The sequence below is a fragment of the Cupressus sempervirens genome, chromosome 4 (genome assembly GCF_028749045.1).
Source record: "Cupressus sempervirens isolate cs-2001-9-10 chromosome 4, ASM2874904v1, whole genome shotgun sequence".
In the NCBI taxonomy this organism is placed as follows: domain Eukaryota; kingdom Viridiplantae; phylum Streptophyta; class Pinopsida; order Cupressales; family Cupressaceae; genus Cupressus; species Cupressus sempervirens.
Genome location: NC_143121.1, coordinates 272502197 through 272574285, shown reverse-complemented (window position 1 = coordinate 272574285; position 72089 = coordinate 272502197). Strand labels below are relative to the sequence as shown.

The window sequence follows — 72089 nt, the reverse complement described above, 5'->3', positions numbered from 1 at the left end:
CTTTTCATGTTACTTATACTAATCAGATTATAAAAGTTAACATGACATAGTCTTTTTTTCCAAAGCCATACATCATCAAATTTTGCAATAGGACAAGTAGCATCTTCTATATCCAAATATAATAGATTACTCCTAGTTTGATCACCTTTTCCAATAAAATTCTCATTTGTATTATTTATCTTAGTTGATTTATTTTTAAACTCAACTTTGCACCCCAAATTATTCAATTGTGATACACTTAACAAGTTATAATTCAATCCTTCAACATAATAAGAATTATCACATGAAATCTTGTCTATAAGCTTGTTACACCCTTTTCCTTTTATCAAACATGGTGCATCATTACCAAATCTTACACTATTTCCATCATAGCATGTTAAGGTAATGGACTTACTTTTGTCTTTAGTCATATGATGTGAGCATCCACTATTAATGATCCATTTGTCATTCTTGTTCACACATGTCATAAGTGTAGTAGCCTCATACTTATTTGATTCATCCTTCATTGCAACATATACCACTTCATCATCATTTCCATCTGATTTATTTTCATTAGCAATGTAGCATGATTTCTTGCTTTTATCTCTGTAGTCTCTTCCATCATCTTCTCTTTTGCTTTTGTACATGTTCCCTTCTTTGAAGTTCTTGTTATGTGTACATCTTGCTACAATATGGCCAACTTCATTGCAATTGAAACAAATGATGGGCAACTTACCTTTGAATTTATCATTTCCTTTGTGGAATCGCCTTGCCAGTAATGCTTCCAATTGATCAATGTCCTCTTCATCTATACTGCTATCACTGGATGCATACTTTATCTTTCTTTTCTTCTTCTTTGGCTTTTCCTCCTCATAATCATTTAGTAACAATTTGGCTTTGCAAATTGATTCAATACTTTCTGGTTTGTAGTTGTCAAAATTAGATAACTCAAAATTAGTGAATCTACCCACTATACTTTCAAGTATTAGATCATTTCTTGGTATACATCTTAACTCTTGAATTGCAAATACTCTAATGGTATGCACAGGAAAAAAAAGTTCTCAAAACTTTACTTGTCATAGCATCAGAATCTATTTTACTAGTTGTACCTTTTATTGTACTAACAACTTCTTTTATTCTAGCAACATATTGAGTAAATTTTTCACCTTCTTCCATTCTCACGTCATCAAACTTACCTCTAAGGCTCTTTGAATTGGCTCTTTGAACATTTTTGTCTCCTCCATAGATGGTTTTTAGGGCATCCCACATTAGCTTTGCATTCTTAAGGTCCTTGATATCATCAAATTAATCATAGCTTAGGGAAAAGGAAGTCTCCAATGTAGCCTGATTGTGCTCTTTCTTTATCTTCAAATCTTCAGTAGTGAGGGTTCCTACTAGATCAACATGTTTTGTTATAATACAAGTTTGTGCATAATCTCCAATTTCTCCAAGGTGTAGCTTCATCAAACTTTTCCATGTAGGAAAGTTATCCTTATTCAGCTTGGGTACCTCTCTTTTTGACATCTTGATCTTTATTCTTTTAGTACCTTGAAACTAATCCTCTGAAGCAACCATACTCTGATACCAATTTTTTGAATTCTTTTAGAATAATTGAGAGGGGGGGTGAATCAGTTATTCAAGGTCCAAATGTCCAAATGAAACTTTTCACAATTCAATGAACCCATAAAAATGATATGTTACTTATATCATTAACATGTAGAAGTATAAAGAATAGAACATAACACATCCATTAGTACATATGACACAATATTTGAACATGGAAATCCAATTTAGAAAAACCACTAGTAACTTGCTACTCCTTTCTCACTCTTTTGAAGTGATGCCTTGTTAAAGGCCAACCCTATTAAAAGTTACAACACACATTGTTATATGTGACATGGCTAAGGGATTTCAATCACCTAGTTAAAAGTGAGCCTTGCTAGAGGACTTTAGGCCATTCACTTGGAATGCCACCCTATTAAAGGATTTTCCAATGACTTTTAAGTCAACTTTTCTCCAAAGGATTTACCCTAATCTAATACAATTTTTAGAAAGTAATAGAAGAGCTTTGATTTGATACAACTTACAACTTTACTTATAGATTATAGATCACTATTTAGTCCTCAACTCTGTTTGGCTTCCAATCTTTATATTTCTAATAGCTTGTTCACCCTTCAAGCATTCATCCTCATTAAGCCTTCTTGCTTAGTTTTCCATTGTAGACTTCTCCTCTTAGGTCACTTGATGAAGCAATCCCTCTTCCTTCTCCTTGTAAGATTTTTGCATCCAAAAACTCTCTAAGCTCCATCCAACATCCAACAACCAACCTTACTTTCATGACTAGACATCCCTACATATAGGGAATTAGAACACTTTTTCTTGCTCATGATCCATCTCAAAAATTACGGTTTTTGATGGATTAGGTAGGATACAATGTATCCACCCCATATCATGTCTTCTCAAGAAACTTCTCTTTGAATTCATTTAAATTTTCCTCCAAAATGGTTTACATAAGATTTTGTGCCTCAAACTCATCAATCTTATTTTCCTCCTAATTTACAAGTTCCAAGAAAAAAAACTTGTCGACTTTTAATTTGTGAATCTTTGATCTTTTTTATAATATAGTAGCTTGACATTATCAATTTACTGATGCTCAATACATACTATGTTACTCATCATCTATTGAAAAATCACTTGACGTCAATTGGATTTTACTAGTGCTTAGCATCTATTGAAAAATCACTCAAGTTCAACTACCTTGCTGAACACCTACTAAACTGCTCGACATCCACTAAAAATCACTTTGACTCGGCTGCAACTGACTTTTTGCTCAGCTTGCACTAACTTTTCTTGGCATCTTCTATTAACTTGATCAAGCTTAGCAAATGAACTTTGTCCAACCTTATTCTTCAAAACTTTCTAAGTGTAGCCAATCATTTTGTAACCTTAACTAGATTATCAATATTATTTTATCATTGTCTTAACTGATTCTTGCACTTCAATACATAATCATAACTTAACCTTTCCTCTAGGTACTTTTGTTACATATTGTTGATCAAATCCTCTTCATCAATCAACTAAGTGATAGTGCTTGAAACATATAAGTAATTATCTTACCAACATGTAGTAGGTCTGACATTAGTGACAAAACAATGATTGAAAACACATAGTCTTCTTTTCAACAATCTTTCCATTCAAATGATCTTTTCAATCATATATCAACAATCTCCCTCTTTCGCATTGATGGAAAACCAAATTGATCAACCAGTCAAACAAATGATGAACACCTTGTTTTATAAAATTAAGTAGGTTAGAATAGTAAGGCAATACCAAAAAGAAAGCTTGTGAATAAAACTTCTCCCTCTATCAACAACTCTGCTCTCCCTATATGAAGACATAAGTTTTTACATGCTCTTCAATTTTCTTCCTCTATCACTTTGCTTGTGACTGATTTGAAATTCTAGTTCTGTGATTACTTTAGGCAACTTCCTAAAGTAATATCCATGATATCAATGTGTATGGAATGAATATAAGTTTGTTTGATGCAGGGTGCTCCCTCTATCTTTTACATAGCCTTTGATAGGGGTATCACCCCTAATTTTCCTCTTAGATACTCATAAGCATCCTTAGGTAATGTGTTGGTGAAGATATTACTAGTTTTCTCCTTTTTGTTGATATATTCCATCTTCACCTTTTTGTCTTGAACCAACTCCCTTACATAATGATGCTTTATTGTAATGTGCTTTGTCTTTGTATGCATAACCGGATTCTTTGATATGTGTATAACACTTGTATTATCACAATAAAGTGTCATTGGCTTAGTAATTTATTCTTTAATTCCCTTTAGTAGCTATTTGATCCATACAACTCTGCTTCTTGCTTGTCCATGTAACAAGTCTTCTGCTTAAGAAGAATGCTCCTCCACTAGTGCTCTTTCTATCATCAATATTTCTTTCCCAATTAGCATTATTATAGGCTTTTAGTTCAAACTTTTCATTCTTCTTATAGTATAAGCCATACTCTTATGTTCCTTTCAAGTATGTCATTATCCTTTTCACTATCATCAAGTGATTATCTTTATGATTAGCAGAGAATCTAGTGACTATCTCCACAACTAATGTAATATTAGGTTTTCTATGTACTACATATTACAATTTTTCAATCATGGATTTGTATAATGTTTGATTGACCTCAACTGATTCATCATTCTTTGATAGCTTTAGTGTTGTTACTATAGGTGTACTTATTGGTTTTGAATCCTCTAGTCCAAATGTCTCGAATATCTCCTTGACATATTTTGACTGACTAATATATACACCATACTTCATTTGATAAACTTGTAATCCTACGATGAATTTGATCTCACCAAACATTGACATTTCAAACTCTTGCTTTGTCTGATTAGCAAAATCTTGACACAAAGCATCTTCTCTTCCAGATATTATGTCATCAACAAATATTTTAGATAACAACATGCCTTTTTCTTTATGTATCTTCATGTGTAAATTGTTGTTATCATGTGTCCTTTCAATTACAATCTTAACAAGATAAGTATGAAGTCTCTCATACCATGCTCTTGGTGCTTGTTTCAATCCATATAGAGCTTTGTGCAGTCTACATACCATGTTTTTATTGTTTTTGTCCACAAATCCTTCTAGCTAATCTATGTAGACCTGTTCTTCTAATATTCCATTCAAAAATTTTGACTTCACATCCATCTAATAAACATTAAAACCTTTGTAGGCAGCATAAGCAAGCAGAATTCTTACTCCTTCCATTCATGCAACATAGGAAAATGTTTCACCATAGTTAATTCCTTCTTCTTGAGCATACCCTTTTCAAGCTAGTCTTACTTTATTTCTTGTCACTTCACCATTCTCATCTAGCTTGTTCCTGAATATCCATTTTATACCAATTACATTCTTGTCTTCTGGTCTAGGAACTAGGCTCCAAGTCTTGTTCTTTTCTATTTGCTAAATCTCTTCTTCCATAGCCGTGTACCAATCATCATATTCCAATGCATCTCTCACTATCTTAGGTTCATTCATGCTTAAAAAACATGATTCACTTCTTAACCTATTTTGTGTCATTGGCCTTGCATCTTTGTTTCCAATGATTTAATCTATAGGATGATGTATTTGATATATTTAGATAGTCTAGGCTCAGTTCTTGTAGCTGCATTCTATCTCCCACCTTCAATATCACTATGTGCATCATTGTTAGGTATTTCAACATCTCTTTCATGTGTGCCAATCTTAGAGTTAGATTGTGAATATTCCACATTTTGTAACTCAGCATCTGAATGCAACCCAATATTCATAGGATGTGACACATCAGTTGTTGAAACTTGTTGTTGGCTTGCTGCATGATTTGTAGCATCTTCTTTAGTGGGCATTCCTTCATAGTAGTATAAAAATGTCTTGTAATCTTCTAGTTCTTTTGCAGGGTCAGCTTCATGTGCTTTTATAAACTCATCAAAATTCACATTTGCACTTTCCATAATTTTTTTAGTGTTAGTAATTAAATACTTATAAGCTTTAGTTCTTTTAGAGTAACAGATTTACCGAGTGACAAATTTGGTTTGGTGCCAAGTGAATTGATTTCATCATTAATAGAGTTGGCTCTTTTTCTTCATTAACTTAGTTGGCTCAATTTCTTCTTTTATTGAGTTATGTGTAATCCAACAGCTTTCAAATTTTTGTAAAACCACTTTTTTTCTTTGCAAAGATGTGACAATCATTGGATTTAATCTTATCTTTATCAATGGTTGTGTCTAATCACTCATTGGGAGATTTCATGTTGTATCTGAGCCATACATTTGAAATGAAAGGATCTACATTAATGGTTGTATTTTAATCATTTGCTGGGGAGATTTTTGCAGCATCTAGGCTATCCATTTTAAATGGGAGATCTTAATCGATGGTCTACATTTGTCTTTGGAAAATCAAATCTTTTCCATGTGGGTTAACTATACATGAGTATGCGAGTGGGTTAATGTGTGGATTATCACATCCCATATTTTTTGACAGTGGCACAATTTGATCTCTTTCAACCATGTGACATTACAAGGACAGGTTCTTTAATGTAAAGTGACACTTTGGGCTTTGTTTGCATAATACAAATGTATCTCCATGCCTCTTCAATGCTTGGAATGATTACATCTTTTGGATTTGATATTTTATGGCTGGATGCATTTTCTTTTGTTCTTTTCCTTTCACTTCCAACAACAACTTGAATTTTAGGAGAGTATTTTATTTTTATATTCATTTATTTCTCTCTACAACCCCAACTCATGTCTTGATGGGATTTGAATTTCAATTTTAGATCTAAGTTATACTTGATCTATCAAGGCAAGTTATAAATACTTTTTCCACGTTCTTCTTTGATTCATTGTAGCAACATTATGAGAGTGCAATTGTAACTCCCTTTTTCCTTCCATTAATGAAATCCATGTTTCTTACCTCTTCTTTCCATTCACTATTATGTGCATGTTTATTGATTCACTTTGAATGTTTCTTTTTCATTTTCTCAGATTTGCATGTTGTGTTGATTTGTTGGTAAGCATTGTGTTGTGAAGAATTTATTTATTCCAACATTCATTCAATTTTAAACCTACATTTGATTACTTGGAAGAGAGATTGGACTTAAGTTTAGAAAATTTTGGTCATTTCATTGATGTGTAGTGTAGCTATAGGTAGAGTTGTAATCATAGCTCAATCTGGTGCCTCACCCCCTTTCCCTTTCAACAATTTCTTTCATATATTCCTTCTCCCCTTTGCTCTCAAGTTTTATTTTAGATGCATCCTAATTATAAGGAAGCTGACCTTCTATGGATATTTCACATTAAAGTGCAAGTCCCACACTTGTAGGTCATTTCTATGTAACACAAGGTCACCTAGAGATAACACGTCGGGCATGGGTGCAAACTTTTTGTGTTAAAAATTTTTAGCACACTCGGTGGGACAAACAATTTTAGCTACTCAAGTCCATTGGTAGCCATTTCAAAATTTATTTGCTAAGAATTTGGATATTTTTCTTGATACTATCATCCTTTGGGGGTATTTCATCTAACTGCATGGCAACTCTAAGTGCAAATCTACTAGCTTCAAATAGGCCCAATGTTGGTATGTGTGAAGATCATCTTTGATCTTTTATATTTTGCAAGTTTTCTATGAGATTATTTCTTTGAATGCCTAACCATGGACACATTTCATGGAAATCCATATTATTCCCCATCCATATCATGAGAATGCTATATCTCATCCCTCTTTCTATCAATATCAATCCCAACCTCAAGCTAGTTATGCCCAAAATTTCTATCATACTTCCACACCTGCTCCTCTAGCCCCAACTTCTCCATATAAAAGGATTGAAAATATGTTTTTGGAGTTCCAAAAGTATATTTACATGAAGTTTCATGACTGGAGTGAACATTTGATGGATTTCAAAAGGTATATGGGTGAGGAGTTTCAGGCCTGTGGACATCATATTAGGAAAATATGGAGACAATGTGAGATTGATTGGAAGCAACAAATGGAGATCCAATAGGGGGAATATGAAGAAGATTATTCTTGTCATGCTTCTCCTAAAAAAGAGACCCTCATTTTCACACTCTCATTCACTCTCCAAGGTGTGAGATGAGAAAGGCCTCGTTTGAGGAAGACCTTGCAAGAAGGTTTTCTATTGTAGAAGAAGAGACAAGGCTCAAGATTTATCAAGTGCAAGTACCTGAAGCACAAGAGCCTCCAAGGAGAATATTTTCTATCTTTAGATAGAGCAACCCTTTTATCTTGCAAAACAACACACAAGAGCCAAAGACACACTCACAAGAAACATTGCCAAATCCATTTGAAGAATATCAATCTAAACACAAGTTTTCTAGCCTTAGAAGAAGTGAGCATCCCCAGATTTCCATTCCATGTTGTAATCATCAACATCTTGCAACTCCTTAGCTTTTTGTTGAGAGATCACCAAAGGGGATAGAGGAGGATGAGGTGCTTCCTATCCTTGAGGAACTAAAGACAATTGATCAAGCTTATGATAGAAAAGAAATATTAGTCTTGCTGCAACAAGAAGAAGAGAAAGACAATCAGTTGCAATAGAAAGACAAGCATGAGTAGAAGGAAGAAGAAAAGACAGATGCAAGTTATGATCTAGAAAGTGATTTTTCTAGCATCATAATAGATTTTTTCTCAAGCTTGACATTATATTAGTAGCTCCCAAGGAGGTGGCTCACAAACACAACCAAAACAAGGTGGAGATAATTTCTTTGCAGGAAGAGGAGCCACTTTTAGAGCACAACAACACATGGTCAAGGCTAATTTCTTAGACCAAGTTGCATCAAGAGGATGCCCCATCAGGCATCCAACTCTACAATAAATGAAAAAGTTTCCCCCCAATCATGCTTACTTTTGAGCATGATGATGATTTCCAAATGAAGGAGCAAGTATATCTTGCTCAATAAGAAAATTCTCCAATGCAAGAAAGCTTCATTATTTTTGGCATTGGGAAGAAGTTCCATGCAACAATGTATTTGTTATGCTTGCTTCTATTTTTAGTTGTCCATGTGCATGGAAGGAGATACAAACTTGCAAGAAAGGGTAGCTATTTCAACAAGCCAGTTAATAGTTTTTCTTGATTTTTATTGTTTGTAAATACTTGTACATAGTAGAGTAGGTGTTTCTAGCTTTCCAAGAAGTGCACATGTATAGTTTTCTAGAGCTCCCTAAAGCTTCTTTGTATTGTTGGTTGCAAAATTTTGTAAAGTTTCAAGTGAGATAATGCATCATTATCAACTAGTGACTCTATGCCCAATGGATTTCCTAAGGTCACTGATCTATCTTATCAAGAAAGCATCCCCTCTGAGTCACTAAGAATGTTGGCTATTTTTTCCTCCATTTACTCTATCATTGATAAATGATTTGAGAGATCTTCAATGGGATCAATTCTTTGTAGTGGGTTAACACACTAAAGTTGGTGGTTAACATTTTCTGTTGGCTCGGTTCCTTTTTTTGCTGAGTAAAAATTTTGTTTTAGTGCCAAGTGACCCAGTTTCTTTATTAATTGAGTTGGCTTAGTTTCTTCTTTTGTCAAGTTGCATGTAATCCAATGACTTTCACATTTTTTCAAAACCCCTTTTTTCCTTTGTAAAGATGTGAGAGTTGGTGGATTTAATCTCATCGTCATCAACAATTGTGTCTTAATCTCGATTATCCATTTGAAATGAAAGGATCTACATTGATGGTTGTGTTTTAATCATTTTTTGGGAGATTTTCATAGCATCTAGGTTGTCCATTTTAAATGGGAGATCTTAATCAATGGTATACCTTTTGCTTGGAAAAATTAGATCTTTTCCACATGGGTCAACTGTATAGGTGTAAATGGGTGGGTTAATGTGCACTAGTACATTTGGTCAAAATTTTGACCTAGTTTTCAACCAAACTTTGACTGAATTTGACCAACACATTGGTCAAAAAAGTTTTGGTAAAATATTTGACCAACCTACGGGTTGGTAAAAAGTTTAACTAATACATTGGACAAAAACTGTTGAAATTGCTAGCACATTTTCTACCATTCATTGTTTGAACTTTCAACCAATGCTTGGTAGAAAACTACAGGGCAGTGGTCTAAATTTCAACCAATGCTTGGTAGAAAACTACTAGGCATTGGTCAAAATTTTGACCAATGCTTGGTAGAAAACTATTAGGCATTGGTTGAAATTTCGACCAATGCTTGGTCAAATTTTTTTTGAGGCTCACATTTGTTGAGGTCCACTTTAGTAATGGCCCTTCCTGTGAAATTGTTGTCTGAAACCTTTCTAATGAGATAATGTGTTATGAGCTCTTCATCTGTGGGATGGAACGTGAATCCAGGGGGCAGTTGTGCATCACCCATATCATGATAGCCATTGCTGAAGTGGACCTCAACAACTATGAGCCTCAAGGAGGGTTCAATTCCCTCCTTTATTATTCACTATGCATATAATCCCATACACCCATTTGATCTCAAATGATGATATGTACTGAATGTTGAGTGTCTATGTTGAGTGCTCCAAAACCATCCATTTCATGCCTTCATCTATACACAATTTCTTTCTAGTTTCTTTCTACTCGCATGCCCATTTCATTTCATATGATCATTTGAAAATTGTGTCACTCTAAGCTCTCAATTGTTTCCTCTTGATTGATTGGACTCGCTAAGTTGGCTCGCCAACTTGCCCCACCAAGTTGACTATTCAAGTATGTTTTCCAAGTTGACTCTTTGAGTTCAGTCATCAAGTTACCCCACAAAAGTGCCTCATCGAGCTCACTCACCAAGTTAGCTCGCCATGTCACATCTCTAAGTGGCCTTGCTAAGTCAGATCACTAACTTGCCCCACCAAGTTGCCACTTTAAGCCCACTCACCATGTTAGATTGTCAGGCTGGCTCCCCAAGTTAGCTCGCCAAGCTAACAATTGAAGTACACTCACCAAGTTGACTCTCTAAGTTTGCTCACCAAGTTTTTCCCCTAGGCCAACTCTCTGAGTTAGCTCACCAAGTCACCCCCACTTGCCCCACCAACTCACCACTTTAAGTCAACTCACCATGTTAGCTTGCCAAGCCAACTCCCCTAGTCAGCTCACCAAGTTGGAAATTCAAGTATGCTCACCAAGTATACCCCCTGAGTCAGCTCACCAAGTCACCCCCACTTAGTCACCTCAACAAGTTGACTCTTTAAGTGAGATCACCAAGTTAGCTCACCCAGTAGTTTCACCACCTTGCCTCGGCAAGTTGGCCCACTGAGTTGCTTCTCTAAGCCCATTCACCATGTTAGCTCACTTGTTCGGCTCACCAAGTTGACTGTTCAAGTATGCTCGCTAGGTGGGCTCGTAAATTCACCCCACCAAGTCATGTCAACAAGTCGATTGTTCAAGTATACGCTCACCAAGTTGACTCTGAGTTTTCTTATCAAGTCACCTCACCGAGTCACCTCAACGAGTTGACTCCTTAAGTCTGTTCACCAAGTTAACTCTTCAAGTTGTCTCACCAAGTTGACTCACAATCTCATCTCACCAAGTGGGGCTCTCTATGTAGGCTCACCAATCTGCCCCACCAAGTCACCTCTTTAAGGCTGTTGACAATGTCGGCTTGCTAGGTCTATTTCCAAAGTCGACTCACCAAGTCAACTGTTCAAGTATGCTCACCAAGTCACCTCACCAAGTTGACTTTTTAAGTTTGCTCACCAAGTCTGCTCACCATGTCAGCTCATCGAGTCAGCTCACCAAGTCATCGTTCCAAGTCACTTGAAGCAAAGAAAATTTTTGTGTCATTCAAACTTACCATATCTGAAGGGATATAGTGGTTGAAAGTGCATATTAGATTCATGGCACTGAATATGATGGCTATAAATTTCATATCAAACCCATGTAGGATAATATCAATCTTTCTATTATAGATCATACTTCATATCATACCTTAAAGTGGTCATTTACTAATCCCAAAGTGGTCTGTAGAAGCCTACAAGAGCTAGCTAACATTTGGATGTGATACATGTTGATTATATGACATTAAAACCTATGGATTGAATTGTTACAGTTTGATTTGTGACTAATAATAGGTCTGTAATCTCTCTTTTTAGTCTTAGCAGTAAACAATAAACTCATATTTTGCCATATCATTTAGCTATACATGTTTTGATTCATTGCATAGTCATTTCCTTTAATCATTTGTAATGTGTTATCATAAACAAGCATCAAAGTGAGCTTATTCTCATGAAGAGGGAACATGAATACCAAAAATATCATTAGAACCATTTTCATTAGAGCTAATAAAACAAGCACATTAAGCTCTAAACCTTGTTTGTGTTCCTCAAGTTAAATGGTTACAAAACCAACCTTCAATAACACCATTTTCAGGCTGCATATAAATGTCCATGGCATTGTCCTCACTGTCCTTACCAGCATAATCATTTTTCAAGGGTGGAACTTACTTTTCATTTCATCCTCGTGTGCACCTACTTGCAACAGGATGAACAGTGATACAACATTCCTCAACAGAATACAAGCCTTGAATTACACATCCAGTAGACGCTAAGTTTTAAATTTTTATTCTTTGATTGAAATTTTGCTTCAGTACCATTTTGATCTTTTCACACCTTCATAACCATTGTTCCTTCATGGCACTATCCTCATTGTCCTTACCAGCATAATCATTTTTCACGGGTGGAACTTTTCATTTCATCCCCGTGTGCACTTGCTTGCAATAGGGTGAATAGTGACATAACATTCCTAAACAGAATAAAAGCCTTTGAGTACACATCCAGTAGATACTAAGTTTTTACTTTTTATTCTTTGATTGAAATTTTACTTTAGTACCATTGTGATCTTTTCACACCTTCATCCCAATGCAAATGAGGACCCTCTCTTTTGGCTTTCACAGTGTGTACTCTATTAGTTTTAGTTGTAGCTTGGCAACATTTTGAAGTCTCAGGGGCTATCAGATGGAAATCTTGAGCAAGTCAGGGCCCTGGTGGCAAGTATTTAGTTGAGATCAATTAGTTCAAATTTGATCTCAACTCAAAGGTATACAGTTGAGAATCGAGATCAATTAGTTTAAACCTGATCTCAACTCAAAGGTAATAGTTAGGGCAAGCCCATGAAGTTGGATGAGTATCGATAAGAGTCAAGTAAAACAAATATCACTTCAAGTCTAAACAAGTTGAGTTTTTTGACACTTAGTCAAGTTTCCACATCTACTATAGATGGAGCCAGAGAGAAGCTTGATTAATGCCCTCCTCTTGAGGCTCTAAACCCAAATTCATCACAATTTCCTTAGTCTTGATACAATAACCAGATACTTGCAAATTGTGAACTACATTATGTGTTCGAGCATTGTCATTGTTAGTATTCACTTAGCAAAAGTTGTCCCTCTATTCAAAAATTCATTTCCTATAAAGAGTGAATAGAGAAAGGAACAATGGGTGACTGATGAACAAACATAGTGATGCTCTTAAACAATGTTGTATGGTAAATTTCAATATGATATCCAGGATGTGACCAAGCATCCTTCATGATGCTCTATATTTTCCTATTCGAATATTGCCAATTTTTTAAATGCAAGGTAAATACCATTCAATCAACTTTGATTACTATATTATGCATATTAAAAGCTCTAATCATTTGGAGGACAAGCAGTGGAGCTTCAACACCTATTTGTCTGGGACGAAGTACTTTTGTTGCTTCTATCAACAATTTAGCACCTTATTAGAAGAACCACAAATGACATAGCCAATAAATTATTCCAAGTCTCCTCTAAGATGTTCCCTAACACTAGGTGACTACCATTGGCATTGATCACCTTTTTTTACCATATTATCCATATTACAACTTTACTACTCTAAAATGACGTCTAATCAATACAAATTCAGAGCTAGTACTTTAAAATGAAGTTAAATCAGTCTAGGAGTTAGAGTAGCAACACCCTAGAAAAAGATTCATGAGAAAAAATATTAGCATTGATCTTTAGCTAACTCATAATTTATTGATTAGAATTGCATAATGTCTATCTTTATCCACATCCTCAATTACCTTTTCTTTCTCATCCACTGGTGGGAGTGGAATCTGCAATCAGGTAGAAACCAATTCCAATGTGATCTCCACATGCATTAATTTTTGTTAAAATTAGATAGGCAAAATAGTGTACAATTTGTTATATCAGAGTTCATACCTTGATTCTCCTCATCTTATTAGTGAATTTTGAATTGACTTCGAAGACATCTGTTTGTGCCATAGTTTTTGTATTTGGCTCTTTATTGAGAATTGTATGTTTCACACATGAAAGAGAATGTAGCAATCTAACAATATCTTCATTGGTCAAATTCAATTGAGTCTTCACTTCTGAGTAACTTAGCCTTTCAGATGCATTGAATAGCAAGAATTCTGATGCCTATGTATCATAACCATAGAGTAAGTTACACAAGGAAAAAGAAGTGAATTCTAGTTATATCAAGGAAACAAACACTGATAAATGTGATGTATTCACTTTGCATATTTATGGTTTCTATAACACATCAATTTTAGTTTTCCTTTAAATAGATAGGATAAGTAGAAAATGAATCAAATTATCAATGTATGGTCATTAATAATTAATGACATTGACCATTGCTTTAACTTATCCTACCCAAAAAATTCTTAACCAGAAACTGGAAAAATAAATTCCCAATAATGATCAGTAGAAAATGACCCATAATGCCATTTTATATGAATCAAGGAATCTAACTGTCAACTAGTAATCAACCAAAAAGGCAATTACCTGGTAAGTAGTAACAACAAGTTCCATAGGCTTAGGGTAAAACTTCCCATTAATATTACAAGTACCCAGAGATTATATCCATGTAAGCTTTCTATGCTTTGTCTTTGTCTGATAGAATTGCTTGAACACCTATACGCATCTTACATGCATTAAGTAGCAAAGGTAAAAATGTTAAATTGCTGCAAAAATTGGAAAATTTAAAAGGTATATTGTATACTAAATGGGCATACCATTTCAGCTGGCACATTAAGATCAAATGATTTGTAACTCGGCCAAAACCCAGTTGTCAAAACTATCACAGTTAAGTCTATGCCAGGATGTGCTTGGGAATTTTCATTAAGATAATCATCAAAATGCCCTCGGTTCTCCTTTGGTAATTTTAAATCTTTGACCTACATACAAGCACAAAGATTTTTACACAATTTACAATTAGATTAACTTCATTGATAAGAATCAAAGTGAGTTGTTTATTTATGTATGATGCAGCACACCATTTCCTCCATTTTAGAAGTAAACTGACCACCACACTGTTGCTTTAGCTTTGTCAATATGCTTCTTTCATGATCATCATTTGCACTTTTATCAAAAAAAAGTCTCTGTGCAAGCTTCTTCCTGCACTTTCGACAAATATTAATTATATATCATAACTCTTTAATCACAGGATCCACAATAGTTGGAAGCTTTGACCTGTATGTTAGCTGTGGCTTGGCCTGTAGTAGAAAAAAATTCATTAGTATATGCATCTCAACATTTAAAAGAATACATCAAGCAATTCAAATTAGTTCCAATCTATAAATTAACTGGCATTTGTTTCTTCTTTAACATATTCAACAATCAAGTACAAGGTTTTTTAGTTTGGACTCTTCTCTAATGAGCATTCCCTTACAATCAAATTTACCTACTTTGGCATTGTAGTTTGCATCAAGGAGAACATTTGATGATTTCAAATCACAGTGAATGTTAGATGGATCATAGTGCTCATGCAAATGGTTCAGCGCTCTGTAATATTTAGGGCATAATGACTTTAGATTCTATTGCACTATCTTTATTTTTACAAAAGAGAAACATGGAGAATTTGCTCTTGGCTTAAATCATTATCACTATTGGGTCAAACCATTTTCTTTGAAACTAAATTAATAGGCATCATAAAAGAGATAAAACAATGCCAAAACAAAGGATGGTCTATTTAGAAGTTTTAATAGCCCATAATCACTTTAGGAGGCTTATTGAACCTATTTAGAATTGAAAGTGAATAAAAATGGGATAAGGTTAGGAATTGAAAGAGAATAATAAATGAGTATAGAATCTCACTTGAAAACAAATATAACTAAAGATTTAATGTGATGAAGAAGACTAGAAAAGAAAATGCCAATGAATAGAGCAGACCAGGATGTAATGATCATGTGGACAAAAATACAATCAACCCATTACTCTTCCCATTAGAATAAATTTTGAACAAAACCTTGTAACCACTTCTCAATATTTTTGTTAACACCACAATGAACAAGAAAATTGACTGTGTGGAAAACAAGAAAACTCTTTGGTAGGAATCTATCTCGAGACAAAAAAAAACCAAAGCTGTTATTTATTTTCCATAGCTACATATATTTGTTATAAGTATTTGTTGTTGCATCAAAAATCTCATGAGTAGGAAAATTCTAATCAAAGATTTTAAAAAGACTTGGCCTATAAACACAATTCACCTCAACAAATGAGCTAACATCAAGAGGAAAAATAAGAGACATATAGCTATAGAACCTAGCTCACTCACAAGCAAGCATGTGCCCTTGTCAGAAATCCTGTCAACATTCTTCCCCAAAGATGGAGATGAATCTTTGATCAACCATTTCTATTAGAATGATATTGTAGTATTTACCCATAATGGTCATTTAAGTCACCTAATGCATAGTTTAGAATATCATTATTGACAACTATTATTGAGGGTAAAAAAAAAAGGGTAAATATATAAAGGGAACAAAATGATCAAATATCAAAAATTATAGGTAGCCACACATAAATCCCATACCACATTTTCATTGTATGTTATGGGCAGTAGTATTTGTGCATCATTTTAGACCTATGACATGCAAAGTGTCCATTTTATGTTAGTTTGAGCTTCACTTGGTTTCAAGAATACTATAATATTCTCTACTTAACAAGGCCAACCACGTGAAGGTGGAAGCTCATTTGGCCTCACCCCCCTCCCCCTAACATCAATCTAAAGTACCCATTATCATCTAATTACATACTCCATTCATTCATTCATCCATTTATGAACTATAACATTCAATCAATACAATCACATAACATTCATTAATATGATATAAAATTCATTAATACACAATCATAATCAAAACTTTATTAACACATAACAATATTCATTAACATAAAATAAAATTCTATATTAATATGCATCATTCATACATAATTACTTAAAATAAAGTTCTTTCATTATCCAACAAGGTTTATCAAAGAAGATTTTAAAAACATCAAATTTTTTTTTGGTTTTCTGAGCTCTCTTAAGAAAAGTGCTCATAGGAGCATCCATATATGCTTCATTCTCCTCCTCTTCTAGCACGTGTAATGTCAAAGTATGATCGCTCCTTCTCTTTGGAGGAGTAGGAGGTTGCTGCACTAAAGGGGGTTCTATTGCAAGAACATAGTGAATGGGATAAATTGGCATACTCTTTTTCTTTTTCTAACTGTTACAAGTTTTTAATTAAGTACGAGTACAACATAAAATGAATTTTTCTTACCTGACAATGCCACATCATGTACATTAACATTTTGATCTACGTCAACATGTTGAACACTTGGAACATGGTCCACCCCTACAACATGATGTTCAACATGCTCTGAAATATTCAAAAATAGGATACACGTCAAATTCAAATTGAAGATGTTAAGTTGTATTCATAATTGCATAATTAGTTTCCAATAGCAAATTAATACCTCCACCACTATAATGCAAATCATGGCCTTCATCATGAGCAAGTTCTGTGGTAGGATATGAAGGCTGCAGTAAAATGTTATCCACATTGTTATGTAGTCAATTTACGTTTAAAACTAATACCAAAAAAGAATCTTCTAAACTATTTAATTTCATTTACTTTTCATCTAACCAATTTACCAATGAGATATCATTTGGTGCACTAGATTCTTGGGCAAGGCTTATAGATTCTTCATGTATGCGTGCAACCACAACTTTATAGCCTTCCTTCAAGGCAATTTTTCTAGTTTCATCTATGACCTCCACATTGAAATCTGTGCCCTATGTTTTTTTCTTGATGGCGTTAGTTTTCCATGTATGGTTTCATTAAACAAAACTTGTTGCAACATTATATTAAAAAAAAAAAAATTCATTGCTCTACTTACAAGTTGAGACTACAGATTCATATAGCCACCAGAGCCAAGTTTGTGTTGGCCAACTTTTTCTACTCTCGCTTTTGTAGCCATGGATGTGTCCTGCAATCTATGAAAAATGTCAAACATCTAAGATTATATATTTACAAATATCAATAATTAGTGCATGATTACAATGTACTTAATACTATAATGACATACCTCTTTTTTCCTTGTCCTACTTCATTATCTCTATCTTCACATATCCTTTTCTCCTTTGCATCTTCTATTATTTCATTCCACTCCATCAGTGGAATCATAGGAGGATGGTCATACTTTGGGTTATCTTGAAGAGCCCTTCTATATTGACCCCTCACAGTCTATATATGCTTTGCTGCTCTTTTCAGAAGTAGGCCAGTGTCAAAAATGTTTTTCCCAAATTTCTCCTCAATAGATGTAATCAGCTGATTTTTTAATTCCATAGCTTGTAAATTCTACATTTAAAAAAAAAAATAGATTGTTAGATCAATAACTTTAATATATTACACTAAATAGAAGAAAAGAAAAATTATGTACCAATGATATGAAACTATGTACCTTTTATGTATGGTGGGTCCAAATAGTCTCAATGTCATATGAAAAAGATGTTCAAAGAAAGAATTATTACCTACAAAAAAATAAAGGATTTATCAGTCCAAAATGAGTAATGTAAAAGTAAACTAAATTTACACTTTAAATAATATCAATTTTCAAGAACCTAGAAGCTTTCATTCTTTTAATGGAAACATAGTTTTCTTATTCAACAACAATGTCCCTTCATACGAACCAATACTAATGACACGAACTGCTCCAGGAAATGGATCAACTTCAGTAGTATTGCTCTTTGTTGGTCTATCAACTGAAACATCATAACAATTAAATAAAAATTTTAGTACTACTCTCCATTGGTCTATCTCCTTGCCTATGTCCATGTCTCTCTATGTATGAGTATACATATACGTATGTATGTATGTATGCATGGTGTCTATATACATGTGTTTGTTTGTATGCAAGCTTCTGTAGACATCATTTAAGCATCGATATGCTACTTCATTGTTCATCAACTTGTAGAAAGACATTACAAAATATAGCACATTACAATATATAAAAAAACATGGTTTTACCAATTCTATTGGGCATAGATGATGATGTTTGCATGGTCCTTGTTGCCGACAATATAGCAGACAATAGTGGACCATCAATGAAAGGAGGAGTTTGCACTTCGTCATGAGCTGAAGAATAGAATATTGTTAGCAAAGACATTTGCAATGGATAAAGATCAAATGGGATACTAGTGTGAAATGTCCATAAAAAAAAAGGTAAGTGTTATAATGTTGATCAAAACAAACAAAGTGTTACTTACACGAAGGTAATGCGAAACAACCCTGACCATGTTCAGCATGTGATGTCACAACTAGCACATATGTCTATACAAGAATGCATAAAATTAGAAATCATGATCTATAAGATACTATAAAATATTAATAGCTATTGAACTTCTATTATTGCTTTAGTCGAATTACTGCTTACCTTCAAAGATTGGATTCTACGGTCCAATTATATTCTAAGTGCCTCTTTCTCCTCACTTCTATCACCCTCGATGATAATTTTAACAAGTTCATCAGTGTATCTTTGAGTAATTTTTTGGGTGATGAATACAGGGTCAGTACTAAGGCCAATGTCATGTAGATATGACACTCATATTAGATATGACACCCGTATTTCAGATTGCATTTGATTAGTGATCATTGTAGCTTTTTCCTATCATTTGTGACATCAAATATTCATATAATTTCATTAAAATAACTCCAAAGCCATAAAGAAAAGAACATAATAATATGACATTTGTTTCTATATTAGCATTAAAATTTACAATAATTAATGTTTACCTCTATTGAAGGTGTCTGAGATGGTGCATCCATATCACCCTATGAAAAAATTAGTAAGTCTTAGAAATCAGCAGCGAAATTAAAGTAGTAGACTTACCAAAAAAAATATTAATAACAAAGTAGATTTTATATGTAAATCATTTGTCTTAAGTTAAAAATTTAGCATAACTAATGTTTATATCTAAAAAAATATTTGACATGTTCTACTTAATGTTTATATGTGCACTAAAATATGATCTAGAAAGGGCCTTTCCACATAGTATGTTGGTACTATTTGGCAATCATCGATCATGTGGTTATTTTCAAAATTCTTATGCAAAAGGATTTGTTGGAAAACGGTTAGAGGGCATTTAGTGAACTAGAAATTGAAACCTTCCTGAAATCCAGTCAAAAGATTGATGTTAGATATTTTCTATGGTAATTGAGGGATACAAATCCCTATAATCATCTCAATCCACACATATGATGTGGCTTTGAAGTTTTGAATGGTTCAGAAAGCTACATATTTAATAAATAAGCTTCTCAAATATAGAGTAAATAATTTTTTGGTCTAGCATCTGAAAATTCTCCCTTGATCCCCTAAAATCAACATCATTCTCATCTTCCAGGGAGTATTTATGCTAGCAATCATATCAAGCCCTAAAACATAGAAGACAATAGCATAACATTGCTAAGATACATGTCGGTAAGGATAGATGGGAGAAGGGTGTGTAGAGATAGCTAGACCTTTTATTAGACTGAGATACAACACCCATCTAGAAAAATGCCACACTCTTAGAGTGGTGTAGGATATTTGTGGAGTTTTCTGCTTGCATAAGATTCCCAAGCTTCACAATTCATGGATTTTGTTATCTTTTCATTGCTAAAACTTAGTTGTTTCTAAGATTTGAATGCATTCACCTTCAAGTACACAATCAAAGTTCTTCAAAGTTGTATCATAAGTTCAGTTCTTTCTGAGGTATTCCTTCTAAATTCTTATGCATGGAGATGTGTATGTGTGTAAAAAGATAAAGATATTGTTAAGAAGTGTGGGGCATTAAGAAAGATACTGTTGATGAAAGATCAAGTAATACTACCCTTAAGGCAAAATGTGGAAATACTAAAAAGAGAATCTTCCAAGGCTCCATCTACACCTACATAATATAATGGGTAGAAAAATACCATAACAACTGAGTTACATATGCACAACTTAATTACCAATCAAGGCATCTTTGATCAGTGTCCTTGTTTTTGTATTCATTCTAAGTTACTCTTTGGTCCAAACTGGTTATAGGTGAGTAAATTGCTCCATTTGTAGGGTTATCAAAAAGAGTTGTAAAAGTGAATTAAAGATGCATTTATTGTCTCTATTAGAAGGTGTTGTGATGATTACGCAATAAAGACAACAACGGAGCCTCACAACTAGTGTGCTGAGTTCCCATGAAGACACTAAGAACTCACACCGATGTGAATTAAATAATCAAATCCATATTCATGCATTGTGATCCTCATGATTGACTTAACTACCATTTGCTACCCAATTTTCCTTATAAAATAAAATTAGGGGCAATAAATGTTCATCATCAGTACAACCATACATCTAAACTTTTAGGGCTAGAACAATGGACTGAGTAGTAGAAACGTATGTGACAGGACATAAGTCAAGATTGTTACTAATACTAAGTTGGTTGCATTTTGAACTCTTACAAATTCTGAAAAGAATTTTCCCTCTTATATTGACAACAATTTGAGTTACAGACATGCAATAATATCAAGCACACACTACAAATTTTATTTATCTTTTACAAAATTGTTCCATTAACTATTACTTACGCACTGAACTGTTACTTTATAGGGTACACAATTCTGAATCCATTCCCTATATTGATTTCCATTTCTATAAATTGACACAATCAGAACAAAAATGTCTAGCTAACAACCTATGCATTGCAATGTCATAAAATATTTTGAATCTTTGAAAAGGCCTAGATCAACATACCTATTTTAGCAAATAACCCTTCAATGTCTTTAACAGATCTCTCCAAATCAGAGAGAGGTGTGTAGGCCTACTCGATCAAAGTGTTTCTGCTCACGATACAACATCCCAAATGTAAGTCTCATCTAAGAATATCCTGTAAACTACATCTACTAAATAACACTACATGCATAAAAACCTGCTTTCTTTTGGTTTGATATTATGTATTCTCTTTCTTTAATTACAAATTTTGCCTATTTTTAATCTTCCTTTAAAGCTGATATTGTTTTCGTGGATTGCTCAAGAATTTTCTCTACACTTTCAGATACAGTTAAAAAATGGAGGCCTAATGTACTAGTGGCATCATAGTTCCGGCCAAGGAAAATTGCATTGGAAGATTGATATAGTAGAAATAATATATTAGATTAGGAATTATAATTATATTAACCATGAGATAAACCTAATATAGCCATTAGGATATGTGAGACTAGAAGGAACAATATGATTAATCATGATAGCCTTTTAAACAACACTAACTCAAATAACTTGTGGTGCAATATTATTTTGCACCTTGAAAATGTACACATATATCAATGTCTAATAGTGTATCAGTTATTCATAATTTTAAATTGTTGTTCAAAAATTGATATTTGATACAAAAGTTTCAAGTACAATGTTTCTTTAGCACTGTGGCTGTCAAGTTTTCAAGGAAATGGGGATTGGTAGATCATATTCCTTAAATAATGGTTGAAAAGGGGATCCAACACCAAGGAGCTTTCCTTTAATAATATTTTTAACATCTAAGATCTATAGCTCAGCTGCATTTAGCTCTAGTAAAACAGTGTAGACTAATGTAGAAAATATATGAAAAAATGAACAATGTTTGATGCATGCATAGTAAGAATAAAATCATAACAAGATGGGCAATAGAGGTGGACAATTACTAGGCCCAAATAAGTGATCACTTTGTCTGACTTATTCAATTCATCCCCTACAATCAATAATGGATAATATTCTTTTGACTAATTAAAAAAAAATGTGAAGAGATATCCCAGAAATACAAAGAACTCAAAATTGACAACCACATAAATTATGAAAAATCCTATGCATGAAAGACTTTTTTTTTCTCTCCTCTCATGGCATTTACACAATGCAAATATTTATTATCCTTTTTTGATGGAGCCATGAGAACACAGGATATGCAAACAACTGCAAGAGATGTGAAGAGGTCACTAAACTCCCTATTTTCTAAGCATTGGCCACATCTTCAAGGCATGCAATTTTTGAAAACATAGCAAGGCATGTGGACTATTAAAATACATCATCTGGTGCTCAAAACTCTATTATTTAATTGATGCACAATTTACTAACATAAACTAAGTTTTTATGTACATTCTTGCATCGGTATCTCTGATACGTTTTTCTGCCATCTATAATGCCAATTGTAACATATTATGGCCTTTGTAAAATGTAATATGCTTATAGACATATGAAAAAACCTCAGAATGGGGTAATTTACTGGACTAAAAAGATAAAGTCTAAAGAGAAAATGGAAATTTGGAAGAAGAAAGAAGACTTCCCTGAACAGATCTTAAGACCATTGGTAGTATAAGAGTGGCAATGTACTATGAAACAGTGAAATTCTTGAGGACAAAAGAACTAATGTAATAGTTCTATTTGAAATCAATGGCACTAGAATTGAGGATTCGCAAAGCCTGTGATATAGTAGATGAAGCATTTTTCTATCCCACTGTGCTTGCTAGTTTGGATTGTTATTGATGGAAAAACTACTATGCATGTTAGTTTGGATTGAGATTGATTGAAAAACTACAACTATTGTGTTAAGGATATAGAATTCTGCAAAACAAAAAATAGAATTACTAAAAAGCCATTAAAATTGTTTTGCCTATAAATAGTATGAGCCACATTAAAGTACAAGATTGCAATAGTAATCATATATGCCAAAATCTCCTAAAGAAAAGTTCATGCAATTGATTATTTTTCCCAAGGACTGAGACATGCAAGTGGGGAAAATGTAAATCCTAATGTTTCAACTGAAAATTAAAAATAACACAATTTTTTTAATTTAAAAAATCGAAAATCTTAAATTTAATTCAATAAATTGATTTATTGTGCATAAACTATCAAACTTACAGAATCACAATAGCCAATATGAATCTACTCAAAATGATTTTCATCAATGCAATCATTCCATTCTATATTTAGTAAAAGCAAACGAAATCCCTCCAAGACCAATAAATTATAATCTACTATATTATCTATAGTGTTAATTCTGAGCATTGTCATTACTGTAATTTTGTTTAATTGAAGAGCTACCCTAGAGAAATCTAGTTCAAGAATAAAGATCTATTATTAATTAATATTATTTATATAGTATAATTTCATCTATAAAAGAAAACACTAATGAAAGGAAAGAGAAAACACCAATTTTGCATTGACATGGATACAGTCCTATAGGCACAATGTTAGATATTGACACAACCATTTTAAAGACCTCTAATATTGATATACAGGTGTGTAGACGAAAGGTATGGACATAGACCAAAGTAACTAATAGATTTTTTTTCCCAATAACTATGGTTGTGCCTACCCTCATAGATTTTCATCCAAATGTGGATGTATCGACAATGAATTTTAACAGTCTCTCAGAAAGCATCAAATTTTTTTGGTCTCTTAGAATAAGGTTGTGCTGAATATGAGTTTCTTGCAAAATTTTAGAGACTTACGATTCACAATCCCCCTTCCAAGCCAAACTTTCTGAAAGCTAAGCCGCTCTTTACTGCTATGAGGTAGACTTGAAAATGAAGAATAATATGAAGACATTCAGGAAAATTCTTGCACAAAATTCATCTAGTTTTATCCAGTTCCTTGTCTCACAATAGTCAAAAACTCTTAGCTCCAAACACTCAATCTAGAGTAGTTGAGAACTAAATTTCTTAAATTTCTTATACACCTCATACTACTATGGATATTTGTTTCTGTTATACACTCCCACATGCTCTTCACCAACAAAACACCTATCTTTAAATATTCTAAATCAGAGAATGTTGAGATCAGCTCAATATAGCCTTGTCCAGCTTTTAGTCTGCCATCTACTTTACTTTTTAAATTTTTTTCCACTTTGCACCATAGCTTTTGCTAAATACTGACAAGTATTTTAAGAAGGAATAACTTAAACATCACATACTAAGCTTAATTTGCAGACCAAAAGTGTTAAATAGTCAAAGTTACCTTTTTTTGACAAACTTAATTCTTCCCTTAGTGTCTAATGTTTAGGGGTAGCCCCTCGAGAGACATACCTTCTCTCGCATTGGTATTTTGAAAACACATCTGCCAACCCTCTACAACACTAATCAAAGAGGGAAAAAATAAATGTGTCCATGGTTGAGGTAAGAAATATGCAAGTTTTCCATAATGAACATAGCAAACAAAATTTATCCATGAAAAAAGAACAATTCTATTTGCTAAAAGGAAAGAGATTAATAACTGTTTAACCATATAGCCTTGGCAATAGTTCTCAGGAACCAATAAATAGTAATTACTTGAATTTCTTACTTCTTTGATCGATGTCTCTTCTGGCAATGTTGTGACTCCTCTACCTCTATATAAACTTTACACTTTGACCTTTGATGATTTGGTAAGAAATTAAATCATATTCACCATTCAAACAATATAGAACTTTCCTGCAATACTGAACTATGTATCTTCCACACTAATGAAAATGTTGTCAACACGATAAAACTAGCCACCTTGTAGCTCCTAGTTTTTAATACTAGAAGGTGACATGCAAACAAGGTAAAACAAAACAATACTAGTGCTTGAATACTATGAAGTGCAATAAGACTTTTGAGTATTTGGGTCATCCCAACTATCATATCCTCCATGTTAGATAGTGTAAATTAATCATCTGATACTAACAAAATGGTCGGTAAATAATCGCTCAACACCCAATTTAGTCAACTACATAGCCATTCACTTTACCATCCACCATGAATGTTGCATCAAACTTTGACCAATAGTACACTTCACATTTGTTATGTATTTCTATATATTGGATGAATTAGTAATGCAATCTCAGAGCTCTTTTACAGAGTTTCTCCTTTGTGCCTTGTTTTCTAGCATGGTATTAGAGCCAATGGTTTTGGTGATATTGGTTGATGTCACTTTGTCTAAAATTGCTTACAGTTGTGGATGCTCTATTAAGGATGGTGCTGAAAGGAGGCAACAATCAAGCAATCTAAAAGTTGCTCAGTCAAAGGAAACCATTGTTTCAAGTCAGTTCTCAATCTGCTAATTATATATCTTGATGTATGTGTAGATCACCACTTTCTAAAATAAGGAGAAATAAGAAATCAGAAATAGTTGCCAAAGTTTAAATCTATTGACATGCTGAATGGTGTTTCCACTAGTTAAGCATTATAAGCTATTATCAATCATTGACTTGTTTATCCCTAATAGATCCCAAGAAAAAGAGAAGGCACATGAAAGGCCTCTAAGAATTCCAAAAAAATTTGAGTTTTAGTAGCATAGAATATTTTTCAATTGATGCACCATACAAAGTTATAATCAGTTTTCTTTATAACATATGGCTTAAGATAATAATGGAGGCCTGAACTCCCAAATAGTTAAGCCTTTTTTGGTACATCTAGAGTGGCCAAACACTTGGCAAGTCAAGGTAAGGTATTTTTATGGAAATGATTAAGGATGGGCTAAAATTGTGTAATCACTTGGTGCACATTTAACTTTCCAAATGAATTGGGTATAAAATGCCCCACTTTTGTCTCTGAAATCTAAGAAAAAAATCAAAGCTATATATCATCTTGGTATTGTTGTGGCACACCCCCATTTTTCATTCCCATTCTAAGATTCTTAGGCATTCGAATTGACCCTAGTTTATTAAATATTTCTTTAGATATCACATGGTATAGCATCCCTCATTATATTTTAGGAACTTCTATCTATCCCCAAATAGTGATGGTGAATTTATTATCACATCTAATCATTCTTAAAGAGGACTTGATTTTTGTTAGGGTGATTCAAGCCATATGTAAATAGAGCTAGGAATTTGTAGCCATCCACAAAATAGCAGGATTCTTGACATCTCTTAGAATTCTCTAGAGTTCCTAAAGTATCTTGGAAGTGTCTAGGCATTCTCTAGTTTAAACACCTAGGAACAACAAAAGAAAAAAGGAAGGAGTTGGGCCCAAAGGCTCTTCTACTTTACTGCAAATACTTCTATCTGCAAGTGATAATGCAACTAGCTCTTGGAAAAGGTGTGAGGGGTTGTAAAAATTTAACCTTGAAAAAAGGATTAAAGGTGGGATTGATATGAATCCCTATAAAGCTAGTTTTGTTGTAGGTAGAAATAGGTTATTGCCAAAAGATGATACTCAGTCTCCAAATAGTAAAGTAGATTTGGTACAGTCAAATGCTTATAGATATCGGCTATTTATGAATCTTAAGACCTCAAAGATAGTTTAGAGGTGTGCAAATTCCTCACTTATCAAAACTTGTGAGAAATGGTGTAGATAAGAACCACTTACAATACTAGAAGATGATTTTATTTAATGAATCTAGAATTCCCAATCCTGAAATTCAAGTAGAAAAATGTATTATAATGGCTCATAGAGAACTTACACAAAAAATGAATACACAATAGAAGATGAAAACCCTCAAGTATTGTATGAGACATCCAAAACTTCATTATAGAAATTAGCTTTTCCTCACTCCTTTAACTTCTCACTGTCGAACACCACCCATGCAACCCAAGTAAAGGAACCTCCCAAAATTAGTGTGAGGAGAGAGGGAAAGAAAATTTCAATCAACTTCAGCATCAAGCTAGGGACAAGAAATCTCATTACCTACCAATCATATCATTGTCTCCCTCCTTCCCTGATCAATCTTCTCATTGACAACGAGCACCAGCTGGGGATTGAAATGGATTGTCGAGTAGGAAAGGAGGAATGAAAGGCAGGGGAAACTCTTTCTTAAATTGTTGGATGGGATTCAAGATTTGAAAAGATGGACTATGAATTCATATCTTTTCTTTCTAGAATGTAGAAGAAAACCCTTACACAGCTCCAGCTCCTTCGTGCACTCTCAAACATCAACGAAATGCTCCTTCACGTGCTCTCAAACATCAATGAAATGAAAAATGTTTTTTCATGTTGAAGTTAAGCCCGTGTTGGTCAAAATTTTGACTAAAATGCACTTAGATTTTTAAAAAGAGGATTTTTCCCTTCTCTAATCTGACCAATGTAAACTTTTTTAATTGAAGGTCTAAATTTTTGGTCGAAAAATAATATCAAATGTAGTAGTGTAGTTAAGCTAGAGATAAAATAATCATGTTGTACTATGATAACATTTCTGATATAGCACAATATTATTAATAAGAAAATGATGCACCAAAATATCAAGTCCTTCATGTCATAACATTACTAATAGTTGTGTCATTAAAATTCTAGATCATACCTAAAGTGAAGTGGCAAGAAAAATTAACAAAATGCACTAATTTATTGATGCACTATCATCCAGCTTTGTCAATGTCAGTATTATCTCTTTCAAAGGTTTCAAAATTTTTGAATATCTTTAAGAAAAAGGACCCATGCCAGATCGTGAAACTATAAGAGTCCCCGTATAATCCCTATCTCTTACAAGTTTAAGAAACTCAACCTGTATATCATAACTAGTAGTTTAAAAATGTCATGATTGTGAACATAGAAATAATTGACCATCCTTTTATATCAAATATACTAAAAATTTTAATCAATGAGAACATCTCAATACTTTCTTTAGTTGAAATAGAAACACAAGATTTTCCTCAAAGAAGTTTGAATTCCACTGCTTGATATTTTTAACAACCTTAACAAATATGCCTTTATTTACTAGTTCTTGCATCTCCAATACAAATTCAATTTTATCAGCATAATTGTAATTCAAATTACCCTAAATAAAAGATCAAAAATAATTGAGGGTAAGTATCTAAGAAAACATGATCTCCTTAAGGCAAAATTGATCTTTTTTTCCTCACATGTACATGATCAAGAGTCTTACTACTAATTCCAAAAAGAAGTTGATTATGATCTCTTTTTTTGGTAGAATCCACCATTAAATTACCTTTTGATTCACTCTCATTATGTCTCCCTTTCCACCTAGGATGATTTTCTAGATGTACTCCTAATTTATCAGTATGACAAGTCTTGTTGGAGCTGCAAGCTTCACTACCATGAACATGTTTGATTGGAGATCTCAATTCAACATCTTAATCATGCTTATGTAAGAAATTTAATGGGAGTTCATACATCACCACGTCATTTGGAATGGTTTTAATAACTACCTACTCTTATCCACTCCTAATGTTAATAGTAGAAAATTTCTTTGAGCATGTATTATCTGGATTGGTATCATCTGTAATTAGCTTCAATGATCTACTTGTGAGAGAGATGTCTAAACCTGTCAACAAAAGTCACAGATTATGACAATTTGAAGTAAATTCTTTCTGAGGATAAATTATTTATTTAAAAAATTATTGGTGTCTCAAAACTAACAAAAGACACCCTTTGAAAATGCATCTTGCATTTTCCTAAATCCATAAGTGACCTTATATGAGGGAGAAATTATACTAGAATGTACAAGGCCTCTATATACACAATATTCTTGAACCAGGTCATCAAGAATTCACGTGTTCAACTTCATTCGGCTAAGTTCATTCTATGAGAAAAAATACACATAAGAAAATAAATTCATTCAAAAAACCTGTGACAACTTATCATGATAGACAAAATGGAGATGATACGTTCTATTTGGCAAATAAGTTAATATCCCCAAGGAAATACCAAATTCAAACTCATGCTCAGGTTGCATGTGTCAACATTCTCCATCGACCTTAGTCACAAGGCTAACTAACTTATCAAGAGTGTGTATCCCAAAAATGAAATTGGTATAAATGTTACAACCTCTCACTGCAGGAGAATAAGAGATCAAATTATTTTTTTGCCAACAAATTTCTGTTTTTACTCATTTTTGATGATTGAAGGATATCCAAAACACCTACTTTTCTCCCCCATCCACAAATTTCACCTTCCCTTCTCAACAAAATGCATCCTCCTGCTTTCACTTATTTGATATTAATCACATCATATTATCCATAGTCTAGCCTTTCCAAGGATGCAATCTTGCAACAACTCATTGTTTTGTAATCTTCTTGCCTTCATGTTCTGTATGGACTGATACTTCCTTGGCCAGACATTTTTAGCAGACCCTTCCTCCTTAGCACCCACTAGATCAAAACACCAAAGCTACAGAAGCCACTACCAACATGCTATGTACACTGTAACAAGAATGTCTTTGTATGCAACAAATATTTTTTTAATGACATCTGTCCCTTTTTTATTAGAATGTATCTAATAATCAAGGTAACTAAGAGATTCATGTATGCTTCTTCATCCTTGTATGATTGATCTTCTATTTGAATAAGTTAAAATCCTTTAGAGTGTCAGTGGATAGAATGTGTGTTTTAACCTCTCGTGTTCTATAACTTCAAAACAGTTGATGTTAAAAATAACCTTTTCCTACAAAGTTGTACCTAAATAATCTACATTGCAATAGACTCTATTGCCCAAGTAAACAAGGCACTAGTCCTCAAATTCATTGATAGATTATCATTTGTTTTGTATATCCAAAATCAGTACTAGCATTCCAATTTGACTAAGGAATTGAATGAGAGGCAAGAAAGTCAAGACAAACATAAAAAGGCCTTAAAAGAGAAATCAAATGAATGTCACTAATTTAACACTCACATCGGACAGATACAACTTGATTTAAATGAAACAAAGCACAATGAGCAAGAACTTGAGAATGTGAATCAAGTCTTAAGGGTTGACAGAGCCAAAGCAAAGAAATTCAAGCAAGAATTCAAATTAAGCACTGAAAAGCTTTATGAGTAGCCAAAAAGGCAAAAACCAGTTGGAGATAAGCAAGGATTGCATTATGAACAAGAAGAATGTTCTAAGACAACAAATTTTAGAGCATACCAGATTGAGAAACCTAATGAGATGCCTACAAATAAGACCAATGGATAGAAATTCAATGTCAAATGTTTTACATGCAACAAGCTTGATCATAGGGCAGGCTTACTTGTACTCATTTAAGATCATAAGTAGTTAAGAAAACTATAATTTGCAAAAAAAGTTGAACTGCACATGGTGTAAATATGTACAATGAATTGGAAATTTAAAAAACAATTAGTGTTCCTATATAGGAAGATAAAAACTGAATGAACAGTTCAATGCATGTTTTTTAGCTGATCTAAAATTATGATATCACTTGAAAGCTAAAATAGTTTTCTTTCATCAAGTGAAAAGTATACCTGAACCAAATTTATCAAATAAAGTCTAATTTGCTAATAGAAGTGGTTGTAGTATTCTAACAAAATAAATGAGTAGACATAATTTGTTTGCCAGTTTGCAAAAGTTTCTTTGATAAGCCTGACATATTTAATCATTAACTATTAGTTTTGAAAAAGATTGTACTGATCTTTCGTTCTATTTTTATTTGGTGGAATGTCTACCCCACACATCTTATTTTTTCAAACTAGTACCTACTTCAAATCTATCCTAGAATTACTTTTTAAATGAGGTTCCCAATGAAATCTTGGGCAAATCTTAAAGGGTTGGACTCACTAAACTATCTGAGGTAAAATTCTAGGTAAGAAGACATCTTAACAAATGATTAATTTTGGATTCTTTTCTATGAAATTGAGTTAAGCACTAGGCTCCACATTATAATTCATTCCAAATGGATTTTATTCTGGGAATCCACAAAACCACCCAAGTCCCATCATGATTGATGGCTAGTGCACACTGACCTAGCACTTGTGCACAAAGCATCCTCTTTTTCTCAATGCGTGGAATCAAAATTGTGCATAATTTGGCTATTATATTTGTAAATTCATCAGATGGAAGGGATGAATGGGTCACATTGAAGGATAAAGATAAATTCATCACTAATATTCCTTTCTTTTCCCACTTTTATTCTCTCCATCCACCAATGCTATCGATTTGGCCTGATACTCAACATCATTCACATGTTATTCAATACCATTCCCCTACCATTGGGTCTTTTACTTTTATGGAAGATTTCATAAGTTTATTTTGTTTCCTAATATGCATCATAAGTTTATGTCATACTTCATTTTTCTTTTCAATATGGAATCATGAGTTTGTGATGATACTTCTTTGATTAGAATTTAAAATTGAAAGGTACTTATTTCACTAAATTTGTTTATGATAAAATCTCAGCTTCATTTTTTATATCATATATGAAAATCAAAACTTCTTTTTTGTCATAATCAATCATCCACATTTCAATATCATATTAATTTGACTCCAAAATTGATTTAATGGTATATAAAAATTGTGAGAGAGCATTAATTTGGAAACCATCAATTAGTTACCAACTAAGTTCATGCAAAAGTGATTGAAACCAATATTTATGTGACTTCCAGGAATATTTAGTTTTATAGTTGCTAGAATTACAATCTGGTTACATAAAGATGATTGATTCAAAAGTGGCTTGAACATCAATTATGAATCAAACCTTAGATTCAAGGTAGACTATTCCATTACCGATTGTCCTAATGAACAAGACCTATGATTATGTTTCATGTGGAACTCACTTGGGTTTGAAACCTTGTGTGATCCATCTATCAATTACTTGTGTAATGTCAAAAGATTTGAATACAATAGAATAAAACTATAAAAAAAACAAGTTCTTGTGCAATCTAAAACAAAACCTCCAAATAGAGCTCAACAAAAGAGTGTGAAAACAACATTACCATCAAAAATCTAACTCAAATGTTACCAAAGCCTCCATTATTTAATGATATTCTCCTTGACTAATTGATATGTAGATGCTCATTTTCTTAAGGATGACTTGATTTGACAACATATACTTTGCTCAAACTTGATGGATTCTTGGAATGGATGAGGGAGTGGCTCAATTTATAGAATTTTGGAATGGAGAATGGATAATAAAGATCTAATGATGAGATCGTTGTGAAGGATGGTTGACAGGATCCCCGTAGGATGAAGGTGAAGATGAAAGGTGGAGATTGAAGGTTTTAAATTGTGAATAGCTCAGATGAGCTTACTAATCATAGTAAGTGGTTGAAACCATGAGGGAAATAAGGGATGTGTGCATCTAGATTGGCTATATTCTTGGGCTTCATGGAGAGAATAATGGAACTATAATAACAAGTGCCTTTCGATATTTTGATTCGTGGAACATATTAAGTGGCTTCAGGCATATTTAAATACTAATATTATTAACTATTTTAGCCATGTATGAGGTGAAAAAGAAATTTTTATTTATTTATTGTGACAGAGTAGAAAGAGGAATTACTTAAATAATAGGAACAAAGCAACAATATGATTGTTTTAAGAGGAACGAGGGGATATATGGCACCAGATTGGATAAGCAATTTGCCCATCAATGTGAAAGTGGATGTGTATAGCTATGGCCAAATGTTGTTGGAGCTCGTCAGTGGAAGGAAAAACTTCAATCCAACATAAATCCCAAGTAAGCAATATTATCCAGACTGGCTATTCAATGAGATGGTGGATGGAAATTTTGTGGGCATGTTAGATCCAAGGCTGGGCAGTGAGGTTGATTTGAAACAAGTAGAAGTGTTGGTGAGGGTGGCATTTGTGTGCATTCAAGGGAACAATTTTTCGAGACCTCCCATGGGAGAAGTGGTGGCAATGATGCAACAAAAATACACAATACTGACTCCCAAATCCCAAAAGATCAACACTAGGTTCTATTCCAAAAACTCTATTGAGTGTAGCGGAATATAGCCACATGCTCAGAGTAAGTTCTTTTCCATGTTCACTTCTAGTCACTGAAAATAAACAAACAATATATCACAAAACAACTTACCAGATTCTCTTTAGCAACCCTCAAAGTCTGGTTTGATTCACTTTGAAGACCAACCCTAAATGAAACCAAGCTTTGCAAAAACCATGCAAAATTGTAAAGAAAATCTGAAACAAAACTGGGCTCTCCAAAAACCATGCGAAAATGCTCCAAAAATGTGAAATGAAATTGGGTGCGGGAAAGACGTAAAAGGACAAATGTTTTTTTAACTTTGCAAATGTATAAGCCCTGTGTTGGTCAAAATTTTGACCAACACAGATCTTATATGTAAAAAAGAGAAATTTTTCCCTTTACATTTCAACCACCCTAAATTTATTTAGTTGATGGTCAAAATTTTTGGTCAAAAAATGATGTTAAATGTAGTAGTTGTGTGTGTTATCCCATCTCGCATTTTGTGACAGTACAATGATTTGATTTGCTATGGCCATGAGACATTATAAGGACCAATTCTTTAATGTAAAGTGACACTTTGGGCCTTGTTTGCATGATGCAAATGCATCTCTATGCCTCTTCAATGCTTGGAATGATCAAATCTTTTACAATTGGATGCATTTTTGTTTGTTCTTTCCTATCACTTCCAACAACAAGTTTCATTTCAAGATTAGATTTTATTCTGATATTCAACTATTTCTCTTTGCAACCTCAACTCCAATCTTGATCAGATTTGTGCTTCAAGTTTAGATTTGAGTTATGCCTGATCTATAAAGGCAAGTAGTAAATACCTTTTCAAGGTTATTCTCTAGTTCATTCTAATAACATTATGCTCTGCAACTATAATTCTCTTTTCCCTTTCATTAATGAAATATTTATTTCTCACATCTTCTTTCCATTCACTAGTATGTGCATATTTATTGCCTCACTTTGAATGTTTCTTTTCCATTTTCTTAAATTTGCATGTTGTGTTAATTTGTTGGTAAGTGTTGTGTTTTCAATAATTTCTTCCTTTCAGCATTCATTCAATTCCAAAAGTACGTGTGATTTCTTGGAAGATAGATTGGAGTTAAGTTTATTATTTTTTGGTCATTTCATTGATGTGTTGTACAAATATAGGCAGAGTTATAGCCACAATTCAATGCAGTGCATTGTTCACTTTTCCTTTCAACAATTTCTTACATGTATTCCTTCTCAATTTTTAGTTTTGATGCATCTTGATTGTATGTAAGCCAACCTTCTTTGATGATTCAACCTCAAAGTGCAAGTCCCACACTTGGAAATTGTTTGCATGTTACACAAGGCCATTTAGGGACAACAAGTTAGGTAGGGGTACACACTTTTGTGTCAAAAAAACCCTAGAAGAACTCAAAAATATTAAAACCATACTAACTACAAAAGAAATATCTAGTCAAGTGTGTGTCAAATACACAAGACTACCCACCAAGTTCATTTATAAGTAGGACCAACATCTTCACCTTCTATGTCCTTACTTAGCTTTAGTCCTGGAGCAAAAAGAGTAGACAAACTCTTACAATCTTCCATTCTAAATATTTTTAACAAGCCTAGAGCATACTTATCTTGAGAGAGATAAATACCATCATCCTTCTTCCATACTTGTATGGCAAGAAAATAGTGTAGAAAACCAAGAGCTGTCATCTCAAATGTATCTTACAAGTTTAACTTTAGATTTCTAATTTGATCCATGCTATACCCTGTAATAATAAGATCATAAACGTAAAGCACAATAATTATAATACCACAATCATCAAATTCCTTCACATACAAATTTGGATCATGGGGACTATTATAGAAGCCTCAAGTTTGGAAATATTCATCAATTTTTCATACCAAACCCTTGGAGATTATTTCAATTCATATAGAGACTTCCTTATTTTAAAAACCAAATGTTCTTCTACTATAATTTTGCATCCTTGTGGTTTAATCATGCATAGTTATTTATCAATTTCACCATTCAAAAATGCATTTTTAACATCCATTTGGTGAAGACACCACTTCAATGAGCTATCAAGGAAATAATAGTCATGATAGTACTAATCTTGGCTATTATGGAAAAATTTTATGTATAATCCATTCCATATTTTTGTGAATAATCCTTGTCCATTTTTTGTTTCTCTCATCTGATTTAAATTTAGTCTTATAAACCCACTTATTGTTAGTTCCATATTCTTACCCTTTAGAAACTTCACCAATTCCCAAGTTTTATTATTTATCAAGGAATCATACTTATTTTACACATCTTGTTCCCATTCATGTTTTTCTTTAGCCTCTTCATATGTTTCAGGATCCTAGTCTTCATTATGGTGGTCATTATGACATACTTAATTTGATAAGTTCTTTGATAAATATCTTGAATACTTTTGGTGTTTCCAGAGTAGGACTAGATTCTTCAACCATATCAAAGGTTTCCTTAGAAATTTCATAAGTTTCAACTTATTATTTACACATTCTCCACCATTATCAATTCTTAATCACTTGATCTTATTCCCACTTTCATTGTCTACAAGAGCTTTAAACATTTCAAATTGATTAAACACTTTATCCTTTTGTTTCAAGAAGTAAATTCAAACTTTCCTTGAAAAGTCATCAATAAATGTTAAGAAATATCTAGCCCCTTCCTTTGATATTGGATTCATAGGACCACACAAATTATTATGGAAAAGTTCTAGACTCTTTCTTTTCCTCCATGCAGACCTTTCAAAAGTATCTCTATGTTGTTTACCAATTATTAGTGCGCAAAATTGTTGGTTAACTTCCTCTGAGCTTGCCTACTCAATGCTAGAAAATTCAACACAATTTCAGTCAACGAAATCTTGTTCAACCTCCACACTTTAGGCTCTATAGGACCTAGGTGGTTGTACCTTAACTTGTAATGTAATAAAGATTGTGATTATAAACTTAGTGATACCCTTGGGTTGGTAATGGTTCTCAAGGAGAAATAAAATTGTGTGCATGTTTTTAAAGAGAATAATATATTGAGAAATAAACTATTCAATACTTGTGGATTGAACTTTAATAACCTACAATTGTACATATGCACTAACAAGAAACATATAATGACTAGTCCATAGTCCTTTTCAGAAAATAGAGTCAACTCTCACATAATCTTACTATCAAATCTTTAGAGACAATGTTAGCTCCATCAACCACTGGACATAAAGAAAATAAATGCAATCCCAAGCCTAGATGAATTTAACCCCAACTAAAGGAGACCAATCTAGATCAAGTTCATGCATTATTTCCATCCATTGATATAGTAGTATTAATCCAAAGTAAGACAATGAAGAATATGAGCAATTTAATACACCACAAGCCAAAAGAGATGTAAAGGAACTACCCTTATTTCTATTTCTTTATAAGGAAGTACATCAAATGAGTTTGGACTCAAGAGCCATGAGAAAGATTATTTACTCCATATTGAATTTGAAAACTGGTATGATTAGTATCATTTGCTATATCTAATGTGAATAATCTTGGTATCCTTTATGTAAAATGAAAGGATGCATACAAACTTCATACCATTACATTAATTTTGAGCTAAAACCTAATTGTACTTGAATGCATTGTTTATAATGCAAAGATTAATAATTAATTCAAAAGTTCTATACTATATTTAATGAAAGATCATGTCGTTGGGATTGCAATAGATATTAGGTTTTGGTAATTTTTTTTGGCATCATTTCTCAAATATTTCTACTTATTGAATGCTTTGATGGCCATTAATTGTTTTCAATGAAAAATTCTTTTCACCATGTGCATTTTTAGGTTAATGATATACCATATATTTCTCACCTCTAGTGATTTATGAATTTGTAAAAATTCGTTAAACCTTGTGCAAGCTAAAAGATTATATATTAGGTCTTATCATAGTAAAGTCTTCATCCATAGTAATACTTTAAAATATTAGGCAAGAGCCTATAATACAATGGTAAATTGTGAGCCTCTTATCAAAGATGTATTGGGTTCGAATCTACTCATGCTTCATAAAACAATAATTAATCATTCTCTAAACATATTGACATATTTAAAGAAGTAAATATTTTACTTAGGTAAAGATTAGATTCTTGATACAAGAAATATAATTAAAACTAAGGGAAATATGTAAAAGCACTAGAATCTCACCATTACATTCAATTCATTTTGAAAAGAGTATGAATATCTTATTTAAAATATTTAAATTGTGCTTTAATTTTAGCTATATTTTAGGTAGTTGTTATGTTTTATTATTAGTACTTGCAGTAGGCTAAGTACTATTGTGTCATTTTTTGGATTACTCACGTTAACTTGTTATTAAATGACCTCTATTCTACCAATAAAAAATCATTTCATTCCATTTTTTTTCTATAAACGTTATGTTTATGAAGAAATACATGTGAATTTTTTAACTTTACAATTTATATATATTAATTCTTGAGCTTTTAATTCGATGAATGGATTGAAGTCTTATATGGGGATTTGTGAGTTTACCAGAAGTACTTTTTTATTGAATATTTGTATTGTTTGTGTTTTTTGAACACTTCAATTATTGTATATGGATTTTAGAATAGAAAACTATATATTATAATAATATAATCAATAATTCGATATTTCTTATTTTCTAGAACTATTATAAATATTTTTTTAATTATAAAGAAATAATTGAAATAATTTTAATTTTAATTTTTTAAACATTTGCTTTAATTTTTTAAATTGCAACTCTTAGGTGAGTGTTATTCCCTTCAATTCTTAAACAAAAAATGATTTATAATAATTTATTATATTAATGTGTTGGGTACAAAAATTGATGCTTTTTAATTTGAACAATTTGCCCACAACTACATGATTCTACAAAATGAATTATATATAAAATATATATGAAAAATATTGAATATGATTATTAAAAATTATGAAAGTATACATTAATATATTTCATACATATAATAAAATTGCAACTAAATTTATATCAGAAATAAAACTAATACTATTAAAGATAAGTACTAAGCCACTATGTGGCACTTGATATTTAATATTCTTATATTTTTTATGAAGTTATAAATTTATATATAATTATTTTATAAAAATATTTATTTCACAAAATACAAATATTTTATTAGTATTTAATATTTCTATGATTCCAATGAAGTTATTATTTCTAATTACTTTTATGTTTTATTATATTAAATATTTTACTAAATAACAAAAAGTTTTTAAAAAAAAATTTGTTTCACAAAATACAAATCAAACTAATATATTTTTAACTTATATTATATTATTTTATAATACTAAAATTATATAATACATAAAAAAAATATTATATGTCTATTTTTAATATTACATTACTAAATTGATTAATTATTATAATATTCAATAATTATTTCTATTAGCAAATTCACTCAATTTCACTTCCACTTTCACCTCGTCTTTGCAACGTTAGGTTTACTATTTCTTATAGTATGAAAAGATTAGAACTTGATAATAAATAAAATTTCTAACCTTTAAAGTTTCATCTCATTAAACTTTAAATATTCATTCATCTCATTAAACTTTAAATATTCATTCATGGAAATGGAAATAAATTAGAGATAGACAAAACTAAAAAGTTTAATATTCCCACAATTATGATCTTTTAAACATTTTATAAGGTAAAGGATAATGATTAAACCTAGAAAATATTTACCTCTACCTTACGGCTCGCCATTTCAGGATGGCTCAAATATTCACCTCCCGATTTCGCGATTTTGTAGTCCCTGTGTGAAGAGACGAATTCTTCTTATTTATCTTATGGAGAATGAAATCACTTGTCTTTGCAAAATCACGAGTTTAGAGGGGCGAAGAATTTCACGAAACCGTAAAATCCTTACTTGTTGAAGGTGCTGTAAACAATAAAATCTGATGTTTCACTCAAACCGTAGGCTCAGCGTTTTGACATGGTGTAAGTTGCAAGATATAAATCTGGGCCATTTTTGGAGCATTTTTTAGCCTGCCAGCATTTCAAAATTGTATTAAAGAGCCATGAAATTGCCTTCCAACCATGGGAAAAGGTTTGGAAACCATTGTATATGTTAAAAACATTATTTGCTACTCAAAAGAAGCTACGAAAATAATGCTAAAACACAGAAACGTGACTCTATTTTCAAGCAGTAGCTGCGCATAAAAATAATCTTCTTCTCGACTCATATTTTCTTCAAGTGATTTGGTGATATTTTCTTTTAGATCTGATATTGCTTGGCCTTAGAAGTCAATACCGCCCTAATTCATTATCTCTAGAGAACTTATTTAGAGTCTCTGCAAAAAAGTGAAATCCAATGCTCAAGTTCCATAAGGGCCTGTTTGGTTGCAAGCATAGGAATTGAGAATTAGAATAGAAAATTTGAATGAGAATGGAGAATGAAGAATAGGAATGGAAAAATGCAATTCAATCTTGTTTGTTTATCCCTTGTTTGGTTATGCAAGTTTAAATTGGAATAGGGTTAACTTGCAATCGACGCCATTTGAAAATATTTCTGAAGATGCAATTGGCGCCATTGGAAAATTGCAAAAATATTTGAAAATATTCCTATTCCACGCACCAAACAAAGAATACAAATCATATTCTAATTTCCTATTCCTATTCCGGTTGTATTCCAGCAACCAAACGGGCCCTAAAGCAATACATTCATCACAAAGCTAGAACTCTCTTGAGGTTGCATATGATCATGGATCTCACTACATACTTCATCAAAGATTATAAATATTTCAAAATATATTAAGAATCCCATCAAGAACATATTAATTTAAAAATAATTTTATTTAGAAAAAATCGTATAAATAGCTCATAATAAATCAAGAACATAAATGGTAAAATATATCATTTCAACTTTGTTTCTTATAATCTTTCATAGCTCAAAGGTGCAATTCTTAAAAAGACCACTCAATGCATCCTAAGAAGGTATTTATTTTAAATTTATAAATGTATCAAATGTTGTTTAAAGAAAAAGAATGCAACCTTCATAATTTATATGAGGTCAAATGGATAACAAGCTTGAAGATAGTTATCTACTATGAGCATCATCATTCATTCTACAAAAATAGGTGAAGATCTCATCTTGATTCAAGAATTACATTAGAGATTTTCGATGATATTCTAAGAAAATGTATTAAAAGTTAAAATAGGTAAAGAATTTAGGGTTTTGCATTTACATTTGAGAACATATACATACTTGAGAATTAGCTACCTTATGAGAGTTGCATCTGTAAGCATGTGATTGCATAAAGAAAATTTCTTTTTTGAAGGGACACTAATTTTGTTTAAAATTTTAGTGTTCCAACACCAACCATTCATCCTCAGCATAGATTTGTGTTTAATTTTATCCAAGGAAATCTATCAACCATATTCATCTTTCAAAGCATAGCTAAACTTTGATAATTTAAATGACTATATATTTGATGCCACAACTCACTTAATGATGATCTTGCAGTGATGCAATCCTTATTATCCACACATGCTAGAAATTTGTATATTCCTTCATTCTCAACTCTCTAGCCACTATTTTGTATTCATTATTAATAAGTTGATTAAACACTTATTTGAACAAAACTCCACCGTATAGCCATGTTAAGTTATTTGAATCACTAAAAGAAGATTTTTGGTCAACTTAGGTACAAGATTTACATTAGTTATTACCAAATTTTTACCATCCTTTCGTTTGATTGAAATTGTACCTATTCCTTCAATATCACATGAACTATCATCACCAAGAAATATTCCACACACCTTTCATTTCCAGTAAAGAGCTAAAGATGTTTTTGTTGCTAGTCATATATTGACTAACTCTTGAATCAATATACCATGCATTACTTGAATCATCTTGAGTAGCTAAATAAGCTATTATTATATGATGACCATATTCTTCTTGAATTATTTTTATTGCCTTCTTTGGTTAAATCTCCTTTGCCATTTCCTAAAGCATTGATCACTTTTATTGCCTTCTTGTCCACACTTATAACATTTAATAATAATTTGTCTTTTTAAATTATTATTGTAGTTTCTCCACCCATTTTGTGGTATTTGATAAATCTCTCTATTTTGATTATATCTTTGTCGAGTCCATTGTCTCTGATTATTTCTATATTGATTCCATTGATTAGTTCTTCAATTTTAATATGATATTTCTTGATTGTAACTCTTGTACTTTCCTCTAGCTACAAATGCTTCACTCTTACTAGACTCACTTGTAAAAAATTTAACCCTTTATTCTTCATTCAACAAAGCACCATATACTTCTTCTAGTTTTATATTCTCAAAATTTTCAGTTAGTTCCAAAGTATGGATGGAATTATTATATTCTAGAAGACTTTCAATTAAAAGTTGTATCTTTTCATCATCTTCATACCCAACCTTCATCATTGCAAGTTGATTTGTTAAATTTTTCTATTTAGCAATATGATCATTCATGCTATCTCCTACTTTCATTTTCAAATGAATTAATTGCCTCTTAATATCCATCACTTTTTACTTACTTTCTCTTTCACACATAGTTTGCAAAGTTTCCCATATTCTTTTGTTGTTTTTGAACCTTGAACATGAGGCATATTCCCTGGCTAATTTTTCATAAAAGTGCAGCATGCACAATCATATCTATTTATTCCTTTTATCTTGTTTAATTTGATCTATAGGTTTTTCTTCTATGGCTAGTTCCCATAAACATTTCATCTATAAATTCTATTCCATCTCACATTTTTAATTAGCATAATTAGTACCATCCAATTTTTCACTAACCACAATATTAGATATTTCAGTGGAAGCAATAATTAAATTCCAAACAAACAAGCACAAATCACACAAGCACCAAGAATTTAACAAATATCATGCCTCAATTTTAGTCTTTTATAAATCAAACAAAAAAGAACATAAAAATTTCTTTTAATAATTTTTTGTCAAGCTTCAACAACAAGTTACCACTTTTCACTTTCCTTTTAACCAGTTTCAGACTATAAAATATAAATCTTTAACAATACTTCTCAAACATAACTATTTTAATTTCTATTTTCTTCAAAAATTTAAATGACATTTCATACTACGTGAACACACCTTTCAACCTTCATATTTATTCGAATATGCTGTAACACCCCTCCTCCACTACATAGCTCCAAGAAACTTTGATGCCTCTTATCATTTATGTCATTGGCTACTCAAAATTGAAGACTCTTTTATTGGATTTAATCTCTTTACCCGGTCTACCATGTAGTCGTCTACAACAGCACTGGCAACAACAATAAAGCAAAGAAATTTTTAATAAGCCTCAATTAAACTTTCAGAACCTTCTAATCAAAGCTCACGCGCCTTGGAGATTCTGAAGAAACTTCTTCAAGACTAAATATTTTCAAAAGAGCCTTTTGTCGATGAAACAAATGAACAAGTTGAAAACTGAGATATATATAACACTAATTAATCGACAAAATGCTCATAAAAAAGAGCTTGACAAAAACATAACTCAAACTAGTATATCTTAGTAGCAATATCTTACTGGTATTCACATAACAAAATGGAGAATCTCAGATTAGCATACACTGAAGGTGAGAAAGATGACAATCAGATTCACAGCAAACTTTATCGAGCTGTACTAGCTCTGATACCATAAAAAACAGAGATATAATATAACACAACAAAATACTCCAAATTAGAACGCTTGTCAATATGAGTGTCAGGATCTCTATTTATAGAAAAACAAAAAATAATTGCAATATATGTAGTTAGTTGAAGTATTGAATGTGGAAAGTGGAGGAAATCATCTTGAAAATTTGATTACAATAGATGTAAATTTGATTACAGTAGATGTAGTTAGTTGAAATAGTAAATGCACAGAGAGGATACACATGTTAAATGTGCACCTGTGGAAATATCTTATACAGCCATGATAATGGACAAAGTAATTAATTTAATTCAACATACATTACTTCTAATATTAGTTTTTCATATATTTAGAGCTATGTAGCAAATTTTATTTAATATTGTATATATTATTTTTTAATTTATGTTATGAGATTAACAACTTAAAAGTTCAAAGTTATGAACATTGGAGATCCTTGAACACAATTTGGTGATATTTTTCTATTCAAACTTCTACATATTCTTTAAGAAAAAACAAATTGATTGGAAGTTTTGGAGGAGCTATTGATAAGTGGGTGTCCAAAGTTATAGGAAAAAACTAGTATTTCTTATTTGTTTATGAAATTAGTGTAATTGTGAATATGTATTATTAATGAAAAGTATTTAGAAAGGTTGTAATTGTGAAGAAAACCTTTTCATCAATAAGTTAACTTAATGTTGTGTTGTAATTGTAGTTATCTATTTAATATTATTGTTGTTGTTTGCTTTTTAAAAGCTACAATCAAATTATTGCCAAGGATAAAAAGGGAAAAACTATATCACTCAACATGATTCATGGTTATCACATATTTACTAAATAATACATGCAAAAAATATTTATAAATGTTGTGTATACAATGGTTTCCTATTCCTTTATTATCAAGTGGGCATTTCATCATATGCCTTCTTAACATGTTAACTTACATTTTTTTTTTGATGGGCATAACCTTTGCACCTTGCTCTAGTATAAATGATCAATTATTAATAATGGTTGGCAAGCAATAAAAATGATAATTTACTATATATTTTTGGTTCCCTAGTTATTATCTAGCTCCAAATTCAAATGTTATGGTTACTCTATTATTAGGGAATTATTTGTTTAAGTTCATCCCTGGGTAGAGTGAATGTAAAATGTTTATTGATGAAATTATTAAGATTTGTTATAATATTCCAATGTACTGTTTGTTTTTTCCTAACACAATAATAATAATAAGAATAATGCCAATGTAATCTTATTCTCATCACTAAGGAAAAGAACAATCATGGGAATAAATATGTGAAAACACTATAGTTCTCTCATAATTTATATTTAATTATTATGGGTCCACTTTAAGTAATATCATGAAGACTGTTAATAATTAATCAGGTGAATTAATAGACAGAAAGCAGGAGATGTTAGTAGTTTGAATGCTTTTCTCAAAGAAGAAAAATAGAAGAGAAAGGTTTGTTAAAGGCTTTCACTGGGTTAATTGGATTGATTAGATCATATTGTAGTTTTCAAAAGTTTCTCTCTTCAAGTTGTGGCTTTTGCATAGGATGAAAACCATTTGAATCTTAATTTTAGCATGAAAGGTATGGGTAGTAGCTGCCACCTTGGAATGAGTTCCATCATTGGAAGACATTAGATTTTCTAGATTACAATGAGGGCTTGTCAAGTGATTTGTATCTTGCATAATTATTGATCTCTAAGCCTGAGTTGCCTATTAGTGTCCAACACTTAGTCATTTCCAAGGCAACATTGGTTAGTCATCACTATGACCAAGCCATCTAGAGAAGGCCGAGCTACAAAAGACCTATTTCATATCATTGGATGTCAAGCAAGTCAAAGGTTTCCAAGCAACAAATAGAGACTGAGAAAACATACATACTAAGTAAAACAATGGAGACTGAATATTGCAAAGATAGTTAATGTCGAGTAAGTTAGTATATGCTGAGAGAATAGAAGCTGAGTGGTAACATGAATATTAGTAATGATGGAGTGTCAAAAAATTCATTTGCTGAGTAAATCAATTTTGACATATGATTTTGTAATGGAACAAACACTTATGTAAATTATTTTATCTGACTTCTATGCTTAAATTTGAAGATTGTAGACATGGTTAAGAAGAAGATTACGTCTCTTCTTAGGAGGCATTGATCCCAAGAAAAGAAGAATAAAAAATCAAAAAATTAGAAGGGATAAATGATAAAAGATGCAATGTAGATTGTTGATTAAGATCGAGAACTTTCTACAATTATCTATTTAACAAGGGATCTAACCCTAAAATAAGAATGATGTGTGAGAACAAGCAAGAAGAAGGTGTTAGGGAGAAAACAAGCTAAGTATAGAGCAAGGAGGCTAACTCAGATAGAAGATTAGATATAACAACATAGAAATGAAGTACAAAACAATGATATTAGATAAGGAGATCGGAATAAGACATTAAAGAGAGGAGATCTATAAACAACTTTTAGAGAAAACCAAAGGATCAGCTACTAAATCAATTTTAATAGATTGAATCATGGTAAATCTCTTAACCGAGTGGTTCTAATAGGATTTGTAAATATCCTAATAGAGTCCTTACTTCATTGTTAGTGTAAAATTATTTAACCAAGGTGAGACCTAATAGTCTTGAAAAGATTCCAATAGAGAAGAAACCTCATAGGGTAGATCATTAGAAATGATCGAATTGTAGCCCTAAGAAATGCACTTTATTGTTGCAATAGTAAGGATTTGTGGGTTTCATCCCTACCCCAATTTTACCTTCACCTTGGATGATTTTTGGGTTACTAAAATATTTTGTGTCAAGTGTTTATGTTTCTATGGATGTTATTCTTAGATAGATTTCAATTTCAGCATTACAAGTTTATGATTATATGATATGATATCTAAGATATGAGATGGATTAGGAGTGAAAGAAGTTGATTTGAGATATTGTTTTACTAGTGATTTTTTTTTTATAGATCTTGATTCACCCCCCTCTCAGTATCTTATTACCCAATAAGACTTCCAACATTTGGTATTAGAGCCTAATTCTCTTGGAAGAAGTCTAATAGATTAAGAATATAAATCTTGGAAATAGAAGAATACAAATTAGGAAAGATCATTGAGAATCAAATGATTTCCATGACCGTTCAGCAAAATGACACACTTTACAAGGAATTCGATACACAAGGATTTCTAAAAGTGGACATACTAGTGAGAGTGATGCAACAATAGAAAATCTAATGGAGGAGAATGGCATTCCAAGTAAATAAGTTAGAGGACTCAAGAGAGAATGAGAAGCTCAATAAGTAACAATATGTGAAATATTTGAAGAAAAGAAGAAAGTCGAAGAAGATAAGATCATAATTGAAGAAGACAAAAGAAAAATGTTTACTAGACTTGAAGAAAGATTATTTGATGTGTAGAAGCTTATAAACAATCAGTTGGACATGTTAAATTAGTTTCTACTTGCAAATCAAGAATTGAACATAAAAGACATGGAGATCATAAATCTAAGATCACAGAGTGACCAACTGAGAAATGAGTTGAAATCTAAGAAAGAACTTCTGGAAATAATGAACAAAGCAAGTGAAGCTATAAAATAGTTTGATGGATTGATTGTAAGAATTTGGTATAGTTCTGATGCCATGTAAGAATTTGGTATAGCTTTGATACCATGTAAGAATTTGCCTAAGGCAATAATTCAACACCAAGATCAAGAAGCTCAATAGATAGCACAAGAGAGATTAATGATGATCAAATGAGAATCTCAATAATAATCAAAATGATAATGGCTATCAGATGATTGGATGAATACATCATAGAGGTGTCTTGTATATAAAGGCAACTGATATGACTAGGAGTCAACAAAGAGATAAGGATTACAATTTAGCACATGTCCACCAAAGGTGGATTATCTTCCATTGAGTATAGGAGTTTGTGTGATGATGAGAGGATAAGTTTTCATAGGTGTATCTCATAAAGAGATGTTGTAGACAACATGTGTTCTAATCAGTTGTTAACTCTTGTGTTGTCAACAAAACAACTCATATGTCTATGCATATTCCTAAGTGTATACATGAAAAATAATTAAAAAATGCATTAACCTAAGTAAACTTAAGTGTAATAATAATTAATTATTTACACTAATATTGATGAAATCACCAAGGTTGTCTAGTAATACTTCTGGTCTAGGATATGGCAATCACTCTTCATCTACTAAAAAGGGAGAATAATCAAAGAGTGGAGAACAAAGAAATGTAAAACCTAAAGGAAAACCTACATGTCATCATTTTGGTAAACTTGGACACACTACAAACATTTGCATAAGCAAAAATGGTATGTAAAATGCTAAATCTAAGTTTATTGGTAATTATTTTAATTAGAAGAAACAAGGACACCAAGCACATGAATGCAGGTCAAAGAAAAGTGATGCACCTACTACACCAAGATTTGAAGGAAATTATTACAACTATCAAAAATATGGACATAGAACTCAAGAATGCAGATCCAAAGAAAAGACCAACTAGACATCTAAAAGGCAAGCTCATTCACCTAAGCAAGGTAACTATCACAATTGGGATTACAATACATGGTATAACTATCATTATTGTGGAGAGTATAGACACATTCTAGAAGATTGGATTAACACACATTTAAGAGGTGATTACAATACATGGTTGAATGAAAGTTTAGTCTATTTTAGTTGTCACAAGTTTGGACATGTCAGTAAGAACCATAGGACTCAAGCACAAGCACCAAACAATGGAAGTGAAAAAGGAAAAGGGAAAGTTGAGGTGAATAAAACATGAAAAGAGGTAGTAGAAGCTGGAAGTAATGGAGCAGGGAAAGTTGAGATCACCCAATCCAATGGATCATATGATCACACCACATATAACTAAGTAAAGAAGGTATGCAAGGAACTGTATATTAAATGATTTATCTTACATTAGTTCCTAGCATTGAGTGTGCAAAAGTTAATATTTTCATGAGAAAAGATGCATTGGAATAGATTCATGGAAAGAAAAGTTGAAAAGATTCATTTACATTATAAAGTACTAAGCATCATTAATGTTTTCTATATTGATTGAGCGCGGCAATATAGACCAAGTTGATGTATTTATTGAATGAAATGGTATTGACCAAGTCATGTAATAGTGATTGAGCATTTGGAAGTGTGAACAAAATGTGAAGATTGAGATAATTGTTATGCACTTGCCTGCAGACCTAAATGAACCAATTCAAGGTATAAATTAAATTTTGGTACTCATTCTCATTTTACCAGGAAAATTTTAGTGCACAAGAGATTCAAAAATGATTAAGGCAATTTAAACAACATAACAAGATAATATCAATGTGCCATTGGCAAAATTTGGAAGAACTCAGTAAGTTAATTTTTGTGTCGAGTTTATTTTTTTAAAGTTGTTGAAGGAAATTTGTTCAAACCCTAGTTTAGAAATGCCATCCTCTACATTTGTATCTTCAAATGAAACATTAAAGGATAGCAATGCATTATTTGTGAGGAATGATCAATGTCCACCAAAGTTAAAGGAACATCTGAACATTGCATTGACTGGTGATGAATTTGGCACCCTATGGTCAATTCCACCAAGGGTATTGATGATTCATGATGTATGATAATGTTACATGTATAAAGTAGTAGAAATTGGGGATTATGAACTTTGAGAAACATAAAAAGTTGTGTGTGAATGGAATTTAGAGGGATGAGAACAAGATCATTACCAAGAAAGGGCTGACCCATGCCCTAGATTTTTTGAAGGTTTTCAAGTTTGAGTGGATAAAGATTGTGTTAGTGAAGTTCATGAGATAAAGATATGGTTAAAGGGTGGACCAATCAAGATTAACAAGCCTCTCATTTTCTGAGTTACTAGTTACCCTAACCTAGATAGATTGAAGACAATGAGATGTGGGGCCAAGGATGTTATTAAGAAGCAAATAATGATGAAGTGAAACAATTGTGGCATGTTGATCAATGAGATTGAAGATCCTATTGTTGAATTTGTAATACAAGTGATTGCAGACAAATTTCATCAATCAAGCCAACTGAATAGTGTTCTTTGCATTGTAGTAGACCTCAAATATAAAATTATGAAGAATGATCATAGTTATGATCTTGACAAGCTACAATTGCAACATTTATTAGAGAATCTTGGAGCGATAAGGAGAGAAAATAATACTTCATGTAGTTTTGGTTCCCTACTTGTTTGTATATTTTTCTATGTGTAGAATTCATTCCTCATTGTTGGCACCATACCATGTGAAAGAAGAAGACTGGAAATAGAACATATAAGTGATCTTATTAGTCAGTTGGGAGAAAAATTTGAGGCAATAATGGATAATTATTTTGAAGAGTTCAAGAATAAAATGAGGAATAGAATGAGGATACCAAAGTTAGTTGAAGATAGCTATTTTGATTATATATTCTTTATGGTAGGTATGGATTTTATATAGTCACAGGTAGTAATACCAAGGGTTGCATGGATAAGGCCTAAGCAATATAAAGTTAATGTTGGTGAATTTCTAGTAGTAGTGACTACATTTCTATTTGAAGAGATTGATAAAAATTTTGAGCCTTTTGGTACCTATGAGACAACCAATATTAAGATGACAGTGGAAACTAAAGTACCCAATATATATAGAAAAAGAAAGAAGATGATCAAATATCTTGAGGATAAACTTGGTGAAGTTCAACTTTAGATAACTAAAGGTAAAGGAGAAGATGAGGAACCTAGTAAATAAGTTGAAGTCAAGGAATCAAAAGGAAGAGAGCTAGTTGTTGCCGAGTCCATGGAAACAAAACAAAAGAAAGTGGTGATTGTTGATCCAAAGGTAAAAGAGGATGTAAAAAATAGTATTACACTACATTAGCAAATAGTATCACAAGATCAAAATAAGATCAATCCCTAGTTGCAAAAGGGAAAGGAAGTCCCACAAAGAGAATGGTGACCAGAGCACCTAAGAAAAGCTTATCTAAGAGGCCGAGGAGAAAAATGGTCATCACACCTGATGAGGAGGAGGATATGATGAAGAAATCGAGTCTCATGATTTGAAAAAACATCAAATTGCTCAAAAAATACCTCCAATGACTATTGACCAAGTATGTGATAAGATTAGAGAATCAACCAGTATAGAGGCATTTAAGACAATTAATTTTTATTCTTTGAATAAAGACAAAAGGTAAAGCTTGAAAAAGCTATGCTAGATATGATGATTAAATATAGATACACACCTATAGAGTTAGGTGAAGGCATTCATGAATATTTATATGATAAATTAGAAGATAAGTGGAAGTGGGCATTATATTGAGAGACAAATAAGGGAGACCACTTTAGCACAAACATTGCCAAATTTAAGAAAGATAGATATGTCTATAGCCCTAAAGGATTTTGTTAAGAAATTTATACCAAAAGAAAGGGAAAATAAAATTTTGAAGAATAAAGTCTATGAAGTAGAGAAGGAAAGCATACTAATATGGAAGAATTAATTTGGATTGCTTGTTCCATCAAATGATGATGAGGAAGTGAAAGAAGGTAGATGTGCATTAGAACTACAAGGACATGATGAAGAAGAGGAATTGAGGAAATTAGAAGAAGAAGTGGTAGAAGATACTGCACAACAAGATGTTGTCACTATAGAGGAAATTCATGATTCAATACCACAGAATTAGAATTTATTAATTGAGGAAGATTTGAAGAAATCTTAATAAAATGCTTCAGATACCTCTCTACCATGCACCAATCCAATTTTGTTGAAAATATAGCATTATCCAAGGATTAACAGTGTAAGAACTAATGGTTTTCATGTTACAATAGTTACTTCTAACATTAGTGCCAAGCAACAAGGGAAGGAAATAATTATTTTTCCTCAATTTACTCATGTTATAGATGAGACATAAATTGAAAAAGAAAAAGAGTTACAGATAAACCTAAAGAGCAAGAGGCTATCCAATATCTTATACAACTTGTGAGTGTTGTGTTAGTAACAACACTAACTATTACACCTATTGAATAAGTTATATCAAAAGTGTAGACACCTCGACTGAATGCTAAGGGGAAAAAAAAATGCAGGTATCACTACTAAGTGATAGCACCCCTAGGTCATATATAGAAGCACATAAGGATGAAACTTCAAAAGAGTTGGTGAGTTTAGATGAGGTATTCACATTACCTATGTATGATTTTCATAAAATGACTTTGGAGAAAATGCTTGACATTTGTAAACTTTGCTAAGTTGCAAGACAAAGCAAGAACAGTTAATAAGAGAACACAAAAAGAAATAAGTTTTACATAATACAAAGGAAATTTTTGTTGATGCATTTGAGATTTCTAATGTTAATGATAAACATCAATATTTTGATCAATTTGTGTATATAGTTGACAATATTTATATGGAAGATATAGAGACCAATGATAAATTGATGAGATAGTCTAAAAAGAAATTAGAGCACAAAGTTTTGGAGAAAGTTTCAATGGAAATCACAATCAAACAAGTTGAGCTTTCTACTCTTGTAACACATATGGAAGGAACTTTGACAGTCCTTCATTCCTCATATATGGCTTTTTTTAATCTTGATTTATTCAGATTGGAGAATAAACATACTATTGATTAGTTACAAGTAGACATGAGGAATTTTCAATTTCATTGAGAAATAATGCAAGTTGAAGCTCATATTCTTATAATAAAATGACATTTGATCAAGGGAGATTAGCCAAGTTGATGGCTAGAGATAATAACATTTGGAAAATATTGATTTCTATTCAATTTATGTTATTACCGCATTTAGAGATAATAGAGAAGGAATTATTAGAGGCTCTAAATATATCAAGGAAAGATCCCCATCTTTCAACAACAAAGAGCCTGATTGATCTAGCTGCTTAGCAAGAGATTCAGATACAAGTCATGGAATCAGTGAGAGTCTAATGAAATAAATGATTAGATGAGATTTTGATGGCTCACAAAACATTTTTGGATAAATATTAGTTGACCCTTGCAAACCCCAAGCCATATGTGACCAAAATAATGGGGAAATATCATCATGACATAAGGGGAAAACCTAACATAAATAAAGTCAAGGGGGAAAAGATCAGAAAATGATTTCTTCAAATGAGTCAACATTAGAATTCATAGACATGTATATATATTCTATAATAGATTTGATAAATTTTTTAAAGACTGAATCATAGTCTCAAGGGGAGTGCTACATTTTTAAAGATATTTTTGATTGCTAAGTCATGAGAAAATGGTTTTCCACTAATGTCAAAGGGGGGGATTGTTGATCTCTAGTCATGAGCTGCCTATTAGTGTTGAACACTTAGTTATTTGCAAGGCAACATTGGTTGGTCATCACTGTGACCAAACCATGCACAGAAGGCCAAGATACAAAAGACTTGTTCCATATCACTACATGCCAAGCAAGTCAAAATTTGTCAAGCACCCAACAAAGACCAAGCAAGCATACATATTGAACAAAAAAATGGAGACCAAGCAATGTAAAGATAGATAATACCAAGTAAGTCAATATATGTCAAGATAAAAGAAGTTGAGAGACATCATGAATATTAGTCATGATTGAGTGTCAGAATATTCATTCGGTGAGTAAATTAATTTTGACATACTAGTTTGCAATGACACAAACAATTATTTAAATCATTTTAGCCAACTTCCATGTGACATTTAAAGATTATTGATATAGTTAAGGAGAAGATTACACATCTTATCAGTGTTAGTGTAGTCTTTAATTTCCTAGTAGGTTATTTATTTCTCCCTATTTTACTAGGTTTTTCCTACACTTTTAATAATCTCGCTTAGGTTAATAAAGCATGTCTTATTAGGTGAATGGTTGTGAGGTGTCACCTTCCTACATGTGACCATCCATTAGCTATCTTGGGAAGATACTTTTCTATCTTTAGTCCCATAGATGGTTTCTCCTCGTTGGTCGGTGTTGCCACCTCCTCCCTCTTCCTAGCCTATATAAGCATGCTGCCTAGCTTGTATTTGCATCTCTTGTCTTTGCATCCTCTCAATCTATTTTGCTTTTAGCATTTTCATTACTCTCTTGGAGACTAACTCCATGTTTCTATTTTGATTTTGTATCATTTGCATTCATAGTTTAGATATTTATTCTTTGCACTAGTTTTCTAAGTTATTAATCTTTTCAAATTTAAACATGGTATTAGAGCTTTTCTACGTGCAAGAGTAGATTTTAGTTTCCTTATTTGAGAGATTCAAGGGCGGGGGGGGGGGGGGGGGGCTAATAAATCTTATTGTAAGTTTTTGAAAAATGCAGTATGCTCTTCTCTTGTATCTTTGGATGTAGTGACCCTAGCTATAAAGGTCACTAAAAACCAATACTGAACTATGGCAATTCATCAAATGTAGAAAACAGGCTCTGATACCACTGTAGTGACCCTCTACTATATAGGTTAGAGAAGAGCAATATTGGATTGGGTTGTTTGTTAGAACTTATCAAGAAACCCTCAGATTGAATTATGAGAGTGATGCAAAATCTGCTAGTAATATTCATGGGAAATCTTATTGCAACAATATTACTGATTCAAAAATCTGAACATCAGTGCCCAATGGAATATAGATAGGTAAACAATATCTGAATGAAAGTCCAGGTACCTCAAATTCAAAATTATCCTTCTTACGCAGCTGCAACACCACCTTCACCATTGAGAAGCATTTTGTCGAAGTGCCATACACCATGTCCTTGTCCAATTCTCCTCATATTCAGAAACCTTTTTTTATCTCCTCCACCTATTTTGCAAGGAAGTTACCCTCTATGAAATATGTCATTTGTGCATCGTTACACTGTGCAGCAACATTATGTAATTTGAGGAGCTTTTCATTATTTGAGTTTTTCCAAAGCCAATGCAAGCTCCATGGAATACAAGGCATCCCCTTTCTCTGGATGACCAAATTTCATCGCAGGCATCAATATGGATTGAAGTTTTACTTACCACCTCGTATATTCAGGTACTGCATTAGCTTACTGCATGGTCACTTTCCTCATCACTTGCATCTTTGAAATATCTGAAATATCAGCACCCGTGTCAAATCAAGCCTGCCTATCATCATATGCTGTAGGAAATTCTCTGCGGTTTTTGTGCAAACAGGAGCCGCTCGTAGTTGAAGTTTGTATCGCTGATGGATACCTCTGGAGTGGTAGCTCGTGATCGCACTAGTCTTCAGAGGCATTGCCGAAGGTTGCTGCGCTGTTAGTTCGCTGCGGATTGTGAGAGAGGAAGTTGAAAGCGTCGCCTGCTGTTTGTCTTAGCCACTCGTTTAATGCAAATCGCTTGAATAGCTCAGTGCGTCTTCTAAGGCCCGAACCCGAGGATCCTCCACTTGCCTAACAACTGTCCAAATACACCAAGGTCGATGAAACCTTGAAGGGCCTGCCACCATGGAAGAGCCTGTGCAAATCCTCTGCAAACAAATATGCGCCGTTTGGCCGAAAAATTGAATCCTTAGATCTGCGGCATGAATCAGATTCTGAACTATTAATATCCTCTTCCTTAGCTTATTTAATTGATGAAACTCGTCTCCAATACAAAAACTCTACAATTCCTCAATTCTACCCTTGAATCTTCAATTCTGCTATGAACCTAATAATCTGAATCAAATCCTACAAGAACCACAAATTTGGCCTTAAGCCACAGATTAACGCCCTGATGAAATGACTGAATATCACCTCCAATCTGCAATAATTTGGATGATATTTCACACCCTCAAAATTGCGTACCAATTGAGAGTTATCGTTCTCAATGGCCAAATGTGACAATTGCGAAAACCCTAGGTTCCACAATGCACCTGTGATTGAATCACAAATCTGAAAATCAAAGAGAGATAATCAACTGCCTCTATTCGAATGGAGCCCCGGGGTGCCTATTTATTCTTTTTCTCCATCCTCTCCAGAGACTTCTAGAACCTTTTTGATCTTATCCCTCAAGTGACTTTATTAAATACTCCAAGTAACTTTATTAAATATAAAGTTATCTTTTAATAACTATTTATTTAATTAAAATAATTAATTAGTCGTCCTTGGACAACCATTAATTAAATTAATTAAATCGAATTGTCACCAAAAATTTTGGGGACATGACAGTCCGCCCTTCCTGAAATTGCTTGTCCCCAAGCAATGGCTGAACCATGAACCAATCAATCTTCCTGGATCCCAAATGTAAATCTGTGTATCATCCCAATCCTCATCATACTCCTGTGGAGAAATCATCAATACCAGTACCTGAGAAACTGTACTCAACATCCAAACAACTGACAATTCTAATGAAATCATCTGAAAACCAACTGTAGATGTCAGTAGAAGTAACCATTCTGCCGAACTCAAGCCAACTGAAACATCAACTCTATCAAGACTCAAGCCCCTATCAAAAAGACACCTGCACCCAACTGTACTGTAGATATGACAACAGCCATAGGTACCTGAATCATTGCCATCAAATCTAATCTCTAAAAAGCTGCTCCGGGTGTGTCGATGCTGCAGGCTGAGTAACTTGCTACTACCAATTTTATTTTCAAAAGATGGTGCCAATCTATCCCCTAATGGATGATAAGAAACTGGAGCCAATCTACATCTGTGTGAAATAAAATCTTCTATCTCTGTGTCAAAAGAAAAGTGATGAGCGTACCCTACCGTATAATGCTGGTAAGATCCCCCAAATTTTGTTACTAGCTCTTCATCACTGAGCTGGGAATCAACAGATGACTCCATTTTCTGACTCTGAGTGACTGTAGGCTGGATAGGATCCCGTGCATTCTGCTCAACAAACCCTTCCTCGAGATCCTTGTGATGTAGCATAGTAACAAGGACCCCTATAATCTTCTCAACCAATCTGCAAATAACACTAGTATCATGGATGAGAACACCTTCTGTAACATCATGCGAGTCCAAATGAGCACATGCACTATCCATCAAATACTCCATGAACGATTCAGTGCAGTAAAAATTATATGAGGAAACATTAACATACTCCCCTTTACACCACAACTGGTCCTCCTATAAGGGTGGCATACTCAACTGTACCATACTATCAACTATCTGAGAAGAATCGGTCTGGAAACTGGACTCTACCGGTATCCCAAACTCATTAAGACCAACTTCCTCCAAACCCTGAACATGTGTGTCGGTCTCAACAATAAGCTCCTCAAAAGCAACTGTAGGAGTGTACTTACCGTCATCTACCTCAGTAGTCAAATGAACTGGTTCTGGGGTTGGTTTTGACCGCAAATGCTCCAACTCCACGGTCACCTCCTTCAACTAAAACTGCGACTTCTGTAGATCTCGCTGTGTGTTCTCTAATGCCTCAGTAGTCGCTATGAGCTCTTGGGAAAGCTTACTCACCTCCTCTTCATGATCCAAGAGTGCCTCATATGCTGTACTTCCCCACTCAACCAAGTGATTATGGTCGGCTACCAATCGTAAATAATCTTGCTTCAAAATCCGAACAGCTTCACGCAAGGCATGAATCTCTGCCAAAGAAAAGTAACCACCGCTTGACTCATCCATCATAGAAGAACCCCAACCAGTAACAGCCAACAACTGATGAGCAGTATCAAAATGCTCACAAGCGATAGCAATGTCTCACTCACTAACTTTCAATTGGCTAACCACATGATGGCTCTGGCTAGACTGTCTTCTATAAACTCCCTCTGACACATTATCTGGAGGAATGTCTTCAAAGATACTAGTCTCTAGATTATTACCATCTATATTTTCTGAATCAACTTCAAAACTCATATCAACATCCAGAGTGTCAAAATCTGTAGTTCTGCTATCAAGCTCTTCTGTATCTAAAGAAACTGTCATGGAATGAATCTTCAAAATTGTTCACTTCATTCTCCCGGATGTCATCAAGGTCAAAACGATCCTGGGACTCATCTGTACATGCTTCCAAATATGAAAAACCTTCAACACCTTTCAGCAAGGATGGTCGATTGGAAATATGAACCAAACCCAACAACGGTGCATAAAAACTAATACCAACATCGGACGTTCTGATGGCACAAGGTAAGATAACACCGTATATTCTGCTAATCAAATCCATGATAGTACTCAAACAATCATGGCTATCATAAAGTGCTAAAGATCTTCGGTTGACCGAATCCCAGATGCTGCTAAAACATTCCCGAATCCATATGCAAGAAACAACTGGTAACTCAAGCAAACTACTTACCTAAGTAATGTGACCAATACCAGCTAACTTCACATACCTGTCTGCCATTGTCCTTGTATCCTGGATGTGAATGCAAGATGAACTCGTAACATTTTCAGCTACCATATATGATCCCTCTTCTGTCAAAAACTGAGTGCAAGATGATCTTAAGCTCAGCTCCATGTCATGCTCTTGCCCTTGTTTCTCCCAATCCTATAATGCCAAAATTGCTCGAGTGTCCTCAAGCTCACAAGAAAGCTTGACAACTTCCTCCTCTTTCCTCCTCAAGGCATCTGAATAGTCTTTGGCAAGGCTTAGAAGATGATCACGGTCTGATAGAAGTTGCAAATAGCTCAACTTCGTCGTTCCCATTCCTTCACCAATTGTATGTAAGTCACAGCAAGAAGAATTTGCTTGAACTCCCTTATGCCCTCCTTGTAACTGAATCATCTGGATGTGCTCTTCTAACATCTCCCGCATCCTGTCATGATGAGATAAAGAAGCCACAATACTATCTTTGCTTACCTTCAGCTGGCTGGACAAATCTTGTGAAGCACTACCATTCTTATCCTCATGTGATGAAGCATCTAACTGAGCCTGGTACTCTCTCTCAGCAAAATCATGAATGCTCGATGTCTGCTCATTTTCACCGGGTATCTCATCATCATGCACAATGACATCTTCATCATCATCTGGACTCACTTCACTGAAATCATTGCTTGTCGAAAGAGTACATGAGACATCACCTTTGGGAAACTCGTATTCAGCTGTCTCAACTTGAGTGTCAAGTTGACAGTTACTATCTGTCAGCGTAATGTCCTTCACCGCTTCTTCCTGAGGCTGAACTGAAACCTCTAGCTGATTGCATACCTGTTTCTCGAACTCCTCATTAAGGTTCCTCGTGACATCTCTCATTGTATCTGTCAACTCTTCGTGAGAAGATTTGCCAAAATGAAATCCAGTTGATTTACTCACCTTAGCTGGGACGGACAGCTTGTCAAGCAAACGGTGGTGTTTAACCAACAGTTCTGACATGTTATGTTTGATTTTTTTGAGCTCATCCTGAATGTCTGAATAGTCCTCCTTTCCACAATTCCGACTCTGAATACTGCGTCTATTACTTGTCCGAGATTGTGTCCTTGGAGACTTTGTGCTGTACCTATCCATCTTGGTTGAAGTAGAGTGCTGATCACTCATGAAAGTCGGTTCTCACCCCACAGGATGGCAAGAAAACCGCTCTGATACCACTGTAGTGACCCTAGCTATAAAGGTCACTAAAAACCAATACTGAACTGTCGCAATTCGTCAAATGTAGAAAACAGGCTCTGATACCACTATAGTGACCCTCTACTATATAGGTTAGAGAAGAGCAATATTGGATTGGGTTGTTTGTTAGAACTTATCAAGAAACCCTCAGATTGAATTATGACAATGATGCAAAATCTGCTAGTAATATTCATGGGAAATCTTATTGCAACAATATTACTGATTCAAAAATCTAAACATCAGTGCCCAATGGAATATAGATAGGTAAACAATATCTGAATGAAAGTCCAGGTATCTCAAATTCAAAATTATCCTTCTTATGCAGCTGCAACACCACCTTCACCATTGAGAAGCATTTTGTCGAAGTGCCATACACCATGTCCTTGTCCAATTCTCCTCATATTCAGAAACCTTTTTTTATCTCCTCCACCTATTTTGCAAGGAAGTTACCCTCTATGAAATATGTCATTTGTGCATCGTTACACTGTGCAGCAACATTATGTAATTTGAGGAGCTTTTCATTATTTTAGTTTTTCCAAAGCCAATGCAAGCTCCATGGAATACAAGGCATCCCCTTTCTCTGGATGACCAAATTTCATCGCAGGCATCAATATGGATTGAAGTTTTACTTACCACCTCGTATATTCAGGTACTGCATTAGCTTACTGCATGGTCACTTTCCTCATCACTTGCATCTTTGAAATATCTGAAATATCAGCACCCGTGTCAAATCAAGCCTGCCTATCATCATATGCTGTAGGAAATTCTCTGCGGTTTTTGTGCAAACAGGAGCCGCTCGCAGTTGAAGTTTGTATCGCTGATGGATACCTCTGGAGTGGTAGCTCGTGATCGCACTAGTCTTCAGAGGCATTGCCGAAGGTTGCTGAGCTGTTAGTTCACTACGGATTGCGAGAGAGGAAGTTGACACCGTCGCCTGCTATTTGTCTTAGCCACTGGTTTAATGCGAATCACTTGAATAGCTCAGCACGTCTTCTAAGGCCCAAACCCGAGGATCCTCCGCTCGCCTAACAGCTGTCCAAATACACCAAGGTCGATGAAACCTTGAAGGGCCTGCCACCATGGAAGAGCCTGTGCAAATCCTCTGCAAACAAATATGCGCCGTTTGGCTGAAAAACTGAATCCTTAGATCTGCGGCATGAATCAGATTCTGAACTATTAATATCCTCTTCCTTAGCTTATTTAATTGATGAAACTCGTCTCCAATACAAAAACTCTACAATTCCTCAATTCTACCCTTGAATCTTCAATTCTGCTATGAACCTAATAATCTGAATCAAATCCTACAAGAACCACAAATTTGGCCTTAAGCCACAGATTAACGCCCTGATGAAATGACTAAATATCACCTCCAATCTGCAATAATTTGGATGATATTTCACACCCTCAAAATTGCGTACCAATTGAGAGTTATCGTTCTCAATGGCCAAATGTGACAATTGCGAAAACCCTAGGTTCCACAATGCACCTGTGATTGAATCACAAATTTGAAAATCAAAGAGAGATAATCAACTGCCTCTATTCGAATGGAGCCCCGGGGTGCCTATTTATTCTTTTTCTCCATCCTCTCCAGAGACTTCTAGAACCTTTTTGATCTTATCCCTCAAGTGACTTTATTAAATACTCCAAGTAACTTTATTAAATATAAAGTTATCTTTTAATAACTATTTATTTAATTAAAATAATTAATTCGTCGTCCTTGGAAAACCATTAATTAAATTAATTAAATCGAACTGTCACCAAAAATTTTGGGGACATGACATTGGATGATCTTAAGAATCAGAAAAGTTTGACAAAAATATTTTTAATCTCTGAGTGATTGCAACATTTTTGGTTATACTAGAAACATTTCTGGTTGTTCTAATGTGTCCAGTAGGCTTGAGAAAGTTAGATTTGGCTTTCATTCCACCAAGATCAAAGATTTTCATACACATTGCAAAATTAGGGTTTCAATCTCAAATCTAACAACCAACTTTCATATTTGGTATTTTCAATCAATAATGCAAGTTCCAACATGCCATTTATTAACTTAGGTAGCTAATTCAATCTTTTCATGACATCTTTTGGTTGCTAGGGTCATTTTTTGGTTGTTGGGGATTTTTTTATTGTTAAAGGCATTTTATTTAAACTACAGCTACATCTTATATACATCGACAAGAAAAATGCTTCTTTGATTTTGTTCACAGTCTTAAAAATCAATCTGGGTATCTTTTAGTTTTTACATCAATCTGTATATTTTTTAGAATTGAGCATAGAAAGCTACAGTCTTATCCCTCTCCATTGGCAGTTGTATTTTTTAATGTAGTTTTCAAATGCCTCATTCTTGCTGATACAAACTCTAATGTTGATGATTCTTGTTATGAACTTGGCTTTTTTTTTCACTCTATCCACTAGTGGAGTTGTTTTTTGATTTTCATGCATAAATTTTTCAGAAATTGCAGATTCTCAGTCATGACTGTGCACAGTTCTCATTTTGAAAACTTCGGAGGATCATAACTTTCTCATACGACCTTGTATCAAGGTATTTTTTTTTGATAGTGCATGATTTTTCAAGTAGATCATAGTGGTACTATTTGTTTCCTTGATTATTGTGCCTAAGTTTCACTTTCAACATATGCTCTTTATGATGGTTTGTAATACATAGAAATCAAGACCACTAAGTTTTTCTTTCTAGTGGTAGTTGTAAACACACTAAAATAAAGTGCCAAATCATTTTTCTTTGGGGGGGTTCTTTGATTGAGTAAAAGGGGGGGGGGGCGCACTGTCGTGGCTGGGTTCTCTTCTTTTTAGCATTTCTTCTCTACATTTCTTCATCATGAATAAAAAAAAAATGCCCATTCTAACTCCGTACAATTACTTTGACTGGAAATCATGAATGACAATTTACTTAAGGAAAGTTGGACTAAATAGGATAACTATGGGACATGAAACTGAACGTGATCAAGATGAAGATAAGCCTACATGGTTTAACAAATGTGATGAGGCATATGGAACATTGTGTTTGTCTATTTCTCCTGACTTGCTATTTCACATTGAGTCTTTGGATACACCAAATGAAATATTGACAAAGCTAGAAACACTATTTGACACAAGATTCAATGAGGGGTCATATGTTGGAAAATGAACTAATTAGTTTAAGTCCAAGTAATTTTAACACAATCCAAGATTTCTTCACCAAATTGAAATCACTAAGGCTACAGTTAAAACAATGTGGAATTGAAAAGAAAGATGAACAACTGATTCTTAGTATTCTCTCTAAGCTAAGTTTAGAATATTCTATGTTTGTCTCTACCTTCTATGCTACTAAGGGTGCACTTGGTACTCAATTCACCATGCCATCTTTAGATGATTTTGTTGTCAATCTCACTCAAGAATAGGACAAGCTAATCTAGATGGGCACTCTTAAGTCCTCTAAGTCACATGCCTTGGCTGCCAACCAAGGCACAAAAAAACAAAAAGGACAAAGTAGTAACAACAATAGTAAGGATGAGAAACAAAATAATAGTGAGGAAAAGAAGGATCAAATACTAGTTGCTTCAAAAGAAACTATTGATACCCCATCTTCCAAGGGTGATAAGCCTAAGAAAGAAAAGGTCAAATGTACCTATTGTAAAAGACCTGGTCATGACGAACATAAATGTTTGAAGAAACAAATTGATCACTTGACATAGATTCTTGAGAAAAATAATATTAGTGTTCTTGAGTCTATCAAACAAAGTTCTAATGGAGGATCTATCAAGGCAAAAGAAAAAAACAAGGGGAAAGGAAAGGGCAAGGCTCTTGTTGTAGTTGCTTTCTCACCATCCACTTGGGTTCTTGATTTAGGTGCTTCACACCACATGGATTCATCTAAGGAAGAACTTGCATCCTTGGAGTCATGTAATATGCCTTCTATCTTGATGGGTGATGACACTCCTATTGAGGTGTGTGGGAGAGGCTCTATTGATGTGGGGGATGGCACATTCCATGATGTTCTTTGTGTACCCTCATTATCAACTAATCTCTTATCAGTATACCAGATCACTCACATAGTTTCAGGCAAGTGGGTTGAGTTCCTTCCTAATTTAGTTGAGATATGCGAGTTGCACAGTGATTCTATAGTTGCAGTTGGGAGAGTAGATCATTATTCATGACTCTATCTATTTTCTCACTTTGTCCCTGATCCTGCTTCGTCTGTCTTGCTCACTCACTCTAATGATGTGAGTAAATTATGGCATGAGTGGTTTGGCCATCTTAACTTCCACTATTTGCATCAGCTCAACCAGTAGAGCATGGTCATAGGGTTGCCTTTGGTTCAATTCTCAGGTGGTTTTTTCCAAGGTTGTATTCTTGGTAAGCATCCTAAGGAAAAGTTTGACAAAAGTGAGGCATGGAGAGCTTCACAGATACTAGAGTTAGTTCATAGTGATTTGGTTAGTCCATTTCCACATCCTTCTTTTAGTAGGGCCTGATATGTCCTCACATTCATTGATGACCTTTCACGATATACTTGGATGTAATTTCTCAAATAGAAGTCAGAGGTATTTGATCATTTTTAGGACTTCAAAAATTTTGTACAAAAGAAATCCATGAAAGCCATCAAAGTTTTGTGCACAGGTAATGGTGGTGAGTATGTCAACCATCAATTTGAAAGATTTTGCACTTTAGAGGGGATTGATTTATAGCATTTAGTTCCATATAGTCCTCAACAAAATGGTGTTGCAAAATGGAGTAATAGATCCTTGAAGGAAATGGAAAACTATATGATTAACTCTAGATCTCTTGCACCACAGTATTGGGTAGAGGCCATTAACTGTGCTTATTATATCCTGAACCATGTTCCTCACTGAGCCTTGAAGGGAATTACTCCTTTTGAAGCTCAAAGTGATTGGAAACCATTAGTTAAGCACTTTTAAGTTTTTGGCTCTCTTGCATGGGCCCATATTCCTATAGAGAAACATAAGGCCTTGGATCTGCAAAGCAGACCTTACATATTTGTAGGTTATCCTAATGGTGTGAAGAGTTATCTATTGCTCCACCCTACTACACATGAGTTGTTCATTGAGAGCAGCGTTTAGTTTGAGGAGGGATCTTCAAGCTCACTTTCTATCACTTCTGCAACTCCTACTTTGACATTAGAGTCACTTGGAATACATGATAGATCTTCTGATGAGTCGGATTCGCCTGAACAGTCTTCTACCTCCACTTCTGATGTAGAGAGTGATTTAGAGAATTCACCTCCTTCCTCTCCTAGTCATCATTCTAAGGTTAATGATTCCCCTCCAGATTCTCCATCTTTTGGTCCACTTTGGGCTAGACAGACCTTGTAGTCTGCAAGTGATTAGGTTGGGGATCCATCAGACACTAGGCAAACTTGTTCACAATTCTAGGATCCTCCACATGTCTTCATTTCTACTGCCTTAGATCTATAATCCTTTCATGAGGCTTCTAGTATTCCTGAGTGGGATACAACTATGCAAGAAGAGTATAGTTCCTTGATGAGGAACCACACTTGGGATCTTGTCCCTCTTCCTAAGGGAAGAAAACTTGTTCGATGTAAGTGGATCTATCAAACAAAATTTGCAATAGATGGGTTAGTTGACAAATACAAGGCTCGCTTGGTCACCAAAGGATTCTCCCAAGTTCCTAGGATTGACTACTCTAAGACTTTTGTGCCAGTTGCCCAAATGAATTCCATTCGACTTGTTCTTGCTATTGCTACAGCTAATTGTTGGGAAGTACATTAGATGGATGTGAAGAGTGCTTTTCTTCATGGTGACCTTGATCTACATGGAGCAGCCACAGGGCTTCCTTTAGGATTCTTCACTTGTGTGCCATCTTCAAAAGTCTCTTTATGGCCTCAAACAGGCTCCTTAGGCTTGCTATGCCAAGATGGACTCCTTCCTTCTATCAGTTGGGTTCGCTCAGTGCCATTTTGATCCTAATGTCTACATTTTGTAATAGGGTGATTCACTTCTATTTTTGGTTTTATATGTTGATGACTTTCTAATCACAAGAAGTTCTTCACCCATCATTAAGGCTATCAAAGTGGCCCTTTAGGATAGTTTTTTGATGATTGACTTGGGCTTGTTGCATTACTTTCTCAAGATTGAGATCTTTCAAACTCCTTTCAAGATCACCATCACACAATTCAAGTATGCTCTAGATTTACTCTTGAGGTTTCATATGGTTGACTATAAGCTTGCTTTGACTCCCTTCCTTTCTGGAGTCAAACTTGAGGCTCAATGTTCTTCTCCACTTGTTGATGGCACTTTGTACCACCAACTTATTGGAAGTCTCATTTATCTAACTCATACGAGACCTAGCATCTCATATGCTATAGGCATGGTCTCTTGATTCATGTAGGAGCCCCATGAGCTGCACTAGAAAGTAGCCAAGTGGATCATTTACTACATTTAGGGTTCTCACAGTTGTGGGATTTACTATGCAACACGTATTGAACTTGATTTTGTGGGCTACATAGATTTAGATTGGGTAGGTGATTCTGAGGATCACAAGTCTACTTTAGGGTACAAATTCTCACTTAGTTCAAGTCCTATTTGTTGGTCGAGCAAAAAGCAATCTGCTATTGTTGTATCTTCTACTGAGGCTAGGTATTGGGGGGTTTTAAATGTTGCTACTGAGGCCATTTGGCTTCAACATCTTCTCACTGAGTTTGGTATCCAAATTAGATGGCCATTAGTCATATTTTGTGACAACTAGAGTGCCATTCAGATCTCACAGAATCCAGTTCATCATCAGCGGACCAAACACATGCACTACATCTAGGAGCTCATCCATGTTCACATCATTGACCTTTTACTTTGTCCAAATTCTGAGCAGGTTGCTGATATCTTTACCAAACCCTTCACTAAGAGAAAGTTCCTTCATTTGTAGGCTTTTTTGGGGGTGCAAGATGCTTCATCTTTTGTGGGGGCCTCTTCCTCTCACTCGGTGTCCTAACTTTTTTTGGGGGGTCTCATTTCTCTCTCTTTGGGGGGAATCTTATGTACACGTATACCTCATCAGGCTTGACTTGCCAAGACCCATTACTACATCCACCTAAGCTTCACTTATGCAGGGTGTTAGTGTAGTCTTTTATTTCCTAGTATGTTATTTATTTTTCCCTATTTTGCTAGGTTTTTCCTACACTTTTAATAATCTCACTTAGGTTAATAAAGCATGTCTTATTAGGTGAATGGTTATGAGGTGTCACCTTCCTACATGTGAGCATCCATTAGCTATCTTGGGAAGATACTTTTCTATCTTTAGTTTGATAGATGGTTGCTCTTCATTGGTTGGTGTTGCCACCTCCTCCCTCTTCCTAGCCTATATAAGCATGTTACCTTGCTTGTATTTGCATTTTTTGTTTTTGCATCCTCTTAATGCTTTTTGCTTCTAGCATTTGTATTACTCTCTTGGAGACTAACTCTGTGTTGCTATTTTCATTTTGTATCATTTGCATTCATAGTTTAGATATTTATTCTTTGCACTAGTTTTTTGGGTTATTAATCTTTTCAGATTCTAACAATCAAAAGGCATTGATCTTAAGAAAAGTAGATTAACCAATTAGAAAATTAGAATAGATAAATGAGAAAAGATGCAATGTAGATTGTTGATTAAGATCTAGAACTTTCTATGATTATCTATTTAAGAAGGGATCTCACCTAAAATCATAATGATGTGTGAGAATGAGAAAGAATATGGTGTGAAGAAGCAAACAATCTAATTATAGGGAAAGGAGGCTAAGTTAGATGTAAGCTCAGACAAGCCAACCTAATAGTGAGGGACACAATAGTAATATCAGATGAGGAGATCAGAATGAGACATTGAAGAAAGGAAATCCATAAACAACTTTATGAGAAAATTGAAGGATAAGGTACTAAATCAGTTTTAATAGATTGAATTAGAGCAAATCTCTTAACTAGGTGATCCTAATAGGCCTTTGCAAATATCCTAAAAGAGTCCTTACTTCACTATAAATGTAAAATCCTTTAATCAAGGTGAGACTTAACAATCTTGAAAATATTTTAACAAAGAAGACCCCTTATAGGGTAGATTATTAGAAATGATCAAATTATAGCCCTAAGAGGCAAACTTTGTTGCTACAGCAATAAAGATTTGTGGGTTTCATCCCTACCACAATTTTAACTTCACCTTGGAGGGTATTTGGGTTACCAAAATATTTTATGTCAAGTGTTTATAATTTCATGGATGTTATGCTTAGATAAATTCCAATTTTAGCATTACAAGTTAATGATCTTATATGATATGAGATGGATTAGGAGTGAATGAAATTAATATGAGATATTATTTTAATAGTGAAAAGTTTTATACATCCTGATTCATGTGCCCCCCTCCCAATATCTTGTTTTGCAATAATACGTTAAATAATAATAACCTCCATTATTTCCTTAGAGGAATTAAAGTGATATAAACAAGCTTGTATTGAGAAATATTTTATATTGTTGCAATTTTGTAGTGTTATAATCTTTTTGAAAAATCTAGTATTCTCATTCATTGAAAACTTAAATTGGTGCATGCATTAAAATATCTATGATCTGAAATAAATTTCTTCAAAAAAATTTCAACAAATTACACAATTGTCAATAAATATGAGCTAATGGATATTTGTTCGAAAGAGATCTCAATGTTTCCTTGGTTGATTATCCACTAGGATCCAAAAATTTATTTTCATCTTCACTTTGTCTAACTTCAACCCAACCTCTTCATTCACTTTAGGAGTGAGTTGTCATATAATTTGTTCATTTCAACTTTAAGCAAGGGTTTAAGGATGAGATGCAATTTATCTGTATTCATAAATTAAAGCTCACTTCCCCAACTTAATTTTATTAGATTACTTTTGACACTATTCTTAGTCTCTTCATCAATTCCTTTGTTGTCATTTGGCTCTATGAAGTGTGTGATGTGCCTTCTAAATTAATTTTTTTCTTCATCACAATAGTTTGGGGTTCCATGACTTGTAGATGTTATTCTATTTATATTTAGCATCTCTTATATTTTATTTATCCCTATATTTAATGACAATTTCTCTTCTTTATCAACTTAAAGTTGACAAAGTGGGATACATAAAGTGCCTTCTGATAGGCTAGAAGCATTAATCATATTTTTGACAATCAGGATTGCTAACTTTTCTCTATCGTATCATCTTTTATGCATAATTCTTGTGAAGATTTGATTTCATCCTCATCCTCCTTATGGAGCCATGTATTAATTTCATTTTTCCTACATGGTAATTCGATAGGTTGTTTTTCATTTTTAAAAATGTTTGGGACCCCTTGAAATATTTGGTGACTTCTTCATGCATTCCTTGTGCTATTTGATGATCATCCCTTGAATTGTGCTTCATGTTCTTGCAATTGCACTTTCTCCTTTTGTTGCAACCACTTGCCTTTCCTTTGTGATGACTAGATGCGAGAGAATTTTTTTGCAAATTTCATGTTGCAATCATTCACCTTCTATTCCTTAAAGTTTGTCTCCTTTTCACTTTCTCTTGTCAAAACCAAGTGACAAATTCTATATTTCTTATGACAGTATTACTTTTTTAATCCTTAGCTATGTAGTCTTCAAGGGGAATCTCATTATGTAGTCCACTTTTCACCCAATCCTCTCTAATTTGTTCTTGCAAATCCATTGACTCTGGTTCACTATTTTTTAAACCTTTCAATATTTGATAGGAATGTTGATCTTGAACTTGTTGTAGGTAGGTTGAATTGGAGTTTTAATAATGATGGATTGATTATTATTTATGATATTCTCTACTTTCTAGACCTCTAGTCATTAATACTAGTTTTAACATGCCCAATAGATCAGAAAGTCTTTCTTGCATGTTATCATATTGTGCTAAAGGATTCATTCTATTTTTCAGTTTGAATCACTCATTTAATGATCCTCAACTCTACCCATTTGAAATGTTTTGATATAATATTGTTTTGAAGTGAAGATGTTGTAATGGAATAGAAATTATTTTGTCAATCATGTCAAACCTATTACTTGCTAGTGAGACAATTACTTTTTGTTCTGAAAGCTATCATTTACTTGATTGATGAAGAAAATTTGCAAAGAGGATATAATCATAGAACCTAGAGAAAGGTTGATTTATTTGGTATGTAAAAGAAGCACTAAGACTAGAATAAAATATTATTCAAGTTAAGACTAAAAGAAGATCCAGTAAGAAAAGTGTCTGCCAAGCCTTGTCGAGTAGTCAGTGCAAGCCAAGCAAAAATTAGTGGAAGCCGAGTGAAAATAAAGAGGTGCTTAGAAAAGATGAAAAATAGTTCAAATTGAGTGATTGTTAGTAAATGATAAGTAAAGTTTAGTTTGTGTTGAGCATCAGTAAACTTTAATGTTTTCCTAGTGAACTAGTTTTGGCTGAATGATAGAATAGTATAGTTGCCAAGTGACAACAAATAGTGTTAAATCAAAGATTTTCTAAATTTGAGCCGACTATTTTGTTTCTTGAATTGTGTGAAGTGTGTGGAGGATAACTATGATGATTTGGTAGCACAAAATTCAAGGTAAACTATTTAGGGGTGAATTCAAGGAAGGTTGTAGAAGAAGTTTCTAGAGGAACCAAATGGAAAAGTGGGTAGATTCAGTTTATCCTACCTAACCCTAAAATAAACAATTGTGATTAAACATAAAAGATCTTAATTCTCTATTTATAGAGATGGTCAAAAGAAAAGGTTTTCATGTGTGAGAATCAAAGAAAGACAAGAAGTCTAGGGTATTGTTTCATGTAGTGGTTGAATACAAGTGAATGTAGTTGGCATGCAAAGCAAGAAGTATTAAAGAGTATGAATTCTTGAAGGGTGAACAAGCTATCAGAGCTAAAATGTATGAATGCAAAGAAGAATGGACGACTGAAATAGAGATTTGTAATTTGTAAGTGAGTTGTAATTTTTTATCAGATCAAGCCTTGCTATTACTTTCCAATCATTGTATTAGTCTAGGGTAAATCCTTTGGATTAAGGTTGACGTAACAGTCATTTATAAATCCTTTAACTGGGTGACATTCTAATGGAATGGTCTAAAGTCCTCTAACAAGGCTCACTCCTAAAAAGGTGATTCAAATCGTTTAACCAAGTCACATTTAACAATGTGTATTAGATCCTTTAACAAGGTTGACATTTCATAGGGCATCACTTTAGAAGAGTGAGTATTAGTAGCATGTTACTGGTAGTTTTTCCCAAATTGGGTTTCCACATAAAATCCTCATGTCAAATGTGTTATTGAATCTATTATGTTTCATATTTACATTTTTGCAAAGTTGTTTTGACCTAGGACAGTAACCTAAAAAGTTTAAGTATTGTATGATCTAATGGATGCATGCACGATAAGGTGTTATGAATATGGGTCTACTAAGCATTAAAAAGTTTTATTTTTACATATGGACCTTGGATAACTAATTAATGCCCCCCCCCCCCCCCCCCCCCCCTCCCTCTCAATTATTCTAACAAATTCCAACAATTGATATTAGAACTGCAGTGCTTAAGAGGACTAGTTTGAAGGTACTAGAAGAAAAAGATCAAGATGTCTAAAAGAGAGGAACCCAAGGTCAACAAGGAGAACTTTCTTGCATGGAAAAGTATGATGAAGCTACACCTAGAAGGTCTTGGAGACTATGTACAATCTACCATCACCATTGAGAATGTTGACCCTACTGGAGCACCAACTATTGATGATCTAAAAAAGAAGAAGGAACACAATCAAGCAATGTTGGAGATTGCATCTATCCTAAGCTATTTTGAGTTTGATGACATCAAGGATTGTGATAGTGAAAATAATATGTGGGATACTCTTCACAACATATATGGAGGATGTATAAATGTTTTGAGAGCCAAATCTGAAAGTCTGAGAGGTAAGTTCAATGACATGAGGATGCAAGAAGGTGAGAATATTGTTCAATATTGCTCTAGAATAAAACATGTTGTTAATGATATAAGCGGAGCTAATGGTATCATTGATTATGATACTATATTGAGCAAAGTATTGAGGACACTTCTACCTATCTATGTTATTATATTTTCTACCATACAAGAACTAAGTTGTATACTTGGCACTAATCTGTCTCTTGAAGGTTTGGTAGGTAGGCTCACTACTTTTAAACTCTTTAATTATGAAAACTTCAAATATGAGAATGTTGAATCTTCTTTCAAAGCTAAACTATCATTAAAAGAACCTAAAGAGAAGAAGAAAAAGATCAAATATGTTTCTAGTGATAGTGATATTGATGAGAAAGATGTAGAACAACTTGAAGCACTGCTAGCAAGGAGATTTCATAGAGGCAAGGAAAATTCAATGGTAAGCTACCTATCATATGTCTCAATTGTAATGAGGTTGGTCATATTTCTGCTAGATGTCCAAAGAAGAAGAACAATAGAAGTGGAGACAAATTGAGAAGAAAAAGAGATTAGAACAACAAAGATTACAAAGGAAAAGGAAAGAAGTCTTGTTATATTGCTGAAGAGGAAACTAAAGATGGATCTGACAACCATGAAGGATGATTTTGACAATGATGAGGCAACTACACTAGTGTCTTATGTGAATAAGAATGGAAGATGGATCATTGATAGTTGGTGCTCACATCACATGACTACAGATAAAAGTAAGTTCATTGCCCTTGATTATTATGATAGAAATAGTGTAAGTTTTGGTAATGATGCACCCTATTTGCTAAAAGGAAAAGGATCTATCAAATTCACAGAAAAGATCATGTGCAAAAATTCTTATTATGTAGAAGGACTTAACTATAACTTGTTGAGTGTGTCACAATTGAATAGTTCAGGTTGCAAATTTGAGTGTGACAACAAGATAGAAAAGATCTTTGAAGTTGATGGAAACTAATTGGGAAATGTGATCAGACTAGAGGTAATCTATTTCATATTGATATGAATGATGTTACTTGTCTTGTTGGAGAATTTGATGATGTGTGGTTTTGGTTACAAGAGGTTATGTCAGGTTAACTTTGATAACTTAATCAATATTAGTAACATGAAAAGAGTCAGAGTTTTGTGTAAATTGAAGAAACCTGACAATATGATATGCAAGCAATGTCAGTTAGGCAAGATTAAAAAATCTAGTTTTAAAAGTAAGAATATCACCTCTAAAGAAATCTTGGAGATTGTTCATACTATTTTGTGTGGATCAATTGATGTGCAAAGCTACAAAGGTGAAAAGTACATTATCCTACTTATGATTATTCTAGGATGATGACAATTATGTTTCTGAAGTAAAAATAGGATGTTTTCCAAATGTTTAAGTTGTACTGAGATAGAGTTGAAAAGGAGACAAGTAAAAGATTGAAATGTCTAAGATTTGATAGAGGTGGAGAATTTACATTAAATGAGTTTGAGATGTTTTTTAATAATAGAAGAATCAAAAGATATACTTCTACACCTAGGACCCCTCCACAAAATGGAATTTCTAAAACAAGGAATATATTTGTAATAAACTATGCTAGGAAACTCATGATGGAGAAGAATGTTGCTTTCAAATACTAGAGATAGGTTGTAAGTATAATTTTCTATACCTTTAACCATGTGCAAATCAAGAATGGTACTCATTCAACACCTTTTAAATTATGGTATGGATACTCACCCAATGTAAAATCTTTTAAGGTATTTGGAAGAAAGTGCTA

At 33.4% G+C, this 72089-nt stretch overlaps 1 pseudogene; it reads right to left on the bottom strand.

Moving 5' to 3' along the window:
• Positions 1-13487: 13487 nt before the first annotated feature.
• LOC149561072 (cullin-1-like) lies at positions 13488-53721 on the bottom strand (annotated as a pseudogene).
• Positions 53722-72089: the final 18368 nt, after the last annotated feature.